This window comes from Lactuca virosa, chromosome 1 (genome assembly GCF_052849685.1).
Source record: "Lactuca virosa cultivar CGN04683 chromosome 1, Lactuca_virosa_CGN04683_v6, whole genome shotgun sequence".
Taxonomy (NCBI): Eukaryota; Viridiplantae; Streptophyta; class Magnoliopsida; order Asterales; family Asteraceae; genus Lactuca; species Lactuca virosa.
The window spans coordinates 314862877-314934965 of record NC_136426.1 but is presented as its reverse complement, the minus strand read 5'-3'; the positions used below and the strand labels follow the sequence as shown (position 1 = coordinate 314934965).

Here is a 72089-nt window from a genome sequence, read left to right as displayed (position 1 = left end):
GAATTATAAAGTAAATATCAGTATTTATAAATAATAAGTTCTATATGCAAAGTATTTTTTGACTCAAACTTGTTTTGAATCAAACTCATCTTTGACATTGTTACCTTTATTATATAAATGACATTCACATATTCCAACTTCAAGAAAGGGATCTTTGAAGGAAAATAATATTAAATTATTTGACATATGTGAAATCTATTTATATATAAAATATTCCTAATGATATTGTCACTAAGTAGTAGAGAAAATAAATTATTAAGGGACTATACACTGTGATGTACGACTTCCTTTCTAATGAATGTCTAAGATTTAGCATACGATACCAAATCAACTTTATTAACAACTATAGTAGTTATAAATTATATTTTACATGTTAAAACATAATTGCGAAATCTTGGTCGAAGCTTTCAAATATAAAGTTGAGATACAAACCAGTAACACCATCTAAAGCATTAACGACAATAAAGGATGAATAAAATTTTACTTGCTATGATTTGCTTTCTAATCGGTAGAAATGTCCACATTTTATTCCCTTGGGACAACACCTACAACACTATAAATTGTACTTTGAGTACAAATACCAACTAATAAGTAGATAAAACATTTATTTATAAGATTTTATATGGAAAGGCTCCATCCATATCTTATTTAAATGTTTTCTCGATTTGAAGCCTATGTTGAACTAAAGCTTCCAAACCGAAAATCTACTAAATACATATTTGTATAATGTTCTAAAATGTGGACTAGATTATTATATGCAAACCCACCAAGAATAAGTTCTCTTATTTTTCTAAAAGATAAGTAAGCGGAAAGTAAACTTCTAATGACAAAGCAAGTAGGAGGCACATGGAACTTGAAACAGCTCAAGAACCATAGCCTGATGTAGTAACAGTTGGCACTAGTTTTAACAAGGGATTGTTAAACTTGAATAATAGCTATTCACAAACACAAATTGTTTTCATTAGTGGTAGAAGTCATCTACGACTTGATAAATGTGAAATCTCTCATTGATGAATTCTTCTTGATAGTTTTTGGCAAATCCATTAACTACCAAAATGTTATATCAGATCTCGTATCTGATAAATGACTTAGAGTTCTGAACATGAGATGTAATCCATGTTTAATAATCAAGTATAGTCTTGATTAAACTTCCTCCCTATAGCAAGGCTAGAAGGAGCAAGTGATTCTTTTAGAAAGAATATATTACATGGATAACTATACACATTTAAAGCAAGACTTGTTATAAAAAGAGGATTTTCTCATACTCATGTCATTGACTATGGTCCTCATCATACTCATGACATTGACTACGATCAAAACTTTCTCACAAGTATCTATGATTAGATAATAAAAGGAAATTATTTACTATAAATTCATATTCTTAATATGATATATAGCAAATAGATTTCAAAAAATACCACTTTTCTTAATATACATCTACTAGAAGATATCTATATAGATTAACCCGAATGTTTTCTTAATCCATGTTATCCTAGAAAAATGTGTAAAGCTTGAGATCTACATGTGGATATAAAGCAAACATCTCAAGGTTGCAATCACCATTTTAATATGAAACCATAAGGTATGCTTTTATATCAAAATGAATAGAACATGTGTGTTTGCTAAGAACTAGTGGGAGCATAGTGACATTCCTAATCTTGTATGAATAAGTTATACTTAATCATGAGAAATTACATTTTGACCATACCAGACCTTTTCACCTTGACTCAAAATGAGTTTCTAAGATGAAAGACTTAGAAATGACAAGATACATTCTTGGAATGTAAAATCTATAGAGATATATAAAATGAATGTTAAAAGTTTTATCTTAATGCATATATTGACAATATCTTGAAAGATATCAAGATAGAAGATTCCTTTGGAAGAATCTTGGCATTGTCACATGACACTAAGTTTGAGCCAGTCTCAAAAGGACCTAGCTCATAGGTTTTAACTAGATGAAATGATTTATGTTCGATTTTCTTGGCAAATGAATCCATCATTTAAGCGATATTATGCATAAGACCTGATATATGATCATGTTAAAAGCACATCATCAGATACCAATTTAATACATGGTTTAGTCATTGGATGACTATAAGAACATTCTAAGAGTACTTAAGAAGAACTAAGAGAATGTATTTGAGATAATTAGTTTAGAATAAAATCTTCATGTAAATAGCTGCATAGGATTCTGATTTCTAAACAAATATAGATAATTGTGAATTATAATTGGATTATGACTTCATTATGGAATGAAGAGTAAGTTTAGCTGGAATGAGGTCCAAACAAAACAAAATAACACAATCTACTACAAGATAAGAATACATTGCTTTAGAAGTTGAAATCAAATATGATTGGATGAATGAGTTCATTGAAAAAGTATGTTGATTTCTGCCATTCAATGATCGCATAGAAATCTTTGTGACTTCGAGAACATACTTAGTCAAGCTAAGAGACTCTATGTCACGAAAGAACACCAATCATATTCTCCAAGATATCTAACTATACCTAGAGTAAAGTCAAATATGGAGATAATAGTATTCACAGAATTTACTCAAATTAAGTTTAGTCAAACTCGTTAATAAAGTCCTTCTTTTGAGCTAAGTATGAATGGTCACATTTCAGCTATAAGACTTTATTATTCTAGAATTAAGATTTTGATTTGGATTTAATATTTGTATATTAGAACATTGTAACAACTATTATATATTGTTTTGATATACTGGGATATGATCATAACATCAATACTTATTGTGTTCTATATTAACATGTTTAATCCATGAATAATCTTATTATTATAAAAGTTCATAGTCGTTTATAATTGTGAGAGCAATTATAAAGTAAGACTAATATGAATTGGATTAGTTGACTATCACCAGATGAAAGTAGGCAAGTGGTTGTAACCAAGTTTCATAGGTACTTGTCAGAGAACTAGTATTGAACTGACTTGCATCAAGATCACCTCATGGATCGTTATCATGAGTGACACTTGATTAAAAGTTACTATCTATGTATCCTTAACACCTGAGATACATAGTGGGACTTAATTGTAGGGAGTGTTATGCTTTGATATGGTCAAATGTTGATCCTTAACCGGGTAGTTATAAAAGCCATTTTTAGGTATAGTGTGAATTGTGCAAGAGGCTTATGTAGTCAAGATGGGATTTGTTCCTCTTATGTGTTGATACTTAGACATCTAAGGTGCCTTACCAAAATTTAAACACCATATCAGATTGATTGTGATATGTATCTCATGTACAACATGATGCCTGTGACAAATGGATAACTGATAACTTACCTTTTACACCAATTGTAATTTTGAGCTTCTGGGAATTGGGTGATGATAGAATGGTGCAAAATTTGTATGATGTTAGGGGAAGTGATATGTTGCTAGACGTTCACCACTATCTATATCAGTCTAATATGAGTCTTACACAAGTGAGAGATTGAAAGATCTAGTATGCTCAAGAATCATATTTAAGTGATATTGCTAAATAACATATGATCCTAATGGGTCACACTAACAACAACTTGATACAATTGATTATTTATTAGAAATTGATAATAAATATTCAATAAAATCTTATAATTAATTGGGAATTATTTATTTCTTGGAATTAACATAATATATATCATATGGTATGATTTATTAAGTCATGTACAACATTTTGGACTAGAAAGACACTTTTTGTCTTTTACCAAAAAGTTAAGGTTTATATTTTATAAAAGAGTTTATAAAATTCACAAACGGTCTATTTCTTTTACTAGTTAAAACCATGACTTCATATATGCTAGACAAGTTATGGGCTTTTAATTAAAAAAAATGGAAAGTAAGACATGTCTAAAAGTATGAGTGAACACTTAGACTTTGGAGGACATGATATGCTTAAAGTGCTAAGGACCTAAGGATAATGATTGGATTTATGAAGCGAGAAAGGCTTTCATTCTGGCATGCAAAATCTGAAATCCTCTCTATCTCTCTCATTCTCTTTTGCTTTTAAAGATTAAGAGTTCAAGTTACTTACATTTTTACTCTCTTGAAGTTCATACTTTGGTTATGAACTTTAAGCTTAAGAGTTTTAAGAGTTTTACAAGACTAGCGTCTTAAATCAACTTGAGTTCTTGTTGGTGTCTCAAAGGTTCAAGATTCTCCATCAACTTCCAAGTCTCCTTTAGAGGATCCAAAGTCTATAAAGGTTGTTAAACTCTTCTTTTGCAAGAAGATCCATGGTTGGTTATAAACTTGTTTTATGTTGTTCAAAATCAAAGTCTTCCATTGCTAAATTTTATGTTTTTGAAACTAATTTTTGAATAAAAACCCAACAATATCCACCTACGAAAATTTATATTTTTGCAGGTATCACTTGCTAAAACTTATTGTCACTTGTGAAAGTCTACTACCAAGTGCTACGAGTTTTAATATTTGGGCTATAAACATAAAAAACATAGATATGGATAAACAATTAAGTTGTTGGAGAAGATCCTCATCATTTCCAACCATTGTCTTCAGAAAGAATTTGTATTAAATTACAAAAATGTTATGTAAAACTGAAATTGGTTTTTATACAATTACAGCTGAAGTGGGCCTGAGATTTTCGCAACCCACTTCACATTTTCACCGCCAATGGTATTTTTTTCACAGTCAACAATATTAAAACGACGTCATTTGGATTTTTTTATTTTTTCAAAAAAAATAAAGATTTCACAGACAACATCAATTTTCATTAAGGGCAAATACCATAAAAGCCACAACTTTTTCACGCGTAGTTGATAAAAGCCTTATTATTATTTTTTTTTGGTTGGCTCTGGCCATAAATTTTACGTAGAGTTATTACTCTAACCCACTTAACGAATTTCATGGTTAACTTTATTATCTTTTTTGCAAAATCAGTCATAAAATTGTGTTTGAAGTCCAAATTTGGTCCTTGTAGTTTGCAAAAAATACACCACATGTCCAAAACTCGGTTTTATGTTTTTTTAACTTATTTTTTCATTTAGTTTTACTTGTCAGTCAAAAAAAATTGGTTTTTGTCACACCCCGCTAAAGCGGAAACGCAAGATATGACAGCGATAAAGGTTTCATTGCAAAAGATAAAGATACATCACCATAGTAGTAGTTAAAAGTTTACAATCCATAATTCAAACAAAACAAAATACAAGTTTTCCAAAATGACATTGTTCAAAAGATAACTTCATAAAATAACTTCCACACGATGCAGCATGCTCTATGATGATGAATCTTTATACCCACTTACTAATTATTTCCTGAAAAAGCATGTAAAACGAGGGTCAACTATGAAAATAGTTGGTGAGTTCACAAGTTTACAAAATCAAGATTTGGTATAAAACTTTCCATAAATACAAGTACATTGCTATAATGAGAAACAAAGTTAATTGCTATAATGAGAAACAAAGTTCATTGTTATAATTAATAAGCAAGTTTATATGTATATGAATAAACAATGAGTTCACAACCAAGCCTATGACTGATGCCCTATCAAGATCTATGCTTATCGTTCCATAGATGAATATGGTATCATGCACTCAAGCAATCGGGCGAGTGATGAGTTGTTAATTCCTAATAGCGCTATTCATAATGACCATTGGCTCAAAGAGTTAATGGTTGGAGTAAAGTGGAAGGGACTTAAGACGATAAGGCCTCATGTTTTAACAATAACATACACATACACAACAAAATATAGCAAAATATAGCAATCAAGTTTGATACAATTCAATATAGATACATCAATCATAAATAGTTTGGACATGCTTTTCCACCCCAAAACATAAAAACCGAAAATAGGGGGAAGGTGTGAATACTCACAATGTTTCAAGTAGCTACAAGTGGTGCCTCGGAATACACCAATGCCTTTACTACTGGGATCCTACGACATCAAACACACGCTACTGAGTTTCTATGTCGAAATCTAATGCTAATATACTAAATTCTACATATAGAGAAATGCCAAATTTTTGTTCTAATATTGGTTTTATATTAAATGGGTAACAATTTTCCTGAAATGGTGATATTTTATAACTCATGTGATTAAGATAATTCTGGACATTATTTTCCAGGTTTTTGTAATATTAATTGAGGGTATTTCAACACCTTTAAAGGTGTTTTAAACTCCTAAAAATCCAAAAATATTATCAAACAGTTTCCAAAATTCATCAAATTTTACATTTTCGTTCCAAATACAGTAGAGGTCTTCCAGAAATTTTCCCTTGAATATTTGATGTGATTAACTATTTTTCCAAATTTTATGCCTTCATAACAATATAAATTCGTGAAAAATAGCATCCAGATGATAAAAATTCCCAAACTTTTTATAATACTGAAATTAAACATACTTAAGCTGGGAAAATATAAAAATGGGTTTTCTAAACAGTTTAACCTGATTTTATGATTTTTGTGCAATTATTCTAACAAAAATGAAAATAAATAGAAAACAATTTCCAAAATTGTCAAAGCTTTTTGTAACACTGTTATTATACATATAGAAGCTGTGAAAAATATAAACGATATTTTTCAATTAGTCTTGCTATTTTTCTTTGTTTTATTCTCTTGAATAATCATTAATTTGTGAATAATTATCAAACAGTTAAAGTAAATTACCAAATCATTATGTAAACTTCATCTACAGTGTACATAGTCCGGGAAAAATAACAATGGTGATTTTTATATACTGTAATCCGATTTTATGGTTTAAATGTATTTAATCTTAGAAAATATAAGAAAAATAGCATACTGAATAGAAAAATCATCCAAATTTTTATTTAGAGTTCTAATATATTATAAGGTCTTCTGGTAAATTTTTCTTGAATTTTGTATGAGTAGAACTATTTTTCCTATTATTAGTCCATTATAAATACAAATATCGGGGGAAAACAGGTATGCATTATGTAAAATTCTGAAAATATTTTTATGAGTATTCCACATGAGTTAGGATCTGCGAAAAATCTTAGATAGCCTTTTCACATTCCCTAAAGAGGTTTTATGATTTATTTGAATTAAACAAAAAGAAAATTCAAAACCATACTAAACAGTAACCAAAATAGATGAAACTTACTGAGATGTCATCATTTACTTTAGGGGTCATCCACGAATTTACCTAGGATTTATAGACCTCGGAAAGTATTTTAAATTATTTATGGCCTTGTTTTCTTGTAACAATTTTAATAAATTAAAGAAATGATAGAAACTCCTGGAATTTTCCAAATCCTCATATCATCTTACTGGGAATTTGTGGAAATTTTATTTCGAACAGAAAAGGATATCTAGATTTTTTTATGAATAAAATCATTTACATGCACTATTAACAATGTATTTTGATCATCAAGCTCTTTAACTTGATGTTCATCATATGCATCACGGCTTGAAGACCATGCATGGACATATTTTGTTTATAGTGATGTTTTCAAAGAAAAAACTTGAATGCATAAGGTAGATGAATCTTTAAAACTTGTAAAAATTCGTATTTTAGGGTTTGACATAGGTTTTGGTTCTTGGATTTCACCATCAAACAACATGCATGTTGTTCTTGGGTGAAACCCTACCACCATCATCATAACACTCGAAATTCATGGATATGTTCATGAATGTTCATAAAGAATGGTGTAGAAGAAGGAGAAGTGCAAGAAAAACCTTTAAAACAAGAAAGAAAGTGAAGGAAGATGAAGGATTTTCGTGATTACCTTGAAGAACAACCCTAGAAGATGAAGATTTGAAGGTTGAGAGATGTTCTTGGCTGGAGAATTTTGTGGATTTTTAGAGAGAAAGAGAGAGTTTGAGTGTGGTAAAGAGTGGAGTGTGAAAGAGAGATTGAAGGGAAGTTGGAGTGTAAGAGAAGATAAAATGATTGAAAGACTTAGGGAAGAGGGAGCATAGGATGTGGTGGACGATTTTTTTGAGTATGAGAGGGGTCTTTTCTCTCATAATTAAATTTTTATATAATTTCTCTTTAATTTTTATAAAACCCTAATTTTTATAAAAAGGCTTATTTATTTAATTCTTAACTTATTAAAAATCTTTGTTTTTAGCTCATAAAATATGATGTATGTTTGATAATTAAATTTTTATGTCTTTGATTATATCTCATAACTTAATTATTTAAATTTGATATAATAAGGTTTATAACAAATCTTATAGAGTTTTTAGGTTTTAAAGTTTATAAATTTGGATTTTTGGGCTCTTTAGGGCTTTTGGAGCTTTGTTAGATATTTATCATCATGTTGAAATGAAATTAGAAGATTTTAATTTATTTTTAGAGTTTTATACCCTTTTTTTAATTGTAACAATTGTTTAGAGTTCGTTCTAATTCGTATATTGGCATTTCCTACAGTAGCTAGACAACTTACTAGAATCGTAAGAGTCAAGTATATTAGTCCTAGATTTTAGTTGGATCCTAGTTTATACAAGATTATGACCTAATTTCTATTACTAGGTCATGGCATGATGTGCATATATGGTTTATAAAAAGTTGAATGAGTCCGAGAATGACCTCAATTTGACAGTTGTCATAGTTTTATATTTTTATTCATTTTTTATATTCATTTTATTTTTCGTATTTTTTTATAATTTTTTTGTATTTTCTTTATTTTTGTTTTTTATTTATTTCCTATTTTAATAATTATAAATTGTAAATATCACACATTGAATCAAAATAAAAAAACCATAGATTACCCAATTTTAAAAAAATAGAAAACCAAAAAAAACTCAAACACCAAAAATGTCAAAAGAAGTTATCAATTTGACCAAAAAAACGTAAAAAAAACGAAAAAAAAAACAAAAATATATGAAAAAATACGAAATACATATATATATATATATATATATATATATATATATATATATATATTCAGAGACTTTACACTTTTTGAAAAATTTCAAAAGAAGTTATCAAATTGACGAAAAACAAAACATAAAAAATACAAAAAATATAAAAATATATAGAAAACGAAAAAAATATAAAACCAAGTTTAGTTTTGACTAAAAATAAAAATAAATGAAAATAAAGAAGTTAAAAACTATAAAACTAAGTTTTGGACATGTGGTGTAATTTTTCGTTAATTACAAGGACCAAATTTGGAGTTTAAACACAATTTTATGACTGATTTTGAAAAAAATATAACAGATTAACCATGAAACTCGTTAAGAGGGTTAGAGTAATAACTCTGCATAAAATTTATGGTCAACGCCAACCTAGAAAAAATAATAATAAAGTTTTTTTCAATTACGTGTGAAAAAATTATGGCTTTTATGATATTTGCCATTTTCGTTGATGTATCCTGCAAAAATTATGGTCCTTTACCTTCACTATTTTGTGGAAAAAACTTGGAAACAAAAGCTATTTTAGTCATTTTCTCTGTATTATTTTTTATTTAATTAAAATTTATTTTAAAATTAAACTTAAAAACATCCCCACATGCCCCATCCCAGCCCACCCCATTATCTTTCCTCTTCCCACTACCACCTTTGTTTTTTAACCATATGAAACCATTTCTTTCGTCTTATTTGCAAAAAACCCAAGCTTCAAACTACAAAATACCATAACCCTGATTAAACACCATAACCACCACTGTTTTCAACCATCTCCAGCCCATTTAACAATTAATTCATAGTTTTAACACCTCATCATCTCTGCATGACTTTCCGATGAAAGCTACAAATGCATAATCATAAACCAATTTCATACTTGAGTATAGTTTCATCTAGGGATGTTATTCGGGTCGGAACCGAACCGAACCGACCCGAACCCGAATAAACCGAAAACCGAATAAAGGTAATTATATGAACTGAAAACCGAACCAAATAATCAATACGGGTTCGGTTCGGTTCAGGTATTATTCGGTTCGGTTCGGTTCGGTTCCGGCCCGAATAACCCAAATAACATTTACAAGATGATTAATGAGTCGAATAACCCAAATAACATTTACAATGTGATTATAAATATTGTATTTTGTATGACTTTTGTAGCTTATGACTTCATAACAAATCTTTTAAAGAACAAATTAAACACTAAAAATTAAACATCCAAAACACCCAAAAATCTATCTATAAGTATATAAGTTAAACATTAAACATTTCACACCCAAATTAAAATATGAATCTTAAGTTTTTATCCATATCCAAAATAACATTTTTCAAACACGAATTAACTATTCGGGAATATTAATTGGTTGTTTTCCCTTTCCATCTCCATTCTTTATCGCCTCTTCTAAAGCTTTCGCGACCTCATCGCCTTTCAAAATTTCATCAATGTTGTCCATAATTGGCTTTCTTGATTTCCTTACCAAATCTTGAGTGCAAACCAAAGCCTCTACTATATTTGCAGACAAATTTGTTCGATATGGATCCAATATCCGCCCGCTTGTACTAAACGTCGCCTCTGACGCCACGATAGAGATTTGCAGTCCCAAAATATCTATCAACATAAACATAAAAAATGTTAAAATATAATTATAAAAAAAAGTATACAAATAATAAAGTTATACCTTTCGCCATACGGGATACAATAGGGTAACGAGATGCATTTTGTTTCCACCAAAGTAGAATATCAAAATCTTTATTGTATTTAACTGACTGCTCGTTTAGGTATCGTGTCAACTCTGTTTCCATTGATGCCGATGGGTAATCAATTTGTACTATTAAATCACCCATGAAGTCGTTCTCGTCATCAATCACAACTACATCTTCATGACCATGTGTTTGATTTTGAGAAGAGTCGGTATTGTCAAACTTTGATTTGTAGAAATAACAAAAATTCTCAAATCTTTGTTGAAGACCCCATATTAAGGCCTTAGCCTTCAAAATGACTTCCGAGTTGAGCATGGGATCTTTTTGTGGATTCTTCAACTTAATTAACTTCTCAAAAGCTTGTTGAAGAAAATCAAACTTGAACCGTGGATCTAATATGATCGCAAAATACAAAAAATCATTTAATTTTTCAAGGTCGCCCCAATACTTATCGAATTTATCAATCATGTCCTTCCCGATCAAACAAAATTGGGGACTAGCCGTCCATTCCTTAATGTGTTTGTATACATCACATATTTCTCCAAAAAATTGATGTGCCATCGGTTTTGTTGACGTCGATACTATGTCGGTTTTCACCTTGAATTTCTCGAGAAATCCAACCATAGCTCTACAAATATTGAAATCTTCTTTTGAGGGGGTCAAAACATCTCGAACATATGTAGGATCTCTTATAATAAAGTAAATGTTAGTATTTTTTTTGTAAAAAAAACAGCTTTAATACCCCTTATTTAGGAGCTTGTATCTCACTGAATATACAACCAAATAATGCATTTAAATAGTGTAAATTGTAGTTCAAATTGTAACCTACAAGCTGGAAAAAAATTGGTCTAATCGGACAAATAACGAAAGCGTTATGACACTTCAAAGTTGGCTAAAAATTTGGAAAAATGCTGAAACAGAAAAACTCAGATTTAATATCCAATGTTTAGAGACCTGTAACTCACTGAATATACAACCAAATAATGCATTTTGTAACATCCCAAATTTCAAGGCCAAAATTTTCATTTTTAATTAAGTAACATGTAAAATCATTTGTCAAAACATTACTAATAATATATTAATTCATAAACCATCATGACGAATTTCAAAATCATATCATCGGATAATAATAAAATCAGGGTACAATCCCAAGACAATCTCATAGTGCGGAATCCTGCGTGTGTGTGATGTGCCGCTACCGCGCCGAATCCTTCCCCTTCGCTGAAGAGGTACCTGAAACAAAACTGAAACTGTAAGCACGAAGCTTAGTGAGTTCCCCCATCATACCACATACCACATAAAGCCTATCCATCGGTATCTCTCAACCGGTATCAGTCTGGCATATCTGGGAGCTGGACTCCCCTTCGGTATCTTTCAACCGATTGCCGGGAACTAACCTCCCCTTCGGTATCTTTCAACCGGTAACCGGGAGCTAACCTCCCCTTCAGTATCTTTCAACCGGTAACCGGGAGCTAACCTCCCCTTCGGTATCTTTCAACCGGTAGCCGGGAACTATCCATCGGTATCTTTCAGCCGGTAACCGGGTAACTCACCTCGATGTCGTGTAGTGTTTGAAATGTCCTCGGTGTGAAAGTCGACTCCCCTCGACTCCTCAATCCCTACACGGCAACCCTTCTAAGTTATCAATTCGAACATGCAACCCAAACCAGGGTCAACTCAATTCAGTCAAAGTCAACATTGGTCAAAGTCAACATTGGTCAAAGTCAACATCCAGTTGACCTGACTCGCCGAGTTGGTCTACCAACTCGTCGAGTCCATACCCCACTAACTCGATCCAACCCCGACTTCACTCGTCGAGTCTAGCAAGAACTCGACGGGTTCTCCTTCATTCAAACCATCGGGACCATCTCCATCCGACTCGCCGAGTTCTTCCTTGAACTCGGCGAGTTCATCTCCCTCATAAGAATGTATCCGGTCTACGACTCGCCGAGTTGTATGAACAACTCGTCGAGTTCATCTTCAAATATTGGGAGATTGCCTTAGACTCGCCGAGTCTGTTCATACACTCGTCGAGCCCCATGATTTCCAGGTCCCTTTTCGTGTCTAAACATCCACGGGACTTCCTCCCTATTAACTGGTCCATCCACAGAAAGGATTCGGTGGTCAACACACCGCGACTCGCTGAGTCCCAAGAACAACTCGTCGAGTCCATCCTTGACCAACACTATACAGTAAATTTAAATGGGTCTTAACACACCAAAATCATAGATCTGGCCTCCAAATGTCCATTTTACACGTAAAGTTCCAAACATGGTACACATGCAAGGGGTCTTTCGCCCAAAAAGCCATAAAAGATGGCCTCCAAAGTGCATGGGGTGTTCATGGCAACAAAATGGGCACCTTTGTGTGTAACACCTGGTTCTTGGTACGTATTCTTTTATCAAATCTTTAAATGTTTAGCATTTTGGGTCTTGGACTAGGCGAGTTGAAGGACCAACTCGCCGAGTAGAAGCGGGATGGGACGCGGGGTTTAAGTGATGTACTCGGCGAGTCGGGTCCCCGGACTCGGCGAGTAGACCCTGTTTGGACAAAAACCCTAATCCAGGGGTGTGCACCCTATTTAAACACCTTAACTCGGCCTCCTTCGTCCCATTTACTCCCAGAAGACCCCCATAGCAAACCCTAGCCGTTATTGAAGAGTTTTAAGGCATTTAGAGTGATCTTGGTGATTTTGTGGTTCAAGGAAGAAGGAAAAGCTTGAAGGATCAAAAGGAGGCTAGAGGGATTCAGTTGTGAGCATCATTTGCAGTCTTCAGAAGGTATAAAGTCTATACCTTGCTCTTTCATTTGTTAGATCCCTCTTTGGGAAGATTTAGGGCTTTTATGAGCCATTTTGGTAGCCAACCATGTTTGCAAACGTGGTTGGGGGTTTGAGCTTCTGAATGACATCATTCAAAGAGTCACTAGGCAGATTTGGGTTGCTTTTGCACCCATGAAAGGTTCCATGTGCCATATGAGCTTGTTTTATGTCCTTTTGAGCTCAAAGTCCCATGCAAGCACGTAAAGGTTGTAAGTTTACGTGTTAGATCGATTGTAGAAGCTTGGATCTATCTTTTGATCAAAGGATGTACATCAGAAAGCAAAGATTTAGGGTATGGACGTGACCAACTCGGCGAGTCCACTATTGAACTCGGCGAGTCTAAGGGTTTTGCCCTTTCTGTTGAGGGTCAAAAGAACCCAGTTGAGTGTGGAAAGGTTTTAAGGGGGTCCCAGGGAGTGACCCAACGTTCTGGACTAAGCCATTGTGCTGGAAGTTCATGGGACTCGGCGAGTGCATGAACGGACTCAGCGAGTCCAAGGCAATATCCTTAGAACTCGGCGAGTTGTTCATCAACTCGGCGAGTTGAGGACAGATCTGGTTCATCAGATAAAGGCCAACTCGACGAGTTGTTCATCAACTCGGCGAGTCGGATGAGTTTTCATGGGGCGTTCGAATGAGAGAAGAACTCGTCGAGTTGACGGCCCAACTCGACGAGTAGGGTCACGGATGAGGATGAGTAGAGAGTGAGGGACTCGGCGAGTTGACGGCCCAACTCGGCGAGTCGGGTCAACTGGAAGTTGACTTTGACTTTGACTTTGACTTGACTTGGTTGGGGGTAAATGGTCATTTTACCCTAAGTATAGAGATCAGTTTCTAACTGAGCGTTTATGGAGTTTGTAGCCGGAGGATTTCCAGAGCAGCAGCGGACGGAGGTTTCCCGCACAGATTATCAGCAGCCACTTGTACGAGGTGAGTTACCTTCCAGTAGGGGTGGCTCTACGGCCACAATGCCGGCCCACCAATGAGGAGTATTTAGAAGATGATTGTCTTTGTGATATTCATCTTGGTATGGTTATGTGTTTGGTTATGAGTTATATCTGTATGATATGTTACGTGCATGGTAGGGATAGTTTCCCTGATAGTGGTCCTTAGGACCGAGGGGTAGGTCAGTACCCGGATATGCCTGACTGTATGCTTATATCTTGTATTGTATGTTAGTGGTAGGGGGTGGAATGGTCCCCAGTTACCGGTTGAAAGATACCGATGAATGGTTACCGGTTGAAAGATACCGAAGAATGGTTACCGGTTGAAAGATACTGATGAATGGTTACCGGTTGAAAGATACCGATGATATAGTATGGTATGTGGTATGATGGGGGAACTCACTAAGCTTTGTGCTTACGGTTTCAGTTTTGGTTTCAGGTACCTCTTCGTCTAAGGGGAAGGAGCCGGCGGCGTAGCATGGCATCACACACACACATGATTTTCCGCATGGTGTTCTCTGGGATTGTACTCTGATATGACATTTGTTTATGTTGTGGGTTTTAAACATGATACTTGGTTTTTTTGAGATGACGTGTTTATACAATATTTTCTAATAAATGTTTTATGAATTAATTAATCAAAAATGAAATTTTTGGGCTTGAATTTTGGGATGTTACATTGTGCCATAAATCCCCTCAATAGACCTGGATCTAAAGCATACACTGACTTCCAACATGAAATCCCGAATACAACCTCTCTAGGGATTAGAAAGATGAAGGAGAAAGGCCCATAATCAAAATCTATAGACAAAGGTTCAGCTTCATACCTCCAATAAGCTGAAAATGAGCTCCAGACTCTGGATCCTCTTGGTTCCCCTTGGTCTCACAAGCTCCTTTCCTCTTCTCAAGCTTCACAATCCACCAAAAGGCACCAAAATGGCCTTAGGACACACAAAAACGGCTAGGGTTTCGATATGATGTTTTCTGGGAGTATAAGGGACGATGGAGGCTGAGATAAGGTGTTTAAATAGGGTGCAAACCCTCAAATTTAGGGTTTCACTTAAACAGCACCTACTCGTCGATTCGGTCTCCCGACTCTTCGATCAGGCCACTTAAACTTCCGCGGATCACGACTCTACTCAACGAGTTGGGCCACCAACTCGTCGAGTCCCAGAAGAAATACATGAAATTCTTCAATTTAAATACGTACCAGGAATCGGGTGCTACAAATCTCCCCCACTTATTTTAGACTTCGTCCTCGAAGTCTGCTGCTGAATCTAGAAAAAGCTCGGGGTAGTGCTCCCTCATCTCTTCCTCCGGTTCCCAAGTCCATTCCGATCCCTTGCGGTGTTGCCATTGCACCTTCACCAGCTCCACCCTTTTGTTCCTCAGGTCCTTCGACTTCCTGTCGAGGATCGCTACTGGCCGCTCGATGTAATTCAGGCTGTCATCCACCTGAATATCCTCCAAGGGTACCACCACCGAGTCGTCCACCAGGCACTTCCGTAACTGGGAGACGTGAAACGTGCTGTTAATCTGACTGAGTTCGGCTGGCAGGTCCAGCCTATACGCCACCTTGCCCACCCAGGCTACAACCTTGAAAGGTCCAATGTACCTGGGGCCCAACTTGCCCCGCTTCCTGAATCGAATGATGCCTTTCCAAGGCGACACCTTCAGGAGGACCATATCCCCGACCTGGAACTCCAGGTCTGATCGGCGCTTATCAGCGTAACTTTCCTGCCGACTCTGAGTAGTCTGAAGCCTGCTCCTAACCTGCTGAATCCTCTCTGTCGTCTTGAGCACCACTTCCGTGCTCCCCATGACCCTCTGTCCGACTTCGCCCCAACATATCGGGGTCCTGCACTTCCTCCCGTACAACATCTCGAAGGGAGGACGATCGATACTCGCATGATAGTTGTTGTTGTAGGAGAACTCAGCTAATGGAAGGTAGGTATCCAAGCTACCCCCAAAGTCTAGAACGCATGCCCGCAGTATATCCTCCAAAGTCTGGATGGTCCGCTCACTCTGACCATCCGTCTGCGGGTGGAATGTTGTGCTGAAGTGCAGACGAGTACCCAGCTCGTCGTGAAACTTCTTCCAGAATCTGGAAGTAAACCGCACGTCTCGGTCCGAAATCACCGAAACTGGCACCCCGTGCCGAGCTACTACCTCTCGGATGTAGATATCGGCCAACTTCTCGGCCGAGATGCTCTCCTGGATCGGTATGAAGTGGACACTCTTGGTCAACCGATCCACGATGACCCAAATCGAATCTACTCCTCGTGCAGTCCTGGGAAGCTTGGTGATGAAATCCATAGTAATATATTCCCATTTCCACATGGGAATGTCTAGCGGCTGCATCTTGCTGTGTGGCCTCTGGTGCTCGGCCTTGACCTTCCTGCAGGTCAAGCACCGCTCTACGTACCAGGCGACGTCCCGCTTCATGCAGGGCCACCAGTAATCAGGCCGAAGATCTCTGTACATCTTCGTCGCCTCGGGATGAATCGAGAATCGGGATTTGTGCGCCTCCTCCATCAGAACCTGGCGCACGCCTCCATGATAGGGAACCCATACCCTACGATGTAGTGTCAATAACCCTCGGTTGTCGTAGTCGAAGGAGGAAAACTGACCCACAATGCGCTCGCTCTTCCGATGTTCCTCCTTCATGGCCTCCAGCTGGGCCTCTCGGATCTGCTCTAAAAGTGGAGTCACCACAGTCATCCTCATGCAAATGTCCCTGATCGGCGCTGCCTTGCGACTAAGCGCATCGGCCACAACATTGGCCTTCCCCGGGTGGTAAAGGATCTCACAATCGTAATCCTTCACCACGTCTAACCACCGACGTTGTCTCATGTTCAGATTAGGCTGATCCATGAGGTACCTCAAACTCTTGTGGTCCTTGTAGATGGTACAACGGACCCCATAGAGGTAGTGTCTCCAAATCTTGAGGGTGAAGACGACCCCCCCCAACTCCAAATCATGCGTCGGGTAGTTCGTCTCGTGAGGCTTCAGCTGCCTCGAGGCGTAGGCGATGACATGCCCTCTCTGCATCAAAACTGCGCCCAAACCTGAAATAGAAGCATCACAATACACCACAAAATCCTCCACGCCCTCGGGCAGGGCGAGGATCGGCGCCTCGCACAGTCTCTGCCTCAATGCCTCAAACGCTGCCTGCTGCTCAGGCCCCCAGCGAAAAACAACAGCCTTCTTCGTCAGCCGGGTCAAAGGTACGGCTATCTTGGAGAAGTCGTGGATGAATCTCCGATAATAGCCTGCCAATCCGAGGAAACTCCGAATCTCAGATGGAGACTTCGGAACCTCCCATCTCATCACGGCCTCCACTTTGGCCGGGTCAACCAATATCCCGTTCTGGTTGACAAGGTGCCCAAGAAACTGCACCTCGCGCAACCAAAACTCGCACTTGGAGAACCTGGCATACAAGCTCTCCCTCCTCAGGGTATCCAAAACCTCTCGCAGATGCTCCTCACGCTGCTCCTGGGTCTTGGAGTAAACCAAGATGTCATCAATGAAAACTATCATAGACCGATCCAGCATCGGTCTGCACACGCGGTTCATGAGGTCCATGAACTCGGCGGGAGCATTGGTGAGCCCGAAGGGCATCACCACGAACTCGTAGTGGCCATAGCGAGTCCGGAAAGCAGTCTTCTGTATATCCTCATCCCTGTCTCTCATCTGATGGTAGCCTGACCGCAAGTCTATCTTGGAAAACTAAGATGCTCCCTAAAGCTGGTCGAACAAGTCATCTATCCTCGGGAGTGGGTAACGGTTCTTTACCGTTATCTTGTTCAGCTCCCGGTAATCTATGCACATGCGATGCGACCCGTCCTTCTTCTTGACAAACAGGATCGGGGCTCCCCAAGGCGAACTACTCAGCCTGATAAATCCCTTGTCTAGCAGCTCTTGCAGCTGCGTAGACAACTCCTGCATCTCGGGAGGAGCCAACCGATATGGTGCCTTGGCTATCGGAGCCGCACCAGGGACTAGGTCAATCCTGAACTCCATCTGTCGCTCCGGAGGTATCCCAGGCAGCTCCTCCGGGAATACATCAACATAATCTCGCACCACGGGTACATCGCTCACCAACGCCTTGCCCGCCTCTCGGGTATCCATAACATAGGCGACATACCCAGCGCAGCCCTGCTGAAGATAGCGCCTAGCCCTCACTGCTAAACATAGTGTTGGTCTGCGTTGTGGCCTCTCGCCCTGAATCACCAGCTCTCCCCCACTTGGGGTCCTGATCCAAACCAACTGTTGGGCGCAGTCGATCACTGCCCCGTTGGGGCTCAACCAATCAATGCCTATAATCACCTTGTTCCCACGCAACGGAATGGGAACCAAGTCTACCAAATAACGCTCCTCGAACAACCTCAAAACGCAGTCCCTGAAAACCGCCGACGCTCGTACTGATCGGTCATCTGCAATCTCGACCTCTAGAGGGCAATCCAGCATGCCTGACGAATCAGGGAATCTCTTGCTAAGCACAAGAGAGACAAATGATCGGGTAGCGCCCGAATCAAACAGCACCTGAACTGGGATACCGTTCACATGGAACGATCCTAAACAAGACGTATCACATGTAACATCAAAATCATAAGCAACATAAAATAAAAGCTAGGGAGAAGAAATCATACACGTCACCATATCGGGTGCGGCGCGTGCCTCCTCGGTAGTCAACTGGAAGGCCCGGCTCCTCACCACTGGAGCCTCTGTCTTGCCCTGCCGACCATCAGTGATCCACAGGGTCGCTGGAGATGGCGCCTTCACTGGCGCTGATGCTGTCAACTGAGGGCATATGGCCTTTTTATGGCCCTTCTGATTGCAATGAAAGTAAATCAGGTCTGATGTCTGAAAGGTGGGGGAAGGGGCAGTACAATCCCTACCAAAGTGCCCAGTCTTTCCGCACTTATAGCAACCTGATCCCGACCCAGTGCGGCAAACCCCCTCATGTGACCTTCCGCATTTCCCACAGCGACCCCGGCCCTGCTGGCCCTTCGACCTAGAGTCGAATCCCTTGGGCTTCTTCCCCGAAGCCCCAGCAACATGTCCCTCCTCCGCCTTCCTCTTCCTGAGGTGCTCCAAGTCTATCTCCCTCTCCCTCTCCCTCGCCCTGGCAATCATGTAATCCGGGGTCGGGCTTGCCGAGAAGCTGACATGCTCCCGGATGTCTGCCCTCAGCATATCATGATAGCGGGTTTTCCGCATCTCCTCGTCTCCCGCATACTGGGGCTCCTAAATGTCAGCTCGTAGCATGTCATGGTAACGGGTCCTCCTCATATCCTCATCACCCGCATACTGAGGCACCAACAATGCCCTCTCCCGGAACTTGGCGGTAATCTCCGCCACTGACTCTGTCGTCTGCCTCATATCCAGAAACTCCCTGGCCAGCTACTGAAGCTCTACAGCTGGCGCAAACTCAGACCTGAACCTGGTCACAAAGTCCGACCAAGTCATAGCCTCAATTGCCGAGGCTCCCAACGAGTCACCAACGGACTCCCACCAATCCCTGGCCCGGTCTCTCAAACAACCTGCAACATATCTCACCTTCGACCCCTCAGGGAAGAAGCTCGTCAACTGTGCAGACTCAATGTTTGCAATCCATCTCCTGGCTGTGATGGGGTCCTTAGCCCCATGGAAATCCGGCACACCACTGCCCCTAAAGTCCTTGAAGGACAGTGTGCGTGATCCTGACTTACTGAGTGCCATATCGCTCCTGAATGCCCTGAGGCGATCCTCCATTAGCTCAATAATCCCTTCCTTGATCGACCCGAAAATCACCGGGGTCGACTCAAGGATGCCTCTAGTGATCTCAAAAGCAATGAAATCTCGTAGTCCCTCATCAACTGGCTCGGCACCTGATCCCGAACCTGATCCTGAACCGGATCCTGATCCTGAACCTCCCCCTCCATGACGTGTGATCATCACCATTATGAAACATAACACATAATCGTCATAATCATACATAAACCTCGGGAGGTATCATACACTCTACAAGGTTCCTGGTTCTATCTCGACCCTCCTTGACTCGAGTACGGATCCTCTGCTTTCAGTAGTACGGGCCCATACTACCTTCCACATCTATCCGTACTTTCCTCAAGGATTGCTTTGACTTCACCAAGTCCCTTCTAATACTGTTGCATTATTTTCCAATCTCGTCCTAGGCTTACCCTAGGGTAACTCTCCGACCTACTCTCCGCCATCAGCTGCATAAGGAACCCCTGCCACCCTTACCTAACTAGCTTGTGAATACCATTACATATTACTAAGACCAAATAATTCTTCGAATGAGAGGTCCTACCCCACAACGGTTGGACTCAAACAAGAGCTGCGCAGTAGGGCTAGACCTAACCTTCTAAAATTATTTCGTCCTTGCCATATGTAACTTAACGTATTCGTTTACTAGTTAGCAAAAAATAACTAGGACTCCCGAAGCACAAAGCAACAGCATTCGGGCATTGAGTAACCCAATCCAATCATACTCTATCCAAGCTATCATATAACTGACTAATCAGTAACATCTTGCAGCTCAAAACACATATAGCAGGCATATCAGGCATTTTCCTAGATCCTTAGCCCTAATCTAGCATGCAATTCTCATTCATATACAGTAGGCATATAAGGCATCCTTCCTAGATCCTTAGCCCTAATCTAGCATGCAGTTCTCATAATCATATCATATCATAACATAACATGTATGGGTATCTTGGGGAAAGCTTACTTGAGCTCGGCCGGTCGCGCACATCACACATCTTGTTCTTTTTCAAGTTCGTTTCTCTTTTCAAACTTCTTTTCATAAAATGATTTTCCTTTTTGAAAATTTTCATACCAAGTCCTCAGTTTGAGTTCAGACACACCCGAGAGTGGATCCGAATCCCTCAAACTAAGGCTCTGATACCAACTTGTAACATCCTAAATTTCAAGGACAAAAATTTCATTTTTAATTAAGCAACATGTAAAATCATTTGTCAAAACATTACTAATAATATATTAATTCATAAACCATCATGACGAATTTCAAAATCATATCATCGGATAATAATAAAATCAGAGTACAATCCCAAGACAATCTCATAGTGCGGAATCATGTGTGTGTGTGATGTGCCGCTACCGCGTCGGCTCCTTCCCCTTCGCTGAAGAGGTACCTGAAACAAAACTGAAACTGTAAGCACGAAGCTTAGTGAGTTCCCCCATCATACCACATACCACATAAAGCCTATCCATCGGTATCTCTCAACCGGTATCAGTCTGGCATATCTGGGAGCTGGACTCCCCTTCGGTATCTTTCAATCGGTAGTCGGGAACTAACCTCCCCTTCGGTATCTTTCAACCGGTAACCGGGAGCTAACCTCCCCTTCGGTATCTTTCAACCGGTAATCGGGAGCTACCCTCCCCTTCGGTATCTTTCAACCGGTAACTGGGGACTATTTCACCCCCTACCACTATCTTATAATAAAATATCATAAGCATACTGATCGCATCATGGCATATCATAATCATACTGCTAGGCATGCATGGGTACTATCTACCCCTTCGGTATCTTTCAACCGGTAACTAGGGCTATACCACCCCTACCACTACTAACACATTTGTCATAGCATCCTAGCACATAAAGCATATCAGATAACCACATCAGATGATTATCACAAAGACAATCATCTAACAAACAACTCCTACTAGTGGGTCGGCATTGTGGCCGTAGACCCACTCCTACCGGAGGGTAACTCACCTCGATGTCGTGTAGTGTCTGAAATGTCCTCGGTGTGAAAGTCGACTCCCCTCGACTCCTCAATCCCTACACGGCAACCCTTCTAAGTTATCAATTCGAACATGCAACCCAAACCAGGGTCAACTCAATTCAGTCAAAGTCAACATTGGTCAAAGTCAACATCCAGTTGACCTGACTCGCCGAGTTGGTCTACCAACTCGTCGAGTCCATACCCCACTAACTCGATCCAACCCCGACTTCACTCGTCGAGTCTAGCAAGAACTCTACGGGTTCTCCTTCATTCAAACCATCGGGACCATCTTCATTCGTCTCGCCGAGTTCTTCCTTGAACTCGGCGAGTTCATCTCCCTCATAAGAATGTGTCTGGTCTACAACTCGCCGAGTTGTATGAACAACTCGTCGAGTTCATCTTCAAAGATTGGGAGATTGCCTTGGACTCGCCGAGTCTGTTCATACACTCGTCGAGCCCCATGATTCCCAGGTCCCTTTTCGTGTCTAAGCATCCACGGGACTTCCTCCCTATCAACTGGTCCATCCACAGAAAGGATTCGGTGGTCAACACACCGCGACTCGCCGAGTCCCAAGAACAACTCGTCGAGTCCATCCTTGACCAACACTATACAGTCGATTTAAATGGGTCTTAACACACCAAAACCATAGATCTGGCCTCCTAATCTCCATTTTACACGTAAAGTTCCAAACTTGGTACACATGCAAGGGGTCTTTGGCCCAAAAAGCCATAAAAGATTGTCTCCAAAGTGCATGGGGTGTTCATGGCAACAAAATGGGCACCTTTGTGCCATAAAACCCCTCAATAGACCTGGATCTAAAGCATACACTGACTTCCAACATGAAATCCCGAATACAACCTCTCTAGGGCTTAGAAAGATGAAGGATAAAGGCCCATAATCAAAATCTATAGACAAAGGTTCAGCTTCATACCTCCAATAAGCTGAAAATGAGCTCCAGACTCTGGATCCTCTTGTTTCCCCTTGGTCTTACAAGCTCCTTTCCTCTTCTCAAGCTTCACAATCCACCAAAAAGCACCAAAATGGCCTTAGGACACACAAAAACGGCTAGGGTTTCGATATGATGTTTTCTGGGAGTATAAGGGACGATGGAGGCTGAGATAAGGTGTTTAAATAAGGTGCAAACCCTCAAATTTAGGGTTTCACTCAAACAGCACCTACTCGCCGAGTCGGTCTCCCGACTCGTCGAGCAGGCCACTTAAACTTCCACGGATCACGACTCTACTCAACGAGTTGGGCCACCAACTCGTCGAGTCCCAGAAGAAATACATGAAATTCTTGAATTTAAATACGTACCAGGAATCGGGTGCTACACATTTATTTGAGAAAATGTTAACTGTTAACATAACACATTCAAATTTCAATTGATAACATACATAATAACACATTGAAAGATTGAGTAGTAGATTAACACATTCAAATTTCAATGAGTAACATACATTATTGAAAGATTGAGTAGTAGATTAAGATACAAATACTTACTTGAGTTTCTTGATTTGGAACCCAATAATTCATGACTTGAATGGAGTTTGATCACAGTAGAAACTAGAAAACAAGGATGAGGAGACGATTATTTTTTCCAGACTCAAGGGCCGATTTTTTTTTTTTGTTATCGTGAATGGACTTTGAAGTTTGAACTTTGAACTAGTGATGATCGATCAATGAGTCCAGCTGTCCAGGTTATCGCAAGTGGCAAGGGCAGCAACCGCAACTGTTGATCAAAGAGTAATGTCGCAAGGAGTAATGTCGTCGACTCGATTTGGTGTAATACGGATGATCGAATTCGATTTCCTTGATTTTTTTTTGGTGTATTACGTGGGTTTTTTGGGTAACGATCGAATGATTGATAGAACAGATTCACAAAGACCGAATAAGCAATCGTGCAAGGAAAAAAAAAAGCGACTTTTCATATTCGGTTCGGTTCTTTTGGACCGAATAAACCCTTATTCGGGTAACCCGGACCGAATAACCCGAAAACCGAATAAGCCTTATATAGATACCGAAAAACCGAATCGAATTGCTTATTCGGGTCTAATTCGGGTCTAATTCGGTTCGGTTCGGGTTTCGGTTCGGTTCGGTTCGGTTCGGTTCGGGTTTCAGGCCAAATTCTCATCCCTAGTTTCATCACTTATTCAAATGTTGAAGCAATGGCCAAGATGGAAGGGGATAGAAATGACGTCAATCAAATAAAACATATTCTAAGATCCCAAAGATGTTAATTCCTAAATACAAACCAGCACTTCAAACACTATGTAAAAGGTAATTTCACACTTTCACAGCGTCAAGTATTTTGTAAAAAGAAAGTTATAAAACAGAATTGTAAAAAGTAAGCATTAGACCGAAAAAAATCTTTAATATAGCTGTAAAACCTAAATATGTAAAAACACATTAGGAAAGAATTTGTAAATAACTAAGTTTTATAAAACATGTAAAAAAAAAAAAAAAAAAATTAATTTTTTTAATCATATAAGTGTATATTACTATATCATCACTATTCGGTTATTGATTTTGAAGAAATCTGTCTCAGAAACATAAAGTAATTGAGAAAATTATCACGCTTGAAGGTTAGGTGTTAAGGTACAAGTAGAAGAGATAGAATGGATTAAATTGCATCATACAAATATAAGAAAATTCTCCAGATTAATAAAAAAGAGAAATTATATAATATTTCTTAATCCATTCTTCCTTTCAAGATTCTTTCTGTCACTTCAGTCGGTGTGCTGCACCAAAACCACATGTCATCTTATTAAAAATTCAAGAAATAACAAAGTACTAGCATATATTAATTTATTGTAGAATAAATAAATGGATAAATAAATAAAAGTAAAATGTTGTAGAAAGAAATAAAAACTTACACAATGTAGACATGGCCTCCCCAACCACTCAAACAATCACGATCCACCGATGATAAAAGAGCTTGGGAGATTGTCTCAAACAGATCCTCGTGATCCTTCATACATACATACATAACAAACTATGAGGATGAGGAGGAGGGCATTTTTGTCTTTTTGGGTGGGACAAAAGGATTGAAATTTTTGTCTTGAGTTTTAATAAAATAAGGAAAGTTACCATATCAGGCTTGAACATCGACTCACAGGCACCATAAAGAGACTCAGAGGCAGTCCCAGCAACAACAAAATCTTTTGCAAGCTCTCTACAATTCATTTTCAAAAGAAAAAGGATAACAAATTAATGCCAGAAATAGCAATGTACTTTCATTAAATTTCTTTTTTATTATATTACCATCCTTCTTTCATTTCCTCTTATCACAGCATTATAATTGGGGAGATTTTCCAAAGAATAATGTCTTAATAAGAAAAAGTTTGAAAGTATTATACACATTTAAATAAAAGTACATTGCTATAATATTGGATTTAGCCCTTTCAAGCAAAATAAGTATGAGAAATGAACCTACTTTGCTCCAATAGAGTCCATTGTGCAAATGAATGGCTTATCATCTTCTCCCAATCCAGCAATCACAGGTTGGCAGAAATAAGGACCAAATCTACATATACAATAACAATAGTAGTAAAAAATTTATTAAATATAATTTTCTGAAACTAAAGGTCGTCAAAAATCGACATTAGAAATAGAAAAAATAAATTGAACAATGGATGATAATCCAGAGACACAAAAACATAAATAAGCTTTTCTTTAATCTAACCTTTTCTCATACAAAACAGCAGAGACAAGACTAGCAAAAGTTTCAGGCTTCATATCTCTTTCTTCACGAAGCTGATACAGTTTGTGGCGAAACACAAGCCGTTGATGACTGCAATAACACAAAATATAAATAATAAGAGAAGAATGTAATTACACTATGAAATGAGACCAATATAGAGATAAATGATTATTAAGATATTGTAACGAATGATAATAAAGTCAACTATGGAGGTATGATTATAAAAAAGAAGACAAGTGAATTGTTATGTCTGATGTCTCCCCTCCATAATCATCTTCTTTACATTCATCTCTCTTCAGAAAGGAATGGATGATCAAGTGAATAAATCCAGGGTCTTGTTATACAAGAGTTTTGAAGACAAACTTACTCAAACACTTAAAAATGGAGGCTTTCTTCAACTATGAAGAGCCAACTCAATCGACAACAATCAGAGGATTACCAAGCAAAACGCACATTCAATCACCCTTATTTACTAGAGTTAATCATATTCATCACTGATATCACATAATCAATCTCATAATGCAGTAATGCATATCCAAATACCCCGACCCGATAAGTTTATTGTTATTGCGAAACCCTAAATGATCGACAATAATGGGTGGCATACTTACAGTGTTTGAGCATCACTGCCGAGACCAGAGAGACCGAGAAAGAGCTTATCATGAATCTTGAAAATTCTTTGGAAATCAGTGGCTATAGTCTGGAGCTGAACCCCGAGACGCCGATCGCTAGCGATTGCGAAGCAATTCTTACCAACCATGGCGACCAGAGCGCTTCCATTATACTCAAAAATCTGTACAAACAAAACATGTTAGTCATCCAAAACAGTTCACGTTTGACACCATTAAATTCCTCCAAATGCCTCAATGGCTTACCGACATCGACCCAAAGAGGATGAAAACCACAACACAGGCGATATCGGTGAGAGTTGCAGAATGGGGGTTATTGATTCCGATGACTTGGAGCGAAGGTTGCTTGACGTTACAAAATTTGTCCTTTAGGCCGATCAAAATTGTAAAAGAAGCCCTCCGATTTTAGTAGGTTAACCAAAATGATTCGTTTTTCGATTACAGACTTAAAGATAACCGGTAACTGTTTCGGGGGCAAGTTCAACATGGAACGAAACTATATGACCCAATCATAGAACCACATCAAAATAATTCATGTTGTTTTCTGAACAAGGGTAATTTTCATGTTCAAACTTGTACATGTGTTTTCAATTATGAATATAGGTCATTTTCATGTAGTTACGTGGTAGATCGTATAATTTAGTTGTATGTTGAACCTATCCACTCTTCAGTTATGGTTATAGATTTTTTAGGTTTGGTTTTGAATTTCTTCATATTCAATAATGTAGTTTCTCATTTACATTTAATTTTCATGTAGTTATGTGGCAGGTCAATATACTCGGGCAGACTAGCTTTATGCTGAAGGCCAAGGTGTAGTGTAGCTTTACGTTGTAGGCAAAAAAAAGCGGACCAGCTTCGTGTTGAAGGCGGACTAGCTTTATGTTGAAGGTCATTATATGCAGTGCGGATGTAGAGTAGAAACAGCGGGGTCTATGGCCCTCACTTAAAAATAGGACCCATCTTATATATTAGGAAAAAAAATTATTCTTTTAAATTTGTGCAGATGCCCCTCTCTTGGCACCCTCTTGATCATCTTCTCTTATTTAAACGAATACTCTAATGGATATATTTTTACCCAATTTTAGTTTTCACCATTAGATTTTTTTCATTTCTATTGAAAAACCCATCAAAAACTTCATCTGTTTTTATAACTCTTAAGAAACCACGTCAATTTGTTGCTTTCCTACTGCTACCATTGTCGGAGGAATGCTACAGCTGCCGTCTGAAGGATATCCGGCCACTGTCGCCGGAAGGGACTATTGTTATGTCACACCCCAAAACCGGAACAGCGGAAACGTTCGGGGGCGGAGGACGTCATGTACAGTATCACAACAATGCATAAAAGTAAACAAGCAACAACATCATCCATTGCATTAATAGTAATAATTTTAATACAAGTGTGTTCTGAAGTTTATAAGACACCAAAATGTATAATCAAAATAAAAGATGAGTCTTGAATGTGCTCCATCTTCTCAAAACCTGGCCATCGGTACCTGTCTACTGGCGACCTGAGAATACAAGTTATTTTGAAAGCGTAGATCAGCATTAAAGCTGGTGAGTTCATAAGTATTTTAGTGTCTTTGTTTGTATAAGTTTGAAGAATGTATTTGCAAATGTTTGATGTAAAAGTTTGTAAGTAATTGATGTAAATGTTTGTAAACTTCCTAGAAAATCCTATATTTTCTACTAAAGCAGTCTTCTACCAAGACCCAACTGTTCCCTATGTTTGTTCTTTTGTAAAAGTGTGCATTTTCCCAAAGTATGACTATCATTACCAAAAATATAGTTTTCATTACCGTTTATGTGAGAAGATCACAATGTGAATGAAATGGGAATAAATGAAGATGTACTGTAGTTTTATCTAAGTAACTACCAATGTACTAACTACCTTTAAACTTGTTAGTTAATTAAGGTAAAATGTGATATGATTGTAACCATACTCGATTGACCAGTATAACACGACGTTCTAGACGTCGAAATGATATGACATTCGTCACCCGTAGACCTGCAGGTCCCATTGTAGCTAGCAGCAAGGTGTAGGAGGGTCAGTCCCGTATAGATCTATACACAAATTCACGCTCTCCCTCCAGGAGACTCTGGGTACAAAACGTGACACAACTGTATATGCCGAGCCATGAAGTAGTATCTCACATTAATGTTATAGTATTCTTGTATTTGTATAGTATGTACTAGTGTAGTGTATGTTCTCTCTGTCTAGTATATAGTATGTTCTCTAGTGTATAGTGTATAGTATGTATTGTTTCTCGTTATAGTGTTCTCTATCTGTTTCTCTTTATAGTGAGTATTGTTTCTCGTTATAGTGTTCTCTATCTGTTTCTCTTTATAGTGAGTATTGTTTCTCGTTATAGTATGTATTGACTCATGTATGAACTGACTCTTTGTATGTTTCGTTGTTCTAGTAATAGTATTTAGTGACTTCCTAAACTATACCTATTATAGTTTACTAGCAACGTTGTTTGTATGAATGAACATGTTTGTATAACTTTGTTACCCAAAGGTATTGAACTGAATGAAGGACTTTTATATCTATATACATACACATAGTATATAACTAAGATTCAAACGACCTTCGGACAAACAACCGATACCCTAAGTCCACAACCAAACAAGGAACAGGAAGTAAGGCGAGCTATCAGTCCTAAGTCCTTTCAATCCTACTTATATAACTATATCTTATATAGATATGCTTTTAACAAAATATAAGTTTGAAAGAGTTTGATAATGAGTTTTGCATGTAAAAGAGTTTGTAAAACGATTTGAAGCAATTTGATTGACAACACAGTTTGAAGTATAAGAATTTCATTGTTTGATAGTTATAAATCACATATGATTGATATAATAACTATAATGTTTCTACTTGTATTCTCCCCTATAAAAACATTTAAAATCATTTAAAAAATAAGTTAAAGGGGTATGAACTCACCTGCAGTGAGTAATACGAATGAAAGATCGGTTTGTAGGATGCTAAGTGTCAAGTGAAGACTTGAGCACAACGGATCCTAATAAGCATATAATGACACATATATGTATATAATTAGTGTTTATACAACTAATTATGTAAGAAAAGACACCCTAGGACATAGGAAACACTTAGATTGAAGTGTTAGAAGTACCAAAGGTTGTATATAATGGGTGTATGGCCAGAACGGTATGTTTCATGTGTGTGTACGGCCAGAGTGTACGGCCCAAGTGGGTGTGCGGCCGCACACTCATGGGGAAACATGCCATTGAGTGTTTTAAAGTCTTAGCAAGCATCTAGGAAGTGTGCTTTGGCCAATGCTTAGTCTTAATGGAAGTTTGTTGCCATTTTGGGGCTTAAATAGGGTGTGTACGGCCACACAAGGAGTGTACGACCGTATACCCTTGTTGATCATGTAAAAATGGTCAAAAGTGTATTCCAAGTCTCTATCTTGCATCCCATAAGCGTTCTTGATCATGTGCTAGCATAAAACATGAGTTTGAAGCCCAATAGCACTAAACAAAGGGGTGTACGGCCACATGGGGTGTGTACGGCCGTACACTCCTTGATGATCATGTTTTGGATGGTTTCTAAGGAGTATAACTAGTAAATAACAAGCACAAGGAGTGGTACTTACGATATAGAAGCCTTTAGGGGTGTTTGAGGTCCAAAACTTAGTAGGTGTTCTTGGTGTTCTTGGTGAACACTTGAAGATCTAAACAAAAGGTGTAATTTCATGGATGAAATGATAGATCCTTACTAGATTGTGTAATGAATCAACAACACAAAGGAAGAAACACTTACAACTTGAAGATCTAGATGAAAAACGGATGATACTAGAGAGAAAAGTCGATTTCTTGGCTTAGGAATGTGAAAAGAGGTAAATGGAGGCTAAGACTCTCATTTATACATGAGAGTGTACGATTGGGATGGGTGTACGGCCGTACACCCATGTGTGCGGCCGCACACACCTCATAATGGGGTGCTTGGCTCATTTGCAAGGTGTTGCACTCAACTACACTCATCCCTAGCCTCATACCTTGGTTATACTAGGTTTAGAACACTCAAATTGACTCTAACAGTGTCAGAAGGTAGCAAAAACGAGTCTGGCCTTGACTGATTTGAATAAGTGTACAAGATAGAAATTTCGGGTTGGCACATGTTAGTTATAGGGTGGACCCCAGTTGATATTTATCCTGGATCCGCCACTGATTATATGTATGCATTGTATATGTATTGTGGTATATGATATTTTGGAGAACTCACTAAACCTAGCGGTTGATATTAAATGTTTTTAGGTACTCTATCAGATAACAAGGTAGGTGAAGCTCGACTGTACATACGCATTGGCAACCTGATTGATCAACCCAAAAAATTATTTGATAAATATTTTGTACCCCCAACATATGTAAATCCTAGATGCGCTACTGGGCGTTGGTGATGAAATAAAGCAACATCAATCAAGTTAATATCTTGGGGTCGTTATAAGAAATCTTAGATTGATTGTATTGAGTCGCTTAAGAATTTTGTCTATAAAAACAACGTGTCACAAATGGCCCATACGATAAAAATTTTAACAGTAATTTCTATATAGTTTGACTAATATGGTTTCATTGTACATTATTAGATTTTATTTATTTACATAAAGTTAATGGTTTCTTTACGACAAAAGTCACCATAATGTTGAATCGTGTGAGATTCGAACGTGGGTAAATTTAATGGTATTTAACTTGAATGAACCTTGTTAATAAACACACTATCACAACCTAGAGGTATCCGGTGTTGCTCTCCCTCCTTGAGGTTGAGGGTTCAAGTCCTGTAGTGGACATAGGTGGAATTAAAGAGTAGATTATAAATAGTTTATATTTTCCGTTTTTAAAAAAAATAATAAACACACTATCATTGCATTATTTTTAAATATACTTGGGTATATAATCATTGAGGTGGAAGAAGCATTTACATGCATTCGCTCACAAAAATGCACGCATAATATACCCAACTCAAACAATAGCCTCCCATAAGTCGTCTTCATGCTCGCTACATCGCTTATGAACATCATGTATCCTATCTTCAGAGTCACATATGCCACTACACGCCCAATCAATCGTTGCGACACAAGTATGTCCAATCAAATTCTTCCACTCGCAAACTGATCAAAACAAAAAGTCTAAATAAATAATCAAATTTTTCATCAGAAATCTACGAAACATGTTTTAAAGAATTTGGTTTGGGTAACATATCATGAAAATAATAATGTTTTGCAGTGCAAAAGAATAAGTGCTAAATGCAAGAAATATCACTATCTTTTCTATAGCATCATGCTTGCATTTCGTTCTATTACAACATTGTACTTTGAATTAGCCACCTGATACTTTCAAAAAAAAATTCTTAAAATACATTGTACATTGAAAAATGAAGTAAAAAATTACTTTGAAATTGGAAGACATTGCTATAACTGGATAATTTTTTTTTCAAAGTACAATGGCTTTAATAGGGTATGCATGTGAAATAAGAGTGTTCCATGCTCGAAAAAAACTAATGGCTAAATGCAATAAATAGCGATGTGTTTTTTTAATTTGATTATTATAGTATCTTATTAGCATATCTTTCTATTAAAGCATTGTACATACACTTTTTTCTTATTATAACATTGCACATTGAAAATTCATCTAATCGTAGCATTGTACTTTCAAATTTTTACTTATTATGGTATTGTACTTTAAAAACTGTACTAAGTTATAACAGTAAAAATTACTTTTTTTATAACTATATCCAAAGTTCAAAATCTTACCAGGGGTGCCACAACATAAGCTCCTGTCATCAATGTGTTCAACATCTAAACCGACCATCCAAGTCCCCAAAGAAACATCTTCGTTTGCATACTTGTGTAGAACATCTCTGATACATCATAAGTCATAACACCGTAAACATCATTAAAACCAATACATTAAAACTCTAAATATTAAAACACAAAACATTATTTAATAAAAACTTTTGAAAATCATGGAGCCAACGTACTGGTTTTTGGATATATAAGTAGCCAATTCTTTAGAGATAGCATATATTTGTCCACCCGCATGGCGGAAATAGTTGTTTTCCATGTCACCGAATTTCCAATATTCTGGTTCTCGGTGTTTCTCTTCCCTGATTTATCACAAAACCACTCTTAAAATGGAAAAAAGATAAGAGCAAATTGTAGGAATTAGCAATGTATTTTACTTTTGTTACCAATATGGGTAATGTACTTTATTTTTACGTATAATAGCAAAATACTTGTATATTTAACCCATAATCCAAACATATATACATTTCCTTCCCAATAATAGCAATGTACTTCATTTTTCCCCATAATAGCAACATACTTAAACTTTTTACCCATAATATTAATATACTTATATTTTTCTACCAATATGAGCAATGTACTATCTGTTACATATTGCTATTATTAGTAAAGAAATACAACTTTAATTCATTGCTATTATGAGTAAGGAATTGTAAGTACACTGCTATAATGTATAAAAGCATGCAAGGAATTTGCTACTATGGGTAAAGAAATGTAAGTGTGTTGTTACTATATTATCCCCAATAGATGAACCTTATAATATTTGATTAAAAATTTTACTTTTCAGTAAGCACAGGGTCAGACTTCATGCACCCAATATAGACACGGGCCTTGTTGACATGGCTAAGTAATGTTCTCGCCAATGCTCCTGCAATGATTAGTAGTTTCAATGGCTAAATAATTGACCATTTAAGAAAATATATATTTTCCCACTTACCCGATTTTGATATGATATTTAGGCAATATACAGAAAAGCCTAATGTACTTTCACAGTTTCACCAATTTCAGTAGGAAAACTTTCATAAAAGCCATTATGTTTTTAGCTCTTTTATAAAAAGATATATATTTTTCTTAGACTGATTCGGTTTGATTGTCTACTGAATATGATTGTTTATACTATACACAAGATAAAATTATGTCCTCTGCTCATGAGAAGATTGTTGAAAGTGTCTCCCATCAAGAAACAAACCCTCCTGAATAAGAAACAGTCCCACTCAAGAATGGCTAACTTGCAAAAAAAAAAAAATAATGGCTAAATTGCAAAATTTTCAAAATGTCAACCGCCTTTCCGAAAAAATAATAAAGTATTGGGTTTTTGAGTAAAAGGTTGAAAATGTAGTTTATTTTGTGAAATTATCCCTTTTTATCATCATTAAAAGAATAACAGCTTAGTGGCTAAAAGGGGCTAGTAAGTTGCGGGTGTTCAATACGACAGAAAAAAAAAAAAGTATAAAGATTTAGTCATTCAGAAAATAGTTAAGTGGCTCAATTGATAATATAATGAAAGTACAAGTGTTCTTTTTCTGTATGTTGCTCTATAGTTAATAATGTGTAAACGGAGATAAGCCCATAAGAAGAACTTGTTATTAATGCAATTTTGCATAAATATACCTATATTTACATGAACGTCATCGTCCACTTTAACATAGAAATCTGCATCCCAAGTTTTGACCGCAGTGGCAAAGTATATTTTTGTCTTAGCCGATAGATCCAAGTATGATTCAGTATGATTCTGGTCAAAATACAACCCAAAGACTAAGTCAAATGCATGTATAACTGGGCTTACATTCACAATTTAAATTTGGGATAGATATATTTTACATTGTATAGAAAGGGTTAAATGCACATATAATGCAACAACGTTTGACATGTTTCTCAATTTATGCAGCAATGTGTTTTTTTGCACGAAATATGCAATGATGTTTCATTTGTTACACAAAGATGCAATATTTTACATAGCCTGCATAATTTGTATTAATAGCATATTGACTGATAAAAGGTAGAAATTTTTTTACCAAAATTAGTAAAAAGATGTAACATTCTTGCATAAATTGGCAAAAATATAACACATTGTTAAAAAAATTGGTAAAATAGGAAAACATAATTGCAGAAATAAACATTTAACCCGTTTCATGTCATGTGGTAATTGTGCCAATTACAATGTTCATATTTTGGTCCTAAAATAAAACGCAATTACATATTTGTCTAAAAACCACTTTCTTTCATAAACTGGAAAAAATAGGAACCCTTTTTTTTGCATGCATATGCATTTAAGCCTCTACAGAAGAGTTAGGACAAATTGCAACAGATAGCAACCCCATTTTTACTTTTCTAATTTGGTGGTAGACTTTAAAAATTATTAATAAAACCACCCAACCTTTTAAAATCCGTTATAAAAACCATCTATTTTCTGAAAACTTATATGAAAACCATTTGGCAGCAATTTCGGCCCATTTTGCAGGAATGGCTGCGAAAATTGTGGCTATTGGGATCTTTTGGTTAATTTTTGGCTAAATCTTGGCACAAGTTTATCATATTTGTCTAAATTTGTCTTTTTCTCCAATAAAAAACACTACCAGCCTCATAAAATCTCCATAAAGTTTTTCCTCTTCTTCAATGGAATTATCAAGAATGCTCCCTTCTCTTGCACTGTAAAAAACAATTTAAACACATTATATGGATATAATAATAAAAAATAGCTAAAAGAACAGGTCAAAGGTTGAAAGTAGCCAAACTCTGTTCATTTTTCACCTCTAATTCTCTCTTTTTTCCAATGATTCTTGTAAGATAGTTTCTTTTTTACTTACTACAGATGAACGACTTAATACAAAAGATTAGAGAAAGGAGCTTTCCCATTAAGTTCTAACATTTTACAAATTTTTCCTCGTTTATTTTTTTTCTTCCATTTCCTTCATTTTGTCAAATATCTTTTCAAAATTATTCTCCAGACAGAAGTTTATTCAGACAAGACACACGACTTAATGGAAAAAAAGAAACAACTAAATGAACCTATGGCCAATGATGAAGCGTGTAACAATTCCTATTTCTTCCTCAAGCCTTTTTCTTTTCTCCCCTGGTCAACAAAATTCAATCATCAAGTTTTAAGAAGCACAAATAAATAAAAAAGAAAAAATCCAGGAAAAAAAAAAGTACATATACCTTGAGGCATCCATGTAGCCCGAATGGATTCTCTTCTTTTTCTGCTGCTAAAACCCGTGTTGATTCCTATTACTATAAAATACTTCCTTTTGGTATTTAAATTGCTAACTTCCAAGGAAGAATCTTTCGGTGGAGATTGGTTTCTTGTGGTAAAATGGTCTATTTTTGCTTTAAGATTCACGATTTTCTTGTGGAGCTTTCTATACATGTAAAAAAAACCAAACTTTTTGTCAAAATAAGCAAGAAGCCTAAATGAAAAAAGGGTTAGACAAAGAAATAGGAACCATACAGTCATTGATTTGTTCACTATAGCATTCTACTTTTATTTTTCTTATTTGAAAATTGTACTTTGAAAAATATACCAATGTGTAATACAGAAATCCCCGCAGCTATAACTGGGTAGATTTTTCAAAGTATAATGTTCAAATAAGAAAAAGAAATTGACAATATAATGTTGTAACTGGATAGATTTTCAAAGTACAATGTTTAAAAATAAAGAAATACAAATATGACACGTTATAATACACAAACAAATGAAAGTATGTTGTTATTTCTTGCATTTAGCCCCCAGGGATTGAACAACTTACTTGATAGAATGATAGATCTCAGAAACATCCCGTGTAGTATTGGATCGAATGCCGGTAATATCCTGATGAAGTGCAATCAAACGGTTTTAACACCATAGGCAAGAAAACATCTAGAAAGAAATGAAAACATCATACCGGTTTCAAAAATATATACCCAATTAGCATTGTACTTTTATTTTATTTTTGTTATTAGAATATTATAACCTAATTATAACATAAAGTTGGCTTGTATTTGGATGGAATTGCATTAAGTGGGTAGATTTTTCAAATTACAATGGAGAAATTTCAAAGAGAATACTTGCATATTTAGATTTGTAACTTTGCTCGATTGAATTCCCGCCCCAATTATTTTGTATTAGTGATACAATGTCGCTACCTTCGGGCACAATCCACATCCTGGGAAACAGTTTCAATACACAAATGTATTAAATGCAAGAAATAGCAACGTATGTTCATTGTATATGGAGTAGGGACCTTCCGAGTTAAAAAAATAAGTTAGGGACCAAACGTGCAAATTACCCTAAACCATAGGGACCATTCGTGTAATTTACTCTTGTATATGTTATGAAAAAGAAGATCAAATGTTTTTCAACCATTTAAGCAGTTAATAACCAAACCACAATGTACTTTCATTCACATCGTTTGCACAAAAGATATTGATGGGTCCCACCCTCTTCCGAAAATATTGCAATTTGTGTCCTAGTAACATCGGTTCCGATCCTATGTATGTCAAACACAGTACAACTTGTTTTGTCATGTTGCATAAATAATCTTTAATTCTTAGGCACAAGCATCGGTGCCCAAAAATGTGCAAGATTTTACTTGCTGAACAAAACCCTAAAGTCGTGGATATCTTTTTGTCTTATCAGTCTCCTAATATTGTTTGAAGTCTACTATTGATATATGATATTCAACAAAGGACAATAACCCTTTTATCAAATTTTGTTGTCACACTTTATATGGAATGATAAGAAATAAGATGAGAGAATGGGTCCCACAAAATATATAGGCATACAACTTACAATTTCATGAATCACGATTAACACACTATATTTCTTGAAATTAAAGATTGCCCATTTCATAAAAATGCAAATCAGCCTTTCATATAGGATATTCACACACACAATAACTGTGTACATGATGAGAAAGCGGATTACCTGTTGGTAAACAACATCCCAGCGCAGAAGCTGAAAATCCAAAGGAACACTGCCCACGTCTTGTTTGAAAGATTTCTTGAGGGTTTTTCTCCTAAAAAACTTTTATGATTTGATAACATTTTCTACTTGCCTTTCTTCTGTAAATAATTTTATCAACACAAAGTAATTACAAATCCAAGAGAGCAAAAAGTGGAACAAAATTTTCGAACTTCTCTCTCCTCCTCCGATATGCAAAGAGGAGAGACAGAGAGATCAAGAACTGACTCTTTATTGTCCAAGCTTCATGAATGGGATTAGTTATTAATACAGTAACTTATTTTCTTTCTTAATTAAATGCCCATTTATAGTAAGAGAGTTACATGAAAAGGAGTTAATCACAAAGATAATAATATGTATGCATATGTAGTTATGTACATACATATATGAACTCTGCGACAAAATGTTATTTTCTAAATATGTTGCAAACCATTGATTCACTTGACGTTTCTGTCATTGCTAAGTAAATTACATTGTTGAACTTTCGTTTTATCAGTAATATTTCTACTTTTGATCTTATTCAACCTACTTTTTATAATAAATATTTTTGGCTATACATACATTTTTACAGAAAATTTGATCAAGATTCAAGACTATCGATTTTGGTTGTTTTTCTAGAGCAACGGTTATGAGAAAACTATAGATTCGGGTTGAATGTGTTTAGATTTTATATATTACTTATAATATAATGATATATTTAAAGGGATATTATTTTCCCATACAAAGGATATTTGCATTGATTCACCAAATATATACAAGCATATAACAGGGCTATACAATATGGACCCGAAAATGGGCCTAACATAATACAACTATAGATGATTCTGTATACTTTAACATCCGCTGCAGTTTGATCGGGAGGCCTCGTCTGAACGTTCAATTGGATCGAAATTCGTGAAATAGAGATGTAGGAAGCCCTTTGCTGCAGATATACGCAATGTTGTAAAACTCGGGGGACTCCTAAGGCGAATTAAACCAACTCGGCCAAATAACTTGGAATTCAGTCAACCTCAATCAAAATCGATCCAAATCGGTATAACTCAGTCAAATGGTTAAATTCACTTAAAAGAGGAAAACTCAAGAATTGAATATGTATATTTTATGCTTTATCTAACCTACTAACTCTAAAACCGAAGTAAAGTATCGGACAAACGAATTGTATATGCTCTCTCTCTCTCTCTCTCTCTCTCTCTCTCTCTCTCTCTCAAATTTTCATAATTAAAATGTTTATTTTTTTAACTAGTTTTAACATTCGAATATGTATATATTCTATTGATATTTCATATACATTGTTATAAATTTTAATAAACTTATGACTTTTCATATTTACAATTTCGCCATAGGTCGAGTATTCGCTACTCCCCAGTCGACCGAACGAGTACCAAATAACGAGTTTTGCAACATTGGATATACGCATATTGGGAACTGAATGGAATACATGAACCCATCTCTAGGAGACTAATTCCCAAACAAAATGAACGTTCATCTCGATGTGTTTTGTGTGTCGGTATTGCATTGGATTCAAGGACATGTAAACAACGCCTACATTATTATGGTAGATAATAGTATATTTAGGAGGTGAGGAATGCAATTTTCTAAGAAGTTTCCGCAACCAACATGTCTGAGCAACCGTGTTGACGACACTACAAAGTACCTCACCACTAGAGCGGGAAATAATGTCATGGCATTTTGAGGACCAGGAGGTTCCTGATGGTCACAAAATCCCAATGGATGGTGCATAAAAATGGTTTCTTGTAGAGTACCATCAAGGACGTTCTTGACATCAAATTGATGGATGAGTTAGTAACATGAGACAACAAGGCTAAGGATTGTGCGTATTGTTACCAGTTTGTCACAAACAGGATTGAAAATCTCTTCGCAATCTATACCAAGGCGTTGGCTTTTCCCATTTGCAACAAGTCGGGCTTTGTAGCATATTGGAGTCGGCATTTAATTTCTTTTTAAATAACCACATGAATCGGACAATATTGACCCCTGGTGGTTCTCAAGACAAAGACCCATGTGTAGTTGGATATAAGGGCTCTAAACTCATCATCCTTGGCTTTTTGCCGGTGTGGGTCCTTGAATGCCTATATATACAATCGGGGATTAGGGAGAGGGTCATGGCGTTGAGATTTAGGCGGAGCACAAGTTTGGAGATGCCATGTTTAGCATGTGGTGAGTAGGATTTTTGGAGGTAACCATAGACGTATTCGACACTGTGAAGGAGGGAAGTACTTGTTGCATCGGAGTAGGTTGGATTGGGGGTTTGGCAACAGAGTGGGGGTGTTGGGCTTGATCAAAGGTGGAGTCACTTCTTAATCATGAGTGCTAACTAGAGGGGTAGGGAGTGGGTCGGTCACATTTTTTACCAAGGACCGGGTTGGAGCCAAGTGTGGTGACTCGAGGAATGTAAGAGGTTGAAATCATTCAACATTAAATGGTTCAATTTTATCACACATCCCCTAAGTTTCATCTTCCTTAAGTCTATTAAGTAAAAAAGAAACGTGTTTCCATTTATTAACCACATTAATCACAAAAAAAAAAAAAAAAAAAAAAAAAAGGATCATGTAGACATGTACATTCTTCTATGGCTATTATTTATTCTAAAAAAAAAAAAAACTTCCTGATTTCTTCCTATCAAGTTTTACTTTCGAGCTGCATGGTAGAGCTCCAAGTAGTCGAGAGCGGGTCGATTCCATGACCAATCTTGCTCCATCACCACTTTGCATAACGAATTGAACCAATCCCGACTTTCATACCATGCAGAAATCGCTCTGTGCACAAACACCAAAACCATCAACATAAAACTGCCTTACCAATTATACCAAGAAATAGCAATGCACTTTCATTGATTTGTCTATTATAGCATCCTACTTTTGTTTCTCCTTATTATATAGGCTAGCATTGTACTTTAATAAATAAATAAATAAATAACTACATTTTTCACCGCTATAAATGGGTAGATTTTTCAAAGTACAATCTCCTAATAAGAAAAATATTGGAAGTAACATGCTATAATTAGATGGTTTTTTCAAGTACAAAGCCTTAATGTGAAAAAAATAATTTGCAAGTACAATGTTCTAATAGAAAGAAATCAAAGTATGATGTTGTAATACAGAGAATTATGTCGCTATTCATGTAGTTAGTCCTACTATTTTAAGTGTTGCCTATGAGGGAAATGGAAAGAAAATTTAATGAGGAAAAATCTGTAAAGCTTTCGTACCAAACATACATGCATTCTATGATGTCATAATAATATTTTGAGTTAAATGCATGAAATAGCAACATACTTTTGTTGAACCATTTACAAATTTCATTTCTTCTTATTACAACATATTGTACTTTGAAAAATCTACCCAATTATAGCAGCCTCATTCAAATGCAAAGAACTTTTCACTGCTATAATTGGGGAAATTTTCTAAAGTATAATGTCCTAATAAAATAAAATAAAACGTTGAGAGTACAATGCTATAATTGAGTAGAATTTTAAAAGTACAATGCTTTAATATGAAAAAAAAACCTGAAAGTAATATGAAAAAAATAATATGAAAAAAACCTGAAAGTATAAATCTGCAATTGAAAAGAAATGAAAGTAGGATGCTATCATAATACACAAATAAATGAAGATACGTTGCTACATCTCGCATTTAGCCCTGATATTTTATGTGTTCTCCAGATAGATTATGTTTGATTTTTCCTTTTTGAGAATATGAGAGCAATGGAAGAAAGAATAAATAAGGGCAAATTTGTAAAAAGGTTCGGACTTAACGTGGAAGCCTCCTTTCCTGACTTTCTCTAGTAAGTCATTATTAGGTGAAAAGGAAACACCAATATTATATATATATATATATATATATATATATATATATATATATATAATTTGTTTATGAGAAAGTAAGTGTAAGAGAGTGGTGTAGTTGCCTGTTGACAGCATAATCGACACCAGCAGCATCCGCTCCTTCAAAATTGAATCCGTTTGGTGAGAGACCTTGTGATTGCGCTCTCTCTTTATCATGTTCAACGTCAAATACAGTATCATAAAGTCCTGCAAACAAGGTTAAAAAGGTAAATTTAACAAAATACATATATCGACTTTTTCAAGCTCACAAGAATTATAATCTTTGTCGCATATAAAGTACATAATCTTCTATTTTTGGTAGAGCGTTCAATTCACAATTACCTATTTGTCTATTGTCATCATTGAAAGAATTATGATGACGATTTGGGTCCCACAAGATTCCATTATTTTGTCTTAATTGAAAGGTATTTTAGACGTAAAATAAATTGTCTAGCTTATCAATCCACTGTATTTGGCATTGCATCTCTAAGAATAAGTAAATACCAACAAAAAAAAAATTCATGTATAATGTTTTTTCTACATTAACATTTTCGTAATTTGTCAAAACTCATTCATTTTCACAAACTATAGTGTTTTCTGGAATGTTTCATTTTTACCCTTAGATGTTTCATTGTATAACCTATAAACTGAAAAAAAAAAAAAAAAAAAAAAAAAAAAAAAAAAAAAAAACTTATATAACCACTATTAAGTATTAATATTAATACCTCCAGTTTTCCTCACAATAGGAATTGAACCATATCTCATTGCAGTGAGTTGAGTTAGGCCACATGGCTCAAATATGGAAGGGACCAAAATGAAATCTGCAGCAGCATATATCTAAAAACAACAGGTCAAAAAGTCAACAAACAGTCAAACCAAAGGTCAAATAATACATAACATACCAAGTGAGAGAGAGGCTCATCATAGGTCAAACATAGGCGTGCATGTTGATTATGTGTAGAATGCAGTTGACTTGCCAAATTTACAAAATCATTTTGGATACGAGGATCCGGGGCTGACCCTAGCAACACCACCTGGCTGCCCCGGTCAAGGGCCCGCCAGATGGCATGTTTGATGAGGTGGATTCCTTTTTGGTGAGTCAACCGGGTGATGATTCCAATCAAGGGTACATCCCCTCGTTTTAGACCCAACTTTTGTTGCAAGGCTTCCTTTGCAGCCTTTTTTCCTTCCACCACATTTTCCCAAGTGTAAGATACCTACAATTTCAAAAAAAAAAAAAAAAAAAAAAAATGATCACTTTTTCATGGGTCCCATATTCATTATTAAATGAAAATGTTAAATGGAAAAAATCAATAAAGAACATGCAAGTTGACTCGATTTCTATTCATGGATTCTTTAGATAAGAAATTATAAGCTATATATATATATATATATATATATATATATATATATATATATATATATATGCTTACAGGAAGGAACTTGTCGTTAAATGGGTCCCACATATCCGGGTCAATGCCATTAAGTATCCCATGAAACTTGTGCAAATGAGGGGCAATCACGGGATTTCCAGCAACCTCCCGTGAATAAGTTGGAGACACCTGCAGTTGATGTAAGAAAAATGTTTGATCAAGTATGGAAATTTTTTGACTTAACTTCATTCTTTCCAATAATGACAATGTGTGAGAATCTGAATAAATGGTAACTGAAAATTTGTTCATTTTTTTGCTTTCTTATTAGAGATTATACTTTGAAAAGTCTACCCGATTATAGCAGTGTAAATTGTTTTGTATTTGGATGACATTACTATAATAAACAAATTGATGAAAGTACGTTGCTATTTCTTGATTTAAAAATAAAAAGGGAGAGGTAAGAAAAGGTGATAAGAATTAAATTACCGTTGTAGCCTTGTCAGCATACGCCATGGCTTTCCCAATCAATGGAGCCCCAAATTCAAGGTTATGAATTGTGAAGACAATTCTTGCTTTACTCAAACCATAATGCATATATTCATCCTTAAACAACCATGCAACTGGTGCACTAGACCAGTCATGACAATGAATAACATCCTGCAAAACAAAACAACCAATCATAATTACACAAAGGGATAAATGCAAGAATTACCAAAATCTAGTTTCATTTGATAAGTGAAACTCTTTATGACTAATTAAAAATAGAAAAAGAAATATATGAAATGAAGTATGATAACTCTTACACCTAAAGCTTACAGGATGAGATCCACTTTGAAGAAGGAATTCAAGAGCAGCATGACAAAAAAAACCAAATCTTTCCCCATCATTATTGCAACCATAAATGCATCCTTTCCAAAAGTGTCTGACAGATACAAAAAGCTTGCATCAGATTTTAATTATATATGCTATAACAAAATAAAGATGCAAATGGTGGATTAGAGTTTTTTTTTTTTTTTAACCCGTTTTGAGGCTCAAGAAAGTAAACAGAAAGCCCTTCAACTTTCCCAAACCAAATTTTTATTTCGGTCCCACCCCATGAGTAGCTCATGTGGAAACCAAAGTCCTTCACCTACAACAAAAAGGAAAGTATTATTGCTTCAAGAAAAATTTAGAATCCAATATTGATTGCTTCAAGAATCATAAGTATTCAAGCAATCATACTTACATTGCTAAGATTCAAGCAATCATACTTTGGAAGAATGATATCCACATTGTGGTTTAAATCCTGAACAGCACGCGAAAGACTAGTCACAACATCACCAAGCCCTCCTACCTGCAATTCCAAAAATAACAAACACACACACATTTAACTAAAATCATCCAACTTTCAAACAAAGCAGTTACAAAAACCACTAAAAAAAGAAATGAAAGTAAGATGCTACAATAAACAAATAAATGGAAGTAGCATATTGCTATTTCTTACGTTTAACTGTATTAGAAATCAAATGAAAGTATGTTGCGATTTATTGCATTTTTCCATTGTTATTCTTAGCATTAAACCCTTTGTTATGTATATGCATTTGCTATTATTAGAGTTCAATTTAATTATACAAGTAAAAAATGAAATTTGAAATATGACCTTTGCAATGGGAGCCATTTCAACAGAAATATGAACAATATGCATAGGGGGTTCCTTTGTAACTCCTCCAGACACAGGTATATGGTAATCCATACCATGATTATTGTCAAAAACACCATCATCACTTTCTTTCTCAGAGAACACAAAATCCATCAAATATGCATCTAGTGGGACCTTAACTGATGCATCACAATCAAAAAAAGAAAGAAACTTTATCACAAATGTCAAAACAGGTAGTTTTTTTAACACATGTTGGGTTGACCAGTCAACAGCTTACCAGAGGTTTTGACATGCATCCCGTTATCTGCAGGCAACATTTTTTGAGGTGGCAAAAGACCAATGCGATGTGTCCAACGGTTAAAAGAACATCTAAACCATACTTCAGGCTTTCCATTTAGAAGGGTATTTTTGGGATTATAGAAAACTGTCACTAGGCCTCCTGCTTGGACATCAAGAGGGTCTGTGTAAACTATATTCTTTTGTGACAACAAAAACGTTTTCATTGTTCTTTCTTTTGTTTCGGCTCTCATTCGTGCTGTTTTCTCAGCCTGTAAATGAAAAACACACAAAACAAGTTATAGTGTTAAATGCAAAGAACAGCAACGTATCTAAGTTCAATTATTTATTATAGGCATAGCATCCTACTTTCATTTCTTCCCATTTATAACATTGTTATTTTAAAAATCTACCCAATCATAGCAATGTCATTCGAATACAAAGGATTTTTCATTGCTATAATAGTGTGAAACTTTTGAAGTGTAATGTCCTAATAAGATAAACTGAAAGTGCAATGCTATATTGGGTGAATTTTTCCAAAAGTTTAATGCCTTTATTACAAAAAATGAAGGTACAGTGTTGTGATATAAAGAAATGAAGTAGGATGCTATATAAACAAATAAAAAGAAGTAAGTTGCTATTTTTATTTTTTTATTTTTGCATTTAGCCCTAAATTATAAATATAAATTTGTTTTGAAAGTAGGATGCTATAATAAACAAATCAATGAAAGTACGTTGCTATTTCTAGTATTTCAATATAAAAAGGTGATTACAATCCTGTGTGTGGTATCATGAAAATATGACCTTGATACGAATTTCTTCTTCTTTTAGCTTTCTTTCAGTCTGAAGTTTCTTGTAAATCTCGTGTTCTTCTTCAGCCCAAAAGAGATCTTGAGGAATGGATATGGGGACAATAGCATGGAAATCTTTGCGTTCATTGTTATCATAAACCGTTGCATGCTGAGGTGGACCATCAGCAAAAACCCAATCCAATACAAGTGAACGAGTGGGGACCACAACTATATAAAATCAAAGGTTTACTCTGTGAGGAGCTAACGAGTGGGGACCACAACAATATAAGAAACTAAAATGTACACTTTGAAGATGTTGCAAAAAAACAAGGGATAAATGCAAGAAATGCCAATGTGCTCTTCAATTGATCTGTTTATCATAGCATCCTACTTTTTATTTCTTCTCATTACAACATTGTACTTTGAAAAATCTACCAATTATAGCAATTTTCATTGCTATAATAGGGTAAGTTTTCAAGGTATAATGTCTTAATAAGGAAAAAAAAAGTGAAAGTACAATGCTATAAGTGAGTAGATTTTTCAATGTTGTGTAACAGAAAGAAATGAAAGTAGCATACCATTCGCATACCACCAATCACCATCTTTTCCAACAAACTTGTCAAGCTTCTCAACAATGGACAATCCATCTTTCCAATTATTATAACCTCCATGAATCCACAAATCTTTAACATTTGCAAGCGGGCCCACACTTTTGTTATAATATAACCTAACCATATCCCCTCCTTTATACTCACTCGGTTCTATATACCATACACCATCAACAAACTTAACCGCCTTTTCCAAAACTTGTTGAATTATTCCCCTTCTCCTCTCAGCTTCCATGTGGGCCCGCTCTCTATCTTCTTCACTTGCCGCCTTCTCAGCTTCGATTTTTCTCTTTTCTTCCAATTCCCGTTCTCTCTCTGCTTCCTCTTTTGCAAGTCTTTCAAGCTCTCTTCTCTTTTCCTCGAGCAAAAGCTCTTCGAATTCGAAAATGTCCATTCCGCCCTCCACGTTTATACAAAAATCTTTCATTTCATTGTTTTCATAAACATCTTGTCCATTAAAAAACACGAAATCTATCTTGTATGCTTCCTTTGGGACATTTATCCTACATGACCACCAGTCGCCGCTCAGATTCGTTTTTTTTAATTTCACAGTGAAAGATTTATATCGCCAGTCGTTAAACGCTCCCATTATAAAGATACTTGATTCGTTAAATAAACTCGAATCAATTCTATTTAAAAATATTTCAATTTCTTGATCGGGTGTCACGAGCTTAGGATAACTAAACACTTTTTCGCCTTTTAGAAAAGTCTCATTTGCAAGATTTTTGATTTCTTGAATTCGTAAATTTGCTTCCATCTCCTTTTTTAACAGCCCTTCTTCCATCTTTTTGCGTATTTTTTCTTCAATTTCCAATTTTAACTTTCTAGAAGCTTCCTCATCATCCTCAATCTCATCATCACTATTCTTGATGGCCTCTACTTTCTCTTTCTTATTTATAATATCATTTTTTACACTTTCTGCCCTTTGATTGAACTCGGGAACAGCCAATTGCTGAATTGTATCAATTTTACTTTCTCTTTTTGTGGGATTCACAAATTCTGTAGAGATAGAAGGATTGAGGCCTTCGTTACCTTCAATTGTTCTTTGATCTTTCCTTGGATTTGTAGGTTTGGGCTTAAATCCTTTGGGTGCAGAGTCATTTGCCCTTGGGCTTGACACTTTATATCTCCTTTTTCTTGAGAAGTCTACAACATGCACAATTGATGGAAAAATCATAACCAATTAGGCTTGTATCTTGAAAGTGATTATCTGATACTAATCAAATTTTCAAGTAGTAATATTCAATTTCTCTTGCACCACGTTTTACTGAAGCATATTATATTCTGATTCTGATTATTTACTAAAAAGTTATCACCTTTATCAAATACCCGTTTAGAAATTAAGTCCCTTTTCAACAATTTTACTACTAAAACTTCAACAATCGTTCGATATTCAAGTCAGAGCTCAACAACTAACCTGAACTTGCCATGATTTGGTGCGAAAACCCAGCAATCACAGAATATTTGTACCACGAACAAGATTGTGTAAACTACACATTAATATAATAAACAATAATTATCCCACGAATAAGAAAAAACCGAAGCTAATCAATGTAACAATCTTCACCAAAATTAGTATTGACTGAATTCTTTTTAAAAACCGATAGCACCAACTAAATGACGCTATCAAATAAGCTATTATAACTGGTAATGAATCCGATTATATGGACACCAAATATGATTAGAATTGCGAAATCGGTCAGAAAACCAAAAACCCTAAAACAATCAAAACTTAGATTACCCATAAATACACAACAATCCACCCAAATGTTCCCCATACATTTGCAAATTCTTAGGCATTTCATTCAAAAAGAAACCCACAAAATGACATTTCAAAAAAGAAACCCACGAAACGATATTCAATTGAATCGAAGTTATATACGATGAATTCATCAAAAATCAATGAAGGAAATGATTGATCGTTACCTGTGAAAACAAGTTTGATCTTCTGGGTGGATGAGACCCGATAAAAGGTTTAATCCTTAAGAGGGTTTTGTCCCTAACAACTGTGTTTCCACAATATGGAGGTGTCTGAAGCTGTAAAGATACTGCCATAGCTATCCACTGTCTCTGTTCTTGACCACAAATTCACCTGAAATACCCTCTTGATCTTTCTCACCTCCTTCTCTGTATTAGCGTAGAATTACTTTGATAACTGTAGCTCATCAATTACACAATTCGAGAAATGCACGAGAAAGAAGAGGTGTAATAAGAAGTGCAATACACGATTATGTTTGGTCTTGTGACTGTGAGTCTGTGATAGCAGCAAAATCTGGGCCTGAGGGGTCATACTGCAAATGCATGTGAGTTTGAAATTTTGTTCCTTTATTTTTAGAGTAAATTACAAACCATCCCTATACTATTCACAAAATAGCAGTTTTAGTCCAACTATTGTTTTTCTTACATTTATGGTCATATTGTCAAGATCCTCTCTAATAAATGAAGGTTTTTTTTGCCATGTCATTTTTTCATTCATTTTGACACTTGTCATTTTTTTGGAGTTTTAAAATTTTTATTTTCCACTTGTCATTTTTTAGGAATTTCCATTTTCTTAAAATAAAATTCCATAAAATTGTAATGGATTCTATAAGGAAATAAAATCATCCTATTAATTTGATAATAAATTCTCATAAATACTCCAAATGATTTAATTTCTTTTGCAAATGTTTTAAAATATTACATTTTGTTATGTAAAGTATTACTTTATAAAATATTTCATGTTTATATATTGATATTAAATTTTTATTTTTAATAAACTCGTGTAATACACGGGTGTCACACCTAGTTATATATCATTTGATTCATGTTAAAAATAAAAAAACCCAACAAATCACCAGAAAATGTTCATTTTAATCTCCCATAATTCCGAAACTTAAATTTCTATTTCTATATATATATATATATAAAGAAAAATATCAAACTATATATATCAATTATATGATGTAGAGGATGCTAAATATATTTTTTGTTAAGATGGGTTAGAAACGATTAATTGAGTTTTTCATCATAGTTTTGTTATTCTATTTTTTGTATGATAGTTATATATGACTATCATCATTATGATTATACAAAGTCGGATCCACTTCTTTTTTATTATGGTAAATTACATCAATCGTCCCTCGTGCACATGCCAAAAAGCATGTTCAGTCCCTATTTTTAAAAAATTAACTCGGACCGTCCCTCGTTGGCTTAAAACTTGCACACTTCGTCCCTAATATGCTTTTTTCTTGCGAATGTAGTTTGTGCCTCATTTGAAATGACGATAATGCCCTTGGATATTTATTTTTTAATTATGCTAATATTAATTATTATTATTTATAAATTAACAGAGAAAATAAAAAAAAAAACAACTCTCTATAAACTCTACTTCTCTCAGTTACAGTGGAAAATACCACTACCTCCTCTGATCGATCTCTCACTCTCTCTCTCCCCATTCTTCTTCGATACATGCTCTCATCTTTTCCAACCCATCCACCCCTTCACTTCTAAATTGTCACGCAATTGTTACTGATCGGAGATAAAAGAGTAACCCAAAACACACACACATGTGTTCTGATACGATATCGAGATAAAGGCCAAGTAAGATGGAGATATACCACGATATCGGGAGAGAAATAGGTTGAGAGAGAGACAGACTCGATGAAAGCAAAAAATGAGACCATAGGAAATGGGTGAGATGGAGATGTAGCACGATAAGATAGAGAAATACTTGATTTCGATTTTGATTTCGAGTTTCCTCCTTTTTCATCGTCATCAAATCCATAAATTGAAACTGATGTAAGTTTTCATTTTGATTTTGAGGTTCGTTTCAGGTTTGATTTGATTTGATTTTATTTCGACGGATTTGTCTTGGACTTGATTTCAATCGATTACTTGTTTCGATTTTGAAGATGAAGATAGGTTGGGACTTTGAATCCAGTGAGATGTTGTGAACTTGTGATTGTGATTGCTTATAGGTCTCATTTATGTTGATTAAATCTCGTCAATATTTCAAGGTTTCAAAGATTGAATTATTGTTTTGATGGTGATGGTTATGGTTCAGAGAAATAACTTTCGATTAGAGCAGTGGATGGATTGATTTGATTATTGGGTTTCACCACGAAGCAGATAGATTGAAATTGGTAGTTTCGATGGTTGTTGGTGTTCTTAAGGCAGAGGGAGAGAACGAAGATAAGGATTGTGGTTTGGGGTCTGATTTTGGTACACTGATTTGGGGTTTTGGATGGTTAATGGGAATGGGTGAGAAGAGGGAGACGAAGGTAGAAGAAAATTGGGGAAAAGGAAGGGGAAGGTGTTTGCGGTGATAGGTTGTGGTGTCGGAGGTGGTGATGTTGATATGTGGTGGTGCCGGAGGAGTCAGCAGTGATAGGTGATGGTGGTGTCTTGTTGCAGAAATAGGGACTAAACGGGAGGGAGATATTTGTTTACCCTTGTTTTATTATTATTATTATGTATTTTTTTTAATTTAAACTGATAAAGAAATAAAAAAAGGAAAAAGGAAATAACTAAGGGCAAATTAGTCTTTTCATGTCAATAGGGATGATGCGTGTAAGTTTAAAACAAATAAGGAACCGTCCGAGTTAATTTTTGAAAATAGGGACTGAATGTGCTTTTCGGCATCTGTACGAGGGACGATTGGTGTAATTTACCCTTTTTATTATCAACAACAATCTCAAACTCACCAAGTACTACCTAAAACGCACCTCCTTCCTTGATGGAAACCGTCAACAAAGACCACTGATGATCCCTCAAACTCACCACCTCATGGACGAAAACCATTGCCCTTACCACCATACGCCTGTCCCCTTACTATCCTTTTTCTCCAAGTCGTGACACTAACATTGCATTATCGCAACACCTTCAGCCCGCTATCTTGTTTCAAACCCACCACCCCTGCCCTCACATTATGCTTATATTATTATATCTACTTTCTTTCATATTGTCAAAATTTACCATCATCTTACCTCAAACATAACGAATGATGTTAGCATATGGTACTTGGACCACGCTTTAACTAGAACAAACATTGGCTTGATTGTTTGATGGGACTCTAAAAGGGAAGGAAAAAGATAGTTAGAGGTGTAGTAAGGTGAATACAACATGAAAGGGGTGTTTGTTTAAAGATTATGACAGTGAAAGAGGGTGATGAAAAAGGAAATTGAGGATTGGTCCTTCTCCAAGTTTTATAACCTTGCGAGGATTCTTGGATGCTTTTATTTGGATTCAAAACTCAATAACAATTTTGCAAAAAGCAATGCGTGTTGAATCAGGGTAGATCTAATTCATATATTTTACATGGCAAACATTCTTCATTTTCAAGCAGCCTATTTTTCCATCTCACATGTACGGTTTTCTATATCGGGATAACATGAATCCTATCAAGAACTTGAAACTAATAATTAATAAATTTCAATCCAGATCATCACCATGAAATTTCTCACTTATTCTAAAGGGTACTACCCTTATTTATTTTCCTCGATCATACACCTATCAAAAACAAGAAAAACTCCATTTTGTAAAATTTCTTTTCGATTCTTCCATTCAAATAAACTCTTATCCATGACTAAAGAAACCCTAAAGGCAACAATTATTCGAGTTTTTCTCTTTTTAAAGTTCTAGAAATAGGCTAAACGAAGCTTTAATTGTTGTCTTGTTGAAGTGATATATTAATTTTTTATCTGTGATGTGTATAAAAGATGAGAGAAAATATATAGTGTCCTTACTAATAATTATTAGTATTTCATAAATTTAATCTTTTAATTTGGTTTATGTCCGTCTTTTGAGTGGAGTCTTGCTAAGTCTAAGGGAAATAGGAAAATTTCTGTAGAAAATTGTTTATTCTGAATCAAAAGTGGATTAAAATATTTGTTATGCTAAAATTTGCAACTTGGTGAATAATTGAGGTATGATTCTAGTAATTTATACCTTATTTTAGGTGGATGATTGGGATGGATTTAATGAATTTTGGATTTATTTTTGACGAATTTTTATTTTTCTAAAACGTGCTATTCACTAAAGAAAACGTGGAAATTTGATATTTATAAGAAGTGGCAATTCGATATTTATGATTTTAAATCGATGATTATAAAACGTGTAATTCACTAAAAGTCTAATGAACCATATGGTTTGTCAAAATTATGCGTTTGTTTTCTTACGGTTTCCACTCGGACAGTCCCTAACATTTTATTGTGTTGTGTTTTTCATCTCTGCAGATATAAAAAGACTATAATGCCCTTATTAATTTATTTTTAATTATTTTAGTTATATTATTATTATTTATAATTAAAAAAAAAACGTGTGACCGACCAAATACTTCCAATTTCTCTCCTCCGTTATCTCTTCTATCTATCTCTATTCTCAATCTAAAATACTAAAACATAACCCTAACTCTCTACATGTCAGCAGCCGCAACCCACAACCAGACAACCTCTTCACTTTGTCCACCGCCAGAAAATCATCGGCAAGACCATAATGTTTGTGAACTCCACATGTCACTACCATATCTGCCCTGGATCCACCACAATCATCGCTCACGAAGAAATCAACGTCGGTTTCCGGTGAGAGAGTCGAGTAAAGAGAAGTTTTCTCTCGTCGCTTTCCCGATGAACCTCCCTCCCCCTAACAGTCCCCCTATCACCATCTTATCCCATTGCCCGCTGCCAAAACCACCTACGTGCACCTCTCTGTCGCCAGAGTTGTCACTCCTTTCGACCTTATCACATCACTTCGACCTTATCACATCACTGCCACTTACTCCTATTTCTTCATCGTCTGCTACTTCTCCTTTCCCACCATTTTCCCATCGTCTACTACTTCTCCCAACATTATTGCATCATAGTGCAACCCATTTTAAGAAGCATTTTCTTCAGACAGATCTATGACATATCTGATCTTCTTGTTCGTCATCGCTCTAAACCATATCGACGATAGCGGTGGAGAATGTTGAAACACACCGATTATCTCTACTGTAACGACGATGACAATGGCTCAATGGCACATGTGGTTGTGACGGCCAAGTTTCATACATGATTGTGGTGCTTGATTTGATTTTTTCGGATATGATTTCAGGTTTTCAGTGATTGTCGGAGGTCGTCAGTGGGTTCCGATGGTCTCTGGTGGTTGGCGGTGGTCGTTGGTGACTACCGGTTGTTTCGGGGTGGTACTAACGGTGGTGGGAGTGGGAGTGAGAGTGAGAATGGGTGTCTATAGATTATTTAATTTATTTATTTTTAATTTATAAATATTAAACAAAAAACAAACACATTATATATATATATATATATATATATATATATATATGGCAAAAAAATCATTTTATGTTAGCCAGGGACGAAAAACGTAACAAAAACAAACTATAAGGATGCCCCGAATGCAAAAAGAAAAAAAAAGGTTAAGCACCAAACACAAATTTTCATGTTTGTTAAAATCTAAAATGATCGCAAAGATTGGACTCGTATTTTTATGGGAAATCTACTTAAGTCCTTATGTTTAGGCATCATAATCGATTTAGTCATCATCTTTTTTTAGTCAATTAAGTCTAAAAAACCATCAGTTGTATTCATTTTGTAACAACCCAATTTTTATAAAATTTTGAAACTTTTATTTTCATAACATGAACCATAGTAAATATAAAAATCCCAATACATATCCATGTTATTTTGAAAATTCAGAGTATAAAGATCTAAATGTGAAAACACCAGAGAATGCATGCCTCGTCATCAAGTCGGGCCCTTGCCCTTATCAATAGAAGTACCTAAAACATACAAATAAATTGTAAGCACAAGCTTAGTGAGTTTCCCAACCACACAAATCATTTAATCAAATAATGTCATACTTATACATATACATATACAAATTGCCATGGACTCCCTCCATGGTCTTCAATGGAATGCCATGGGCTACCCCATGGTCTTATATCCTTATGTCATGGGCTCCCCCATGGTCTTGACAAGTGTCATGGGCTCCCCCTATGGTCTTCACATAAACCCATACATAAATAAAATAACATATCATTTCCCATTCAATACAAACATATCATATCAATTAATGGACCTGACTTTGGTGCCTTTGACCCATTAGTGTGGTGAGAAGACTCGCTTCAAATACTGACAGTAGCTGAATAGTCCCTGACTCCGAGTATCTACTCTACTCAATCCCTAAACATAAACAGTTGCTTAGATTCAACTCAATACTTCAAACCCTAAGAGTCAACATTAGTCAAAGTCAAAGTCAAGGTCAACATTCCGAGTTAAATCAACTCGTCGAGTATGGCTATCAACTCGTCGAGTTCCCTTGTTGACTGGCTGGATCGTGAAAAGTCCCTCCAACTCGTCGAGTTCACTCATGAACTCGTCGAGTTGTCCAGAAAACCACCTTCTTAATGCATTAAGCCGTTTCCTTTGAATCTAAAGACTCCAAACCTCAGATCCCTTTCAAAATGATGTCTATAAGGGTAAAGTTTCCAACTTTACCCTCAATGACCATCCATAAGGCTTCAAACTCAAACCCTAGGTCCTTTTAAGAGGGTCTTGACCCATTAAGCCCTTAAACTCTCACTCTAATGTTCCAAAACACAGATCTGATGTCCCAAGGTAGGCAAAACACGTAAAGTTTCCAACTTTACGTCCATGCATGCTAGAAATACCCTCTAAGGCTCATTTATGACTTCATAATGGACATATTGCATGAATGGGACATAGGACCAATAAAGTTTGCAACTTTAAGCTTTAAGAGGTCATGAAGGGGTCAAATCGAGCTTGACAACCCCTGGAATTCACATCTTTTGGACAACTCAACCAAAACCCCAAAATCATGCTTAAACTTCACATAAGGAGATCTAGATGAATACATGACATGGTGACGACTTTATACCTAAAAAATGTTGCCTTTGAAGAAGAATTTCTAGATCTAAAGCCCCTCCTTCAAGCTAGATGCTTCCCACCTTCAAGCTCCTTTCAAGAATCACCAAAAACCACTCTTTTAAGCTCACCACACTCAAGATGCAAGATGGAATACGAATGTAGGGTTTCTCTGGACAGGGAGGCTGGTAGGGAAGCCATCGAAGAGGGTTTAAGTCCTTTATATAGGGTGCAACACCCTAAAATTAGGGTTTCATCTTTGGTCGTCAACTCGTCGAGTTGGATCCTTAAACTCTGCGGCCAAATAGATTCCTACACGGCGAGTTGGAGCTCCCCAACTCGTGGAGTTCCAGCCCAAATCCTAACAAAAAATTGAGAAATAAATAATACTTGGACCAAGCGTTACACATTTTGACTCTTTTACCTGTAACGGTCACCACATAATATAAGGACTTTTTCGCAAATAAATCCAAAAATATAAGAATTTTTTTTAAAATTTATTATTATTATTATTATTGATACTATCTTATTATCTCAGTATATTTTTATCTAACGGATTCTATTATCTTACATTAATCTTATGTTATTTTCTTTTTCTGAATGATGATATCTATTATGAAAATAAATTTTTTTCTTCTAAAAATAGCATTTTTTAAAATAGTTTTGTCAAACGGATTGTATTATCTTACATTAATCTTATCATATTTTCTTGTATTATCTTATAGAGTAAATTACACGAATGGTCCTTATGGTTTGGGGTAATTTGCACGTTTGGTCCCTAACTTATTTTTTTAAACTCGAAAGGTCCCTACTGTTTGTTTTTGTTACACGCTTGGTCCCTACAGTTTGTTTTTGTTACGCACTTGGTCCCTATCTTACCTAAAAAGACTATTATTTAAATAGAGAAAAATGGTGAGGTAGGTAAGGTAAAGTGAGGGGGGTGGGGTTGGGGTTGGGGGTGTATTTAATTAAATAAATTAGAAAATCAAGGGTAAAATAGTCTTTTTAGGTAAGACAAGGACCAAACGCGTAACAATAACAAACAGTTGAGACCTTCCGAGTAAAAAAATTAAGTTAGGGACCAAACGTGCAAATTACCCTAAATAATATATATTATGAAAAATAATATATATTATGAAAATATTTTATGAAAAATAATATATATTATGAAAAATAATATATATTATATTAATCTTATGATATTTTCTTTGTTTGACAAATAATATATATTATGAAAATATTTTTTTTCTTCTAAAGATAATCGTTTTTATTAAATTTATCTCTAACGAATTATATTATCTTACATTAATTTTATTATATATATTCTTTGTCTAATAAATAATATATATTATGGACTGTATTTTCTTCTAAAAATAATTGTTTTTATAATATTTATGTCTAACAAATCGTCGGTTTACCTGAATGGGGTTCAATTGAATGCGGGTTCAACTCAGGATGATTGGGGTTAATGTGGTAGATGTGTGGTAAGACCATGGGCGGTAACCGTGGCGAGATAGACATATCGTAAGACTACGGGGTGGCTATAACATTCACTGGATTGGCAGATAGTATGGAAGTGTTGTAAGTCTGCGATGGGATCGTAATATTCAACAGTTTGAGAAAGACCATCGTTTGGGGGTCGTCGGTATAAAGAAGGACCAGTTCGTGCCTTGGGCAAGGTGGACAGGATTGTCGGAGAGCATTTCTCTGTTATAGGAAGATGACCATTGGGGTCCGAGGCGGGGTTGGGCCTGTGTAGCTCTAGACTGGGTGAGACCCATGGGCGAGGCCCATATAATTATGGCAATTCAGGTGGGACCTGATAGAGACCGGTTGGGTCAAGGTATGGGATCATGGTTTTATTTGGGATGATTATGTGGTCAGTGAGTGGCATAGGTTGATGCATATGCTAGGGTAGCCTTGTCAGTTGGACTCTCAGGAACCTGGTGGTTGGACCAGGTGTGAGACTGGTAGTCTCAGTGGTGGTTTGGGGATCTTTATATCCCGGTTTAGTGAAGGCTTGCCATGAATCAGAAGATTTCGGGTGAAATGCGAGTGTAAATCCTTGGATCTCCGGTTACGAATTATGTACCGTGTTGGCTTTTGGTTGAAACTTGCATTTGGATTCATGAGTGTATATGTATAAGGTCTTTATTTCAACAAGATATGAATTAAAGAATTCGTATGCCAAGGGCATCAGCTGAAGGGCTCATGGAAAAAAGGGATGTTTTCAGTTCTGGTGGTAGAAAAGGCCCTTGTGATCGTGCTTTGGAATGATTCTACCTGTGTCTAGGTTTGGCAAGTTTTGGGAATTCAGAATCATAGCAGTAGCGTATCGGTTCGGTAGTTAAGGAATCAATGACTTGTTCAGCACTAGAAGGTTTAACTCCCATATTGTCTCTTGTTGTGCATTATGTTCATGGATTCGTTAGCTTCAGGATGAGTCATTTACTCGAATGATTATCTAATCCCTTTTTTCAAGTGAAAAGTTTCCGACAGCAGCGAATGGTTTGTGATTTTGCTTTCTGGTGGGAACATCAAGTAATCAGAAGTTGGGTAGTCAATTGGAATACAAAGTGGAGTTGAATTAGCGGTGTTTCATTATGGGTTGTCTGTCGGGGAGTCAGAAAAGTTTAAGATTTCAGATTTCGGTAGAGTAGGAATGGTTATTCTTCATGGGTTAATTTAAGTTGAGTAAGGATCTGTTCATCGTCAAGATTTGGGAGCCCTTCTAAGGTTGGGTTCGGTTGCATCGGGGTTGTGGTTGAATTTCTCAGGCTGTCTGGCGTGCCTGGGATGGTAAGGAATGATTTCGAGGACAAAATCTAATTTAAGTGGGGGAGAGTTGTAACACCTGATTGAAAGTACTTTTCAGTTTAGACCATTGGTGTGCTACTGTTTCGCAGAATTGATCCCTAGGGGCATAATTGCCAACTTCATGAAATTTGGATTACGTTGGGCGTACTAGTGCAATTCAGGATTGCGGGTCTTAACCACATACGTGGGGCATACGTGGAATACGCACGACGTATGTGGGCATGAGTGTGTAGCACCTGGTTCCTGGTATGTATTTTAATTAAGTAATTTTACATTTTTAGCCTGGGACTCGGCGAGTTGAAGGCCCAACTCGCCGAGTAGAAGCGGGATGAGACGCGGGATTTAAGTGATGGACTCGTCGAGTCGGGTCCCGGACTCGACGAGTAGGCTATGACTGGACAAAACCCTAATCTGAGGGTTTGCACCCTATTTAACAACCTTATACAGCCTCCATCGCCCCTGTATGCTCCCAGAAACCCTCCATAGCAAACCCTAAGTGTTTTAGTGCAAGATCTAAGGCTTTTGAGTGATTTTTGTGGGTTTTGACCTCAAGGAAGGAGGAAGGACATAGAAGGATCAAGAGGAGACTGAAGGATTCGAGTTTGGTTCATCATTTGCAGTCTTTGAAAGGTATAAAGTCTGTACCTTGCTTGCTTGTTTGTTAGATCCCTTTTTGGGGAAGATTTAGGGCTTTTTAAGCCATATGAGGTAGCCAACCATGATTGCAAACATGGTTGGGGGTCAAGACTTCAGATCTAGCACTTGGGGAGAGTCACAAGGTAGATTTGGGTTGCTTTTGCACCCAAGGAAGGCCCCATGCAACAAAAGAGCCATTTTAGAGCCTTTTTGGCTCAAAAGTCCCATGCATGCACGTAAAGTTCGTAACTTTACGTGCTAGATCGAGCTTAGGGGCTTGGATCTATCATTTGGACAAGTGTTGTACATCAGAAATCAAGGATTTAGGGTGTGGACGTTATCGACTCGGCGAGTCCGTTCTTGGGACTGGACGAGTCCAAGGCTTTGAGTCCCATATCTGTTGAGGGTCAAAGAACTCAGTTGGGTGTTAGAAGGGTTGTAGCAGGACAGAAAGAGTGACCCAACGCATTGGACTTAGTTTTAGACCTGGAGTTCATGGGACTCGACGAGTGCTAGAACAGACTCGGCGAGTCCAAGGCAATCTTCTTATGTTTGAAGATGAACTCGACGAGTTGTTCATACAACTCGGCGAGTCAAGGTCAGGACTTGTTCATCAGTTGAAGGTGAACTCGACGAGTTGTTCATACGACTCGGCGAGTCGGATGAAGGTTCATTGATGTTCGTAAAGAAGGGGAACTCGTCGAGTCGTTGCCAAACTCGACGAGTCGAGTCGTGGATAAGGACGAGTAAAGGGAAGGGACTTGAGGAGTTGACGGCCCAACTCGGCGAGTCGGGTCAACTGGAAGTTGACTTTGACTTGGACTTGGTTGGGGGTAAAATAGTCATTTTACCCTAAGAGTAGATATCAGATTCTGACTGGGTGTTTTGTGGGGATTGTGGCCGGAGGATTTCCGGAGTAGCAGCGGACAGAGGTTTCCCGCACAGATTATCAGCAGCTACTCGTACGAGGTGAGTTACCTTCCAGTAGGGGTGGGTCTAAGGCCACAATGCCGGCCCACCAAAGAGGAGTATTTAGAAGATGATTGTCTTTGTGATAATTATCTTGGTCTGGTTACGTGCTTTGGTCATGAGTTTTATCTGTATGATATGTTACGTGTATAATAGGGATTAGTTTCCCTGACAGCGGTCCTTAGGACCGAAGGGTAGGTCAGTACTCGGATTTTCTGGGATTGTACTCTAATTTTCCTTATTTTTGATGTCATGGTTTGGGACACAACATTAGGATTTTGTAATGTGTTGCTTTATTGACAGTGTTATGGTAAAATGTTTTAAAAATTATTAATTTAAAAATGAAATTTTCGGGCTTGAATTTTAGGATGTTACAAGTTGGTATCAGAGCGCTGGTTTGAGGGATTCGGACACACCCTCGGGGGTGTTTGGACTCAAACCGAGGGACTAAAATTTTTTTACAAGGCAAAATGGTTTTCTAAAATCTAAATGGAAGGATTTTAAGAAAGACGAAGTGTGTGATGCATGCGACCGGCCGGGCTCAAGTAAGTTTTCCCCAAGATATCCATACTTGCTATGTTATGCTATATGGTTTTGATTCAGAAAACTGCATGCTAGAATAGAACTAAGGATCTAGGAGGATGCCTTGTGTGCCTGATATATGATTCTGAGAATTGCATGCTAGTTAGGGCTAAGGGTCTAGGGAGGATGCCTTATATGCCTTTTGTACGAGCTGTATGCTAGGACTGTTTAGTCAGCAGTAGGATAGCCTGATTAGGTTATGCCTGATGCAGTTACTCGATGCACGAATGCTACTTGCTTTGTGCTTAAGGGGTCCTGGCTAACTTTAACTAACTAGTGAGCGGTTATTTAACAGTACTCGCAAGCTAGTTAGGGAAGGGAAGTAGGGACTCCTAGTGCAGCTGATGGCGGAGAGTAGGTCAGAGAGTGCCCCAGGAAAGCCTGGGATGAGACTAGATGGAAAGGGATATTGGTTAAGGGACCTGGTGAAGTCGAGACAGTCCTTGAGGAAAGTACGGATAGATGTGGAAGGTAGTATGGGCCCGTACTACTGGAAGAAGAGGATCCGTACTCGAATCAAGGAAGGTTGAGATAGAACCGGGAACCTTGGAGAGTGTGTTAGACCTCTCGAGAGTATGTATGATCCTGACATTTATGCGTGTATTTTCAGCATGGTGACCACACGACATGGAGCAGGAGGTTCCCGATCAGGATCTGGATCAGGCTCGGGTGCAGGATCCGAGCAGGTTGATGACGGGCTGCGCGAGTTCATCGCGTCTGAGATCACAAGAGGGATTCTTGAGTCGACCCCGGTCATTTTCGGGTCGATCAAGGAAGAGATTGTTGAGCTGATGGAGGATCGCCTCAGGGCGTTCAGGAGTGACATGGCGGCCAGCTAGTCAGGATCACGCACACTGTCCTTTAAGGACTTCAGAGGGAGTGGTGCGCCGGATTTCCATGGGGTGAAAGACCCCATTGCTACTAGGAGATGGATCGCAGACATCGAGTCTGCGCAGCTGACGAGCTTCTGCCCGGAAGGGTCGAAGGTCCGTTTCGCTGCAGGGTGTTTGAGAGACAGGGCCAGAGATTGGTGAGAGTCGATTGGTGACTCATTGGGAGCCCCAGCTGTTGAGGCTATGACCTGGTCAGACTTTGTGACCAGATTCAGGGCGGAGTTTGCGCCAGCTGTGGAGCTTCAGCAGCTGGCCAGGGAGCTCTTGGACATGAGACAGACTACGAAGACTGTGGCGGAAATCACCGCCAAGTTCCGGGAGAGGGCATTGCTGGTGCCCCAGTATGCGGGTGATGAGGACATGAAGAGGACCCGCTACCATGACATGCTACGAGCTGACATCCGGGAGCATGTCAGTTTCTCAGCTTGCCCTACCCTGGATTCCATGATTGCCAGGGCTAGGGAGAGGGAGATTGATCTGGAGCACATCCAGAAGAGGAAGGCAGTGGAGGGGCTGACGACGGGGGCTTCGGGGAAGAAGCCCAAGGGATCCGATGGTAGGCCGAAAGGCCAGTCAGGGAGGGACCGTTGTGGGAAATGCGGTCGGTCACACGAGGGAGCTTGTCGCACTGGGCCGGGTTCAGGCTGCTATAAGTGTGGCAAGGTTGGGCATTTTGGCAGAGATTGTACTGCCCCTACTCCTGCGATTCAGATATCAAACCTGATTTGCTTTCATTGCAATCAGAAGGGACATAAAAAGGCCAATTGCCCTAGATTGACAGCAGCAGCAGCGGCGCCGGCAGTGGCGCCGACTCCAGCGACATCACGGGTTGTGGATGGCCGGAAGGCCAAGTTGGAGGCTCCAGTGGTTCGGAGCCGAGCATTTCAGCTGACAACCGAGGAGGCACGCGCTGCACCCGATGTGGTGATGGGTATGACTTCTTGTTTATGCTTTTATGATATGCTGCTGTGATTTTGATATGTTATGTATGTGCTCTGTTTAGGATCGTTCCATGTGAACGGTATCCCAGTTCAGGTATTGTTTGATTCGGGTGCTACCCGATCGTTTGTCTCTCTTGCGCTTAGCAAGAAGTTTCCGGAGTCGTCAGGCACGTTGGATTGCCCTCTAGAGGTCGAGATTGCGGACGATCGGTCAGTGCGAGCATCAGAGGTCTACCGAGATTGCGTCCTGCGACTGTTTGAGGAGCGTTATCTGGTAGATCTGGTTCCCATACCTTTGCGGGGGAACAAGGTTATTATCGGTATGGATTGGCTAAGCCCCAATGGGGCAGTGATTGACTGTGCGCAGCAGTTGGTGCGGATCAGGACCCCAAGTGGGGGAGAGCTGGTGATTCAGGGCGAGAGGCCACAACAAGGACCAACTTCATGTTCGGCAGCGAGGGCTAGGCGCTACCTCCAGCAGGGTTGCGCAGGTTATGTCGCCTATGTTATGGATACCCGGGAGGCGGGTAGGGCGACGGTGGGCGATGTGCCCATGGTACGAGAGTTTGCGGACGTATTCCCCGAGGAGTTGCCTGGGATACCTCCGGAGCGACAGGTGGAGTTCAGGATCGACCTAGTCCCTGGTGCGGCTCCGATAGCCAAGGCACCGTATCGGTTGGCTCCTCCTGAGATGCAGGAGTTGTCTACACAGCTGCAGGAGCTGTTAGACAAGGGATTCATTAGACCGAGCAGTTCACCCTGGGGAGCCCCGATTCTATTTGTGAAGAAGAAGGACGGGTCGCATCGGATGTGTATAGATTATAGGGAGTTGAATAAGGTAACGGTGAAGAACCGTTACCCACTCATGAGGATTGATGACCTCTTTGACCAGCTACAGGGAGCATCTTGGTTCTCCAAGATTGATTTGCGATCAGGGTATCAACAGATGAGGGTTAGAGAGGAGGATGTACAGAAGACTGCATTTCGGACGCGCTATGGCCACTATGAGTTTGTGGTGATGCCTTTCGGGCTCACGAATGCTCCTGCCGCATTCATGGACCTCATGAACCGCGTGTGTAGAACGATGTTAGACCGGTTTGTGATAGTGTTTATTGATGATATCTTGGTTTACTCTAAGACGCGGGAGCAGCATGAGGAGCATATGCGAGAGGTTCTGGAGACTTTGAGAAGGGAGAACTTGTATGCTAAGTTCTCCAAGTGTGAGTTCTGGTTGCGCGAGGTGCAGTTTCTTGGGCACCTTGTCAACCAGAACAGGATTTCGGTAGATCCGGCCAAAGTGGAGGCCGTGATGAGATGGGAGGTTCCGAGGTCTCCATCTGAGATTCGGAGTTTCCTAGGATTAGCCGGCTACTATCGGAGATTCATCCAGGATTTCTCCAAGATAGTCGTACCCCTGACCAGGCTAACGAGGAAGGCCGTGGTCTTTCGTTGGGGGCCTAAGCAGCAGGCTGCATTCGAGACATTGAGGCAGAGATTGTGCGAGGCGCCAATCTTAGCCCTGCCAGAGGGCATGGAGGATTTCGTCGTGTACTGCGATGCGTCCATCTCGGGTTTGGGCGCAGTATTGATGCAGAGAGGGCATGTCATTGCTTACGCTTCGAGGCAGCTGAAGCCTCACGAGGCGAACTACCCGACGCATGATTTGGAGCTGGGGGCTGTTGTGTTCGCCCTCAAGATTTGGCGTCATTACCTCTATGGGGTTCGTTGTACGATTTACACGGACCACAAAAGCCTGAGGTATCTCATGGACCAGCCAAATCTGAATATGAGGCAGCGTCGGTGGCTTGATGTGGTAAAGGATTATGACTGTGAGATCCTCTACCACCCGGGAAAGGCCAATGTGGTGGCCGACGCGCTTAGCCGCAAGGCAGCGCCGATCAGGGATATCTGTCTGAGGATGACAGTGGTGACTCCGCTTTTTGGAGCGGATTCGGGAGGCCCAGCAAGAGGCCATGAAGGAGGAACATCGGAAGAGCGAGCGGATTGTGGGACATGTTTCCTCCTTTGACTATGACAACCGAGGATTATTGACACTACACCGTAGGGTGTGGGTGCCGTACCACGGGGGTGTGCGCCAGGTTCTGATGGAGGAGGCGCACTAATCTCGATTCTCCATTCATCCCGGGGCGACGAAGATGTATAGGGATCTTCGCCTGGACTATTGGTGGCCCTGCATGAAGCGGGATGTAGCATGGTACGTGGAGCGGTGCTTGACCTGCAGGAAGGTCAAGGCCAAGCACCAAAGGCCACACGGCAAGATGCAGCCATTGGATATTCCGCTGTGGAAATGGGAGGACATTACGATGGATGTTATCACAAAGCTTCCCAGGACCGCGCGAGGGGTGGATTCGATTTGGGTCATCGTCGATCGATTGACCAAGAGCGCTCATTTTATTCCGATTCAGGAGAGCATCTCGGCCGAGAAGCTGGCCGACATCTATATCAGAGAGGTGGTGGCGCGGCACGGGGTGCCATTGTCAGTGATTTCAGACAGAGATGTTCGGTTCACTTCCAGGTTTTGGAAGAAGTTTCATGACGAGCTGGGTACTCGTCTGCATTTTAGCACCGCCTTCCACCCGTAGACCGATGGTCAGAGTGAGCGAACCAGCCAGACTTTGGAGGACATGTTGCGGGCGTGTGTCTTAGACTTCGGAGGTAGTTGGGATAGTTACCTTCCGTTGGCTAAATTCTCGTACAACAATAGTTATCACGCGAGTATCGATCGTCCTCCCTTCGAGATGTTGTACGGGAGGAAGTGCAGGACCCCGATATGTTGGGGCGAGGTTGGCCAGAGGGTAATGGGAAGCACCGAAGTAGTGCTCAAGACGACAGAGAGGATTCAGCAGCTCCGAAGCAGGCTTCAGACCGCTCAGAGTCGGCAGAAAAGTTATGCCGATAAGCGCCGATCAGACCTGGAGTTCCAGGTCGGGGATATGGTTCTCCTGAAGGTGTCGCCATGGATGGGCGTCATCCGATTCAGGAAAGGGGGCAAGTTGGGCCCCAGGTACATTGGACCATTCAGGGTCCTAGCCAGAGTGGGCAAGGTGGCGTATACGTTGGATCTGCCAGCCGAACTCAGCCAGATCCACAGCACTTTCCACGTCTCCTAGTTGCAGAAGTGCCTGGTGAACGACTCAGCAGTGGTACCCTTAGATGATATTCAGGTTGATGACAGCCTGAATTATATTGAGCGGCCAGTAGCGATCCTCGACCGGCAGTCGAAGGATCTGAGGAACAAGAGGGTGGAGCTCGTGAAGGTGCAATGGCAGCACCGGAAGGGCTCGGAATGGACTTGGGAGCCGGTGGATGAGATGATGGAGCATTACCCAGAGCTTTTCCAGGAACGAGCAGCAGACTTCGAGGACGAAGTCTAAAAATAAGTGGGGGAGATTTGTAGCACCTGGTTCCTGGTATGTATTTTAATTAAGTAATTTTGCATTTTTGGCCTGGGACTCGGCGAGTTGAAGGCCCAACTCGCCGAGTAGAAGCGGGATGAGACACGGGATTTAAGTGATGGACTCGTCGAGTCGGGTCCCGGACTCGACGAGTAGGCTCTGACTGGACAAAACCCTCATCTGAGGGTTTGCACCCTATTTAACAACCTTATACAGCCTCCATCGCCCCTTTATACTCCCAGAAACCCTCCATAACAAACCCTAAGTGTTTTGGTGCAAGATCTAAGGCTTTTGAGTGATTTTTGTGGGTTTTGACCTCAAGGAAGGAGGAAGGACATAGAAGGATCAAGAGGAGACTGAAGGATTCGAGTTTGGTTCATCATTTGCAGTCTTTGAAAGGTATAAAGTCTGTACCTTGCTTGCTTGTTTGTTAGATCCCTTTTTGGGGAAGATTTAGGGCTTTTTAAGCCATATGAGGTAGCCAACCATGATTGCAAACATGGTTGGGGGTCAAGACTTCGGATCTAGCACTTGGGGAGAGTCACAAGGCAGATTTGGGTTGCTTTTGCACCCAAGGAAGGCCCCATGCAACAAAAGAGCCATTTTAGAGCCTTTTTTGCTCAAAAGTCCCATGCATGCACGTAAAGTTCGTAACTTTACGTGCTAGATCGAGCTTAGGGGCTTGGATCTATCATTTGGACAAGTGTTGTACATCAGATATCGAGGATTTAGGGTGTGGACGTTATCGACTCGGCGAGTCCGTTCTTGGGACTCGACGAGTCAAAGGCTTTGAGTCCCATATCTGTTGAGGGTCAAAGAACTCAGTTGGGTGTTAGAAGGGTTGTAGCAGGACAGAAAGAGTGACCCAACGCATAGGACTTAGTTTTAGACCTGGAGTTCATGGGACTCGACGAGTGCTAGAACAGACTCGGCGAGTCCAAGGCAATCTTCTTATGTTTGAAGATGAACTCGACGAGTTATTCATACAACTCGGCGAGTCAAGGTCAGGACTTGTTCATCAGTTGAAGGTGAACTCGACGAGTTGTTCATACGACTCGGCGAGTCGGATGAAGGTTCATTGATGTTCGTAAAGAAGGGGAACTCGTCGAGTCGTTGCCAAACTCGACGAGTCGAGTCGTGGATAAGGACGAGTAAAGGGAAGGGACTTGAGGAGTTGACGGCCCAACTCGGCGAGGTGAGTTACCTTCCAGTAGGGGTGGGTCTAAGGCCACAATGTCGGCCCACCAAAGAGGAGTATTTAGAAGATGATTGTCTTTGTGATAATTATCTTGGTCTGGTTACGTGCTTTGGTCATGAGTTTTATCTGTATGATATGTTACGTGTATAATAGGGATTAGTTTCCCTGACAGCGGTCCTTAGGACCGAAGGGTAGGTCAGTACCCGGATATGCCTGACTGTATGTTTATATATTGTTGATTGTATGCTAGTAGTAGGGGGTGGAATAGTCCCCAGTTACCGGTTGAAAGATACCGATGATAGTTACCGGTTGAAAGATACCGATGATGATTACCGGTTGAAAGATACCGATGATGATTACCGGTTGAAAGATACCGATGATGATTACCGGTTGAAAGATACCGACGACGATTACCGGTTGAAAGATACCGACGACGATTACCGGTTGAAAGATACCGATGATATTGAATGGTATGTGGTATGATGGGGGAACTCACTAAGCTTTGTGCTTACGGTTTCGGTTTTGTTTTCAGGTACCTCTTCGTCTAAGGGGAAGGAGCCGGCGGCGTAGCATCGCATCACACACACATATGATTCCGCATCGGATTTTCTGGGATTGTACTATGATTTTCCTTATTTTTGATGTCATGGTTTGGGACACAACATTAGGATTTTGTAATGTGTTGCTTTATCGACAGTGTTATGGTAAAATGTTTTAAAAATTATTAATTTAAAAATAAAATTTTCGGGCTTGAATTTTGAGATGTTACAGAGTGAAACCCTAATTTTTAGGGTTTGTGTGACATCCCCATTTTCACGGCCATAAAAGACCGATTTTGTTTATGCTTTATAAAAATCAGAGTACCTCTTTTAATAAAAACGTTGCGGAATTTGTTCCCAGTAAAACATGATAAATACGTTATCAAGGCATTTCCGAAGAAAAGTATTTTTATTCCTTTTAAAACATTTGGGATGTCATTGTCAATACAGAAACATAAGCATAAACAGAACTTACATTCATTATCACTAGTGATTTATATCTCCTTAATCTCTCAATGTAATGTGACTTCATATCAACACCTGTGATATAAATAAACTGAGTGGGCCAGGTTGGGAAACCTGGTGAGTACATAGGGTTTTCAACCCACAATAATATAATTATTATGTTTAATCATCAAACAATCAATCAACCCAATTACCCATCCCCATTATCTTATTTACTATTAAGGATCTACCTAAGAATCAGCTATTTCTCGTTCATTCATTCCTAAGGATTATCCTAAGGAATAGGCATGAAATCCATCGTTGCTAATGACACGTCTGTCAAGCACAACTACTAATATTATCACTTAGGTGCGGCTGTCAGATTTGTGTCATTCCTTATGAGGCGTATCTGTCGGTATTGTCCCTTAGGCCCATCTGTCGGGGTTATGAGGTTCTCTATTAGGCGCTTCTGCCGGTAGAGTCCTTTAGGCACATTTTCCAGGGTTATCTCGTTTATTGACAATATCATTTCCGATAATCCACTCGCAATACATGTCAATGGGTTTTTATCTCATTTATCGACAGTATCGTTTCTGAGAATCCACTCGCAATACATGTCAATGGGTTTTTAGAGTACAGCTGGTGAATACACAGTTCAAATAACACCTACAGGTTGCGAGCCTGCTAGTGTTCCACTGGATTGTCTAGAATAGTCCGTGGTTGTCATCCATACTCTGCTAGATGACGAGGCCAACACTTGGGTAAAAGGCTTCTCTCATGGTTCACCTCTCACCCTTATCTCATGGTCTATATCACCTCTCCTCATTTTGTTTTTGTCACACAACAACTATTTCATCTACCCATGTTTTACCCAACACATTTTGTAGATATAAAATACATATACATTTTAAATCATTTAAAACATGTATAAAAATCTTTCACCCAGCATAGACGGCAAGTATACAGACAATATGGACACATAGCATGTAATTTATATTAAATAGTTCATATCTATGTGTAAGATGAAAGTAACTATGCACTCACATGTTAAAGTGATGATTCCAAACTCGGACAACACTTCGCTTCTTAACAATATAATTTCATTCGACGAAATCTAGTATTATTACCACTAGATTTTAGTCTAATATTTACCGTGACTAATTATTAGTCTTGACATTATTATTATTATATAAGCGTTTAAACAACACTTTCCAACCACTATGTACAGACAGGGGCCAGACATAAAACACCGGAGGGCAGGACCATTTTGGCATATAGCACTTCTGAAATCCAACAAACCTATGCGGCCCTTTAAACCAGATTCCCCGTACCGCGAGTAGTTAAAAAGATATTATAACGACACTTATATAAGTCATAATAATAGCTCAAATATTTATTATAAGTTCATAATAACAATACTAATTTTAAATATAAGCTATATTAAAATAGGTAAGCATAACTTACTTACAAGGGGGTTTTAGCTAGGAGTCGGGCTCTGCAGGGGCAGAACTTCGTCGCTGAATCTTCTAAGAAAGATTCGTGCAGCACTTCAACGCTCACCTTACTATACTAAAACTACAGAAAGAGAAGTCGAATCACGAGGGACCGAAATGCTCGGGGGATAAGAAGAGAAAGACTCTTGAATCAAGAGAATGGTGCAAGAAATATGAGAGCCCAAGCCTCTTATTTATAGTAATTGAATTTACAAAAACTACCCTCCATAATTACTTAATGACCTTATAGTTATATAAACGACTAAACACCTCTTCATAATGCTATTATAAATAGATTTAACGATATTTGTACTAAACTAATGTCGAAAGTACTCAACACTAGTCTTATAATAACCGCATCGTCGATATCTTTCTAATGATATATACATTTGTATATATGTGTGTACGTATATATGATTTATACTTTATTTTAATACGTAAATATGCTATTATAATTTGTAACTCGTTCATACAAACTCCATTTTTGACGTTCTTTATATCCACGCGTTGGTATTTAAGAGTACTACAACTTTCATTTAGACGCCGTCAGCTAATTCTCATTCTATCTCAGATTTACAAAACTGTATCGAATTTATCGCGCTCGAAGAGTAGGGACCAAGTTTCGTCCATATCTTTAACATACGAGCTCTAATCTCGACATTCTTTATATCCACACATAGGTAAAAACAAGATCTAAAACTTTCATTTAGACTCCGTCGGCTAATTCTCGACCGATCTTAAATTTAACAGTGGGAGGAGATTATACTGTTAAATGTCCGCGTAAAATTCATAACTTCTACATACGGACTCCGTTTTCGTCTTTCTTTTTACCGTTGAGTTCCTATTAATGAGATATTCAACTCTCATTTAGGTCGTGTAGGCCAAAAACCACTCGAACTAAAATTCGAGTTTTGGGCCGTGCACTAGGGATGAGAGTAGGTCCAAACCCGGACCGGTAGACCCGGACCCGGAAAACCCGGGAACCGGTTAACGAGATTTTTTAGGACCGGAAACCGGACCGGTATATAGGAACCGGTTCCGGTTCGGTTCCGGGTAAGGTACCGGGTAAAGTGTGTCTAGAACCGGAAAACCCGGAAATATCAAAGTGGGTCGAATGGAACCGGGTAAAGTGGGTCTAAAACCGAAAAACCCGGGGAACCGGGTAAAGTGGTTCGAATGAATGTTTTAAAATTTCACAAAATACAAAAATAAAGCTAAGAAAAAAAAAGAAAATTCGCAGCTTTGATATCCCAACTTTGGGAGACTCTAAATCAATGAATATGAAACCAAAAATGACAAAATTATAGTCTAAAATCATGTACAAACTCTATACTACACTTTGGAAAAAACCGCATGCTATTCCGACTTCAAACGAATTAGATATGCATGTTTTAAATCTATCACAAAATACAAAGAAAGCTGGAAAACGTAAAATTTTCAGCTTTGATATCCCGACTTTGAGAGACTATAAGTCGATGAATAAACATCCAAAAATAACAAAATTATAGTCTAAAATCATGTACAAACAATAAACTACACTCTGGAAAAATCCCCATGCCAATCCGACTTCAAACGAATGAGATATGCATGTTTTAAAACTATGAAATAATATAAAAAAAGCTGAAAAACATAAAATTTCCAGCTTTGATATCCCTACTTTGAGAGACTATAAGTCAATGAATATAAACCCAAAAATGACAAAATTATAGTCTAAAATCATTTACAAACTATAAACTATACTATGGAAAAAACCTCATGCCAATCCGACTTTAAACGAATGAGATATGCATGTTTTAAAACTATCACAGAATACAGAAAAAAGCTGAAAAGCATAAAATTTCCAGCTTTGATATCCCGACTTTGAGAGACTATAAGTCAATGAATATAAACCCAAAAATGACAAAATTATAGTCTATAATCATGTTAAAATTATAAACTATACTATGGAAAAAACCTCATGCCAATCCGACTTTAAACGAATGAGATATGCATGTTTTAAACTTTTCATAGAAACCGGTTTCGGTCCCTAAAACCGGTTCCGGTTCCTAACACGGTTCCGGTTCTTAAACCCGGTTTACCCGGACCCGAAGGACCCGAAACCCGGATTACCCGGAACCCGGATAGAGCCATTCTTTAAACCCGGGACCCGGACCGGTTTTACATATTCCGTTCTAACGGTTCCGGTTCCGGTCCGATTCTGGTTCCGGTCCGATTCTGGTTCCGGTCCAGTTTTCCGGTTCTAAATCTCATCCCTACCGTGCACTGCTATGCCAAATCTTAGAAAATTCATAACTTCCTCATACGAAGTCAGATTTGGGCGTTCTTTTTTTGTATGTTCTCGGTTTAACGTATACTAAAATTTTGTTTAGATCACTAAGGCTAAAAAGTCTTCTACCGTAAATTCACTATTTACGTCTCCCGCTGCCGTGTCGGTTTTGCCGTAAAACTTCGACATGCCATAACTTCTTTGTTATAACTCGGATTTCGGCGTTCTTTATATGTACGGAACCCTTGTAACATATACTACAACGTGGTTAAGATTAATCCTTCTAAATAATCTTCCATCAAAAACTCATTTTTGATGTTCATCGTCTCTAAATTGACTAGTCCGGATCTACGGGCGTTACAGTTTGCAACCTATTTAATACTTTTGATAGCCTCATCTGGTCATGTTTAGCAAGTCTCCACCCTCCTTGGTCCTGAAATCGAAACCCTAGTGTTTTTTTGTGAGTTTTGAGCCTTAAAGAGTGTTTATGTTGTTATTGAAGATCCGGGGTTAACTCATTATTTGCAGGATTTTTAAGGTAAAAAGCTCACATCTTTATGATCCATGATGCTAGATCTAGTTATGTTGTTATTGATGGATTTTGAGCATTCTAACACTCCTATGGTGTACATGCAACCCTAGAAACCTTGGATCTATGTTTTCTCTATTATACATAAATTTGATTTTCCAAGGTTCTAAACCTAACTAGCATGTTATGGGGTACTTGTAATATAAAAACCTTAGTAGAATAACATACCTTTTCTTGTGGTTGATTGCTTGGAGTCTTGAGAGCCTAGCACCAATAATGTGGATGCCTCAAGTGGAATCACAAATCACCAAATCAACTTGGAAAGCTTGAGAGAATAGTATGCATTAGTAGAAATCGGCCCACTATTGTTCACTCACACACTAGTGTCATTTCATGTGCCAAAGACCTCTTTATATAGTATGGAGGATTAGGGTTACATCCATGTAAACCCTAATACCCATGACCTTTCATTTCCATATGATCCATGGGTTAAAAACTTCATGGACTATCCATGCAAGCTTAGCCCATCCTAAGTGAACTTGGCCCATTCCATATATATATAAGAGTCCATATTTAATTAGTTCCTTTTGATCACTAAATTAATTCTAAATTAATTCTTGATCAATACTAATTAAATAATATGATTTCATATTAATATATTATAACTAATAATATATTAATAAGTCATAAATATACTATTCTCAAAAGATTATCCATACAAATTGTTTCGGTGAAGTTCAAACCAAATGGACCATGTCGGGTAGGGTCAAGTACATACCAAATATAGTTACGGACTTAGACACCTTATCCAACAGTCTCCCACTTGGATAAGTCTGAAAACTATAGTTGCA

General features: G+C 37.9%; 3 protein-coding genes across 3 annotated transcripts; all 3 read right to left on the bottom strand.

Moving 5' to 3' along the window:
• Positions 1 to 24597: 24597 nt before the first annotated feature.
• Positions 24598 to 26728, bottom strand: LOC145110086 (proteasome subunit beta type-3-A-like). Its single transcript, XM_079047070.1, has 7 exons — positions 26615 to 26728; positions 26351 to 26532; positions 25722 to 25829; positions 25473 to 25562; positions 25127 to 25211; positions 24913 to 25007; positions 24598 to 24777 (listed from the first exon to the last, which is right to left on the bottom strand). The coding sequence occupies exons 1-7, from the start codon at positions 26618 to 26620 to the stop codon at positions 24729 to 24731; spliced, it is 615 nt and encodes a 204-aa protein (XP_078903196.1). The 5' UTR covers positions 26621 to 26728; the 3' UTR covers positions 24598 to 24728.
• A 4534-nt stretch (positions 26729 to 31262) lies between these two features.
• On the bottom strand, positions 31263 to 35644 carry LOC145131075 (putative beta-1,3-galactosyltransferase 3). Its single transcript, XM_079065813.1, has 8 exons — positions 35350 to 35644; positions 35200 to 35263; positions 34767 to 34839; positions 33802 to 33922; positions 32971 to 33058; positions 32367 to 32492; positions 32140 to 32246; positions 31263 to 31497 (listed from the first exon to the last, which is right to left on the bottom strand). Exons 1-8 carry the CDS (start codon positions 35642 to 35644, stop codon positions 31349 to 31351), a joined length of 1023 nt encoding a protein of 340 aa, XP_078921939.1. The 3' UTR covers positions 31263 to 31348.
• Positions 35645 to 39588: 3944 nt separating this feature from the next.
• On the bottom strand, positions 39589 to 47929 carry SS3 (starch synthase 3). Its single transcript, XM_079087183.1, has 15 exons — positions 47584 to 47929; positions 47075 to 47147; positions 45628 to 46803; positions 45063 to 45277; positions 44260 to 44530; positions 43983 to 44161; positions 43569 to 43676; positions 43363 to 43472; positions 43160 to 43265; positions 42830 to 43000; positions 42404 to 42532; positions 41873 to 42187; positions 41696 to 41807; positions 41054 to 41177; positions 39589 to 39906 (listed from the first exon to the last, which is right to left on the bottom strand). Exons 1-15 carry the CDS (start codon positions 47710 to 47712, stop codon positions 39777 to 39779), a joined length of 3348 nt encoding a protein of 1115 aa, XP_078943309.1. The 5' UTR covers positions 47713 to 47929; the 3' UTR covers positions 39589 to 39776.
• Positions 47930 to 72089: the final 24160 nt, after the last annotated feature.

Coding starts and splice junctions, on each gene's coding strand:
- LOC145110086 (XM_079047070.1), bottom strand. Junction 25,563..25,721: donor GCTGTTTTGTATGAGAAAAG/GTTAGATTAAAG, acceptor TTGTATATGTAG/ATTTGGTCCTTATTTCTGCC. Junction 25,212..25,472: donor ATGGACTCTATTGGAGCAAA/GTAGGTTCATTT, acceptor AATGAATTGTAG/AGAGCTTGCAAAAGATTTTG.
- LOC145131075 (XM_079065813.1), bottom strand. CDS start 35,644: ATGACTGTATGGTTCCTATTTCTTTGTCTAACCCTTTTTTCATTTAGG. Junction 35,264..35,349: donor GGCTACATGGATGCCTCAAG/GTATATGTACTT, acceptor TTTGTTGACCAG/GGGAGAAAAGAAAAAGGCTT. Junction 34,840..35,199: donor CGCTTCATCATTGGCCATAG/GTTCATTTAGTT, acceptor TGTTTTTTACAG/TGCAAGAGAAGGGAGCATTC.
- SS3 (XM_079087183.1), bottom strand. CDS start 47,712: ATGGCAGTATCTTTACAGCTTCAGACACCTCCATATTGTGGAAACACA. Junction 47,148..47,583: donor GATCAAACTTGTTTTCACAG/GTAACGATCAAT, acceptor ATTAATGTGTAG/TTTACACAATCTTGTTCGTG. Junction 43,677..43,982: donor AAATGGCTCCCATTGCAAAG/GTCATATTTCAA, acceptor TTGGAATTGCAG/GTAGGAGGGCTTGGTGATGT.